Source organism: Oncorhynchus masou, chromosome 8, assembly GCF_036934945.1.
Source record: "Oncorhynchus masou masou isolate Uvic2021 chromosome 8, UVic_Omas_1.1, whole genome shotgun sequence".
NCBI classification, from domain to species: domain Eukaryota; kingdom Metazoa; phylum Chordata; class Actinopteri; order Salmoniformes; family Salmonidae; genus Oncorhynchus; species Oncorhynchus masou.
This window is the reverse complement of record NC_088219.1, coordinates 21147440-21217175: the sequence shown is the minus strand read 5'-3', so window position 1 is coordinate 21217175 and position 69736 is coordinate 21147440. Positions and strand designations below refer to the sequence as shown.

The 69736-nt window shown below is 43.0% G+C and overlaps 3 protein-coding genes and 1 pseudogene across 3 annotated transcripts in view; all 4 read right to left on the bottom strand.

The window, feature by feature from the left end:
• Positions 1 to 9500: 9500 nt before the first annotated feature.
• LOC135544384 (cytosolic purine 5'-nucleotidase-like) lies at positions 9501 to 21117 on the bottom strand. The gene is made up of 18 exons (XM_064971947.1): positions 20824 to 21117; positions 17260 to 17333; positions 16952 to 17069; positions 16371 to 16466; positions 13140 to 13231; positions 12986 to 13043; positions 12771 to 12864; positions 12612 to 12665; positions 12409 to 12492; positions 11962 to 12003; positions 11763 to 11864; positions 11601 to 11667; positions 11222 to 11392; positions 11000 to 11051; positions 10859 to 10919; positions 10468 to 10644; positions 10249 to 10344; positions 9501 to 10088 (listed from the first exon to the last, which is right to left on the bottom strand). Exons 1-18 carry the CDS (start codon positions 20925 to 20927, stop codon positions 10044 to 10046), a joined length of 1587 nt encoding a protein of 528 aa, XP_064828019.1. The 5' UTR covers positions 20928 to 21117; the 3' UTR covers positions 9501 to 10043.
• Positions 21118 to 23320: 2203 nt separating this feature from the next.
• slc2a11l (solute carrier family 2 member 11, like) lies at positions 23321 to 41620 on the bottom strand. The gene is made up of 12 exons (XM_064971126.1): positions 41597 to 41620; positions 41311 to 41409; positions 40176 to 40336; positions 39876 to 40000; positions 39604 to 39733; positions 39350 to 39498; positions 38954 to 39141; positions 36440 to 36550; positions 25556 to 25657; positions 25237 to 25312; positions 25024 to 25151; positions 23321 to 23539 (listed from the first exon to the last, which is right to left on the bottom strand). Exons 1-12 carry the CDS (start codon positions 41618 to 41620, stop codon positions 23321 to 23323), a joined length of 1512 nt encoding a protein of 503 aa, XP_064827198.1.
• Positions 41621 to 44856: 3236 nt separating this feature from the next.
• LOC135543784 (spindle and kinetochore-associated protein 1-like) lies at positions 44857 to 47282 on the bottom strand (annotated as a pseudogene).
• Positions 47283 to 49031: 1749 nt separating this feature from the next.
• Positions 49032 to 69736, bottom strand: part of LOC135544383 (SWI/SNF-related matrix-associated actin-dependent regulator of chromatin subfamily A containing DEAD/H box 1B-like) — a 48012-nt gene continuing 27307 nt past the window's right edge. The window contains exons 7-22 of the mRNA XM_064971945.1: positions 54169 to 54608; positions 53830 to 54026; positions 53573 to 53663; positions 53309 to 53408; positions 53111 to 53170; positions 52866 to 52941; positions 52249 to 52384; positions 51862 to 51993; positions 51612 to 51707; positions 51197 to 51314; positions 50935 to 51050; positions 50655 to 50843; positions 50224 to 50342; positions 49721 to 49903; positions 49461 to 49576; positions 49032 to 49287 (exon numbers count right to left, since the gene is read on the bottom strand). Coding sequence (XP_064828017.1) covers positions 49226 to 49287; positions 49461 to 49576; positions 49721 to 49903; positions 50224 to 50342; positions 50655 to 50843; positions 50935 to 51050; positions 51197 to 51314; positions 51612 to 51707; positions 51862 to 51993; positions 52249 to 52384; positions 52866 to 52941; positions 53111 to 53170; positions 53309 to 53408; positions 53573 to 53663; positions 53830 to 54026; positions 54169 to 54608 — 2231 coding nt within the window. The 3' untranslated portion in view covers positions 49032 to 49225. The remainder of the gene's footprint in view (positions 49288 to 49460; positions 49577 to 49720; positions 49904 to 50223; positions 50343 to 50654; positions 50844 to 50934; positions 51051 to 51196; positions 51315 to 51611; positions 51708 to 51861; positions 51994 to 52248; positions 52385 to 52865; positions 52942 to 53110; positions 53171 to 53308; positions 53409 to 53572; positions 53664 to 53829; positions 54027 to 54168; positions 54609 to 69736) is intronic.

Genomic DNA, 69736 nt, shown 5'->3' with positions numbered 1-69736 from the left:
CATGAGACCTCACAGTTTAGAATCAAAGCATGGAAACGGAACTGGCTGATTATTGCACAACATGTTTCAGGATTCGCACTCTCCAGACCTGCTGTAAATTATTGGCTTGGATGTCTTTATTTTCTAATAAATCCATTACCATAATAGGTCAAGTTCATAAAGATATCATTTCAATATATCGAACTGTACAGATATAAGATAACTAAAACTGGGTAGGTGATTTTATTCCCAATTCCTTCTATTTGTAATGCACAAATAGCAGGGAATTTCTATCCATGATGTCACCAACCATTTAAGACAGACACTTGGCAAATATTTGCCATACAGTCTACATTAAACCTTGAATATGTTTTTCAACATCTGTTGGAACAGTAAATTGGCCAAATATTGAAAATAGAAATGAACAATTACAAGTTTTATTCTAGATCTGCCTTTTGAAAATTAAAACACTTGGGTAATTATTTAGTTTAGTTGTAAGGAAATACACATCAGTAACCCTGTGACATGTTGGAATACACTTATTTCGTTATCTTAAAATATTTAATATCTATTATTTTGGGAAGGATATTCCTTTTCAATCAAATACAATTGCCCTTGCAAAAAAACAGTGAGTTTGGTCTCTCTTGAAGTTTGTTTTGAGTTAAACATTACATCAAAAGAGGCATTGTTGTTTTCAATGAAAGTACTCAAAGCATCTTACTAAAGATGTTCTCATCACATCAAGGAGTTTAAATGAAACGTTTCATTCTGGATCACATGAACGAAATCAGTATACATTTATAACAAATGCAGTTATGTTGAAGAACTGAAGATGTAATAGCAAAGAGCAGACAATGAATCTTACAAAATAATTTTAAAGTTACCACTTTGCACAGGAAGAACAGAACATATCTTGCTTGAAAACCTGTACAAGACTATACAAATACATTATTATAATCAGTGGTATTCTGCCACAAATAAGTTAATTTAATTATAAGTCAGTTAATTATACAAATATATTATTCGATTCCTTAAGTATTTTGAATGTAATGATAAGGACAATAACACTAAGGACAGTTGAAATAATAATCCAAATGAACAAGACCCTGGCCGTCACCCCACTTTCCAAGGGTGTTGGGATATGCAAAAAAAATAAAACAATTCCAATTCACACATGCATATAATACACAGTTGTACATGTGTGAAATAGGACAAATAAGCACCCACCTAATTATTATTAATTGGTTTTATTATAATACATTAGCGCTCTAATCTTGTTTTGTTAGTGCCACAAACTCCAGCTTCAGCCATTTTGATAAACAATGTTGATATCACATGGTAATTATTATATTTAGGCTAACATAAATGACATAGTAAATCAACTTTTTGAATGTTTATAAAAAATTGGTTTACGTTGAGATTTGATGACAAGAAACACTCAAACGTGTGTTTTTAATGCTTCAAAGTTTATATTGGAGTCATTAAACCAATTTCAATGCAAGTAATATATTCTATGTACAAGGCTTCTGTTGAAGCTGAGACACTTGTGTCTGTTCCTTAGTTGATAGTCAAAGTGTAGGGATTAGAAACTGCCAGACCCTCATTGGACAAACCTTTCTGCCTAAAGAGGTGGTTGTCGTCTAGTCTAACTCCTTGGTACAATTTAACAGAGGATAGAACATATGCTTATTCTTTATTGTATAAATTCTTCTTGAATGTATGCAGTGGATATTCTGGATACTATTAGGACGATACATGAACGTTTCTCTATTCTAAAACTGGGATACATTTTCCCCTCAATACTAATCTCATTCTCTGTCCTGCTCTTTTCTCTCCCAAAGAAGGGTTTATGGTTCCCCTTAGGAGTCCATAAATGCAGTTCCACAAATAAAGTTCCACAAATATGTTCCCATCAATACGTCTTATTTGCCGTCCATGGCATGTCTCTCTCGGAACAGCAATAAAGTTCATCAGTGAGGCTAATAAACAGTTTCTTAAAATTGGTCAGTATCTTGTCAAATACTTCAACACTTTTCAATTCCTTCAGCTTCACCTCTATTCTCTTTTATAGACTGATCTGATGTATCAGTGTAGAATTGCTTCAACTATAAAAAGGAAGATGGTTTTCTATTCAGGTTCTGTGTCCGTTTTCAACCTTGAACCAAACTGATGGTAGTGATCATTTGTAATGAGTTATTTGGTCTACATTACTGATACTGACACTAGCTACATCCCACACCAAGCAACCCACCGGGCACAGACTTCAGATCAACCTCATTTTTCTAATGTTACCATGTCATTGGATTTAGGTTCAAAGTTGGGTGAAGTTAAGTCAACCAGCAGTGCTTTTAGGGCAGGGTCAAAGTGGGAGGAATGAGTTCTGGGGGGCAACAGAGACTTGCTATCAAGAAATGTTTTTGAGTGGCATCTTTTACCTACTCTTCAAAGTCTATATTGGGAGCATTAATCAATGTTCATGACTATTTGATGTGTTCCTCTTTGCATAGAGAAAGCATTTTGATCTGACTATTTCTGTTGAACTAAGGAGGGGTGGATGAGACTTTCAGTAGCCTGTTGCTTTATAGAGTGAGATGAGTGAGAAAGAGAGAGACATTGAGACAAATAACTCCTCTTCTGTGGTGTTTAATGGCAGCGTGTAAACCAACAGACGGAGAGCATCCCTGGCCTCCTCTAAACCTCTGTATCCCTCTGAATTCATCATGCACCGCCTTCATTTATTTTATTTTAATTGCTGATTGGCTGCACAATCAGATCCCTTCAGAGTTGGGTGGGGTGGAGGGTGAAAAGTGCGCCCTCTCCCACTGGACAATACCATTATTTCAGCTCCCCTGGTCAGGAATGCCCGATTTCACAGCCCGCTACCCTCCTCCAGGCGTCAATCAAAACTTTGCAAAGGTTCCAGTGCCTAGTGGAACCGCCCCCACTGGTCCACTCCACAGTTATAAATCAGCCCCAGAGCCCCCCAAAACCTATAGCAATTCAACAGTCGTCACAATTTTGAGTTCAAATTAGCCATACTCTTTTGGGTGTTTTAAGAATTTCCAAATGTATAATGCGCTTATTTGAGTGGCATGGCTGGGTGTGCAAAAGTGTGTAGGAGTCAAGTATCATTAGCTAAATCTAGGCAATTAGATGGGCATAACATGTAGTTTATATCCACATATCTACAGCTAGCTATATCTCTGACAAAAATAATCATAACATTTAAATATGAGGTTATTTATTTCATCACAAATAACATTATTGGCTAGGCTAGTTTATTCACATATTGAGTGTGGTTGAGGTTAATTTATGTCCTAAAGCTAGTTTTAGAGGTGATGTTCAAATTGTAGTAATAACATCTACAAGCATAATTATAATCATTAGGCGATGCCATTGTCCATTCATGTTATAATCCCTTTTAAAAGCGTGCGCGACTTTTACACTCGAAAAGGTGGATGGAGTAACGGCATACTGAAAAGTAATGGTGATGAAAAATGTGTGAATGGAAGATACCTAATCATGCCTTCCGTACAGGCTGTGGCGCTCCTTGTATGTGACCAATCCAGGAACCGATAAAAACGTTGAACACCCCGAAACTAAACCAATGGCTTATCATATGGCAAAGACTAGCGCAAGAAGAAGCCAATCAGTAGAAGGCATGCAAACGAGGAATTTGCTCCGGCAGGCTCTGAATGTCAAGTAGTCAAAAATGGAGTCTGGATCTGGGAGGTCGTGCGGTTGTGCATGAAAGATTTGCTATTTTATATACAAGCGCGAGATAAATTAGTTTATACTAAGGCGTTTGGAAATTACGGGGAGAATTGCAAATGTAGCGGACACATAGGTGTGGCTAATAGTGGGGTTTGTCCCTATATTTTTGGTTAACTTTTCCTTCTTTTCCTTTTTTTGCCTAACGGATTGATTGTCCCTCCCTTGGCTAGGTAGCCTACCATTCATGAATTTGGGGGGTCCTCTGTGTGAGTAGCATTGGGTGGAAATGGCGGGAGCTCAGGGCGAAACTGGGAAGTTGGGAAGGGTGGAGATCGAAATGTTTTTTTTATATAATTAAGGGAAGAGAAAATCAAGAAAGACAATTTTCTTGCGCATCAGGACCTTGCTTTAAAGACTGGGCAAGGAAGGGCTCCCTCTACAAGATTCGACCAGTTTGTGATTCCGTAATGCTGGATTAACCAGGAAAAATGCATGTTTAGTCCTAAATCGATGTATATATTATTATTTTATGGATATAAGAATTGCGAGGGACATTCACTATCATGGATTGTGCTTAGTCAATGCAGGCTACAATGTAACAAGTCGTCTGCGTGGTAGTGAGAGCTGTCACTACTGGTTTGCAGATTGTGTCAATTCCTGCTGCTACTGATAATTATCCTATTGATATAGAAGTTAAAAGCTCTAGAAAAACAAAAAGGTTCGTTGACAAGTTTGTGCTCTTTCTGTTGGTATTAGGCCTATGTGAAATATATGAATTATGTCATTGTAATGCATGGGGACAACTGGGGTGCAACAAACGTAGGCTCGGTTAAAGGCTATTCATTTAGCCATTTTCCATAGTTTTCATTTGACTTGTTATAATGCATTAACACGTGTATTATATTATAGGGCCTAAGGTAGGCTATTCACAAGCTGCTGTAGATGAGTTTGAGTTGAGCGAAATGCAATGTTCAAAGGTTTTCGCCAGAATTGCCGACCAAATGATATTCTTTAATATTTTGTACATGTTTAAATAACTTTTAAATTGCCTACCTCTGATTTCTATTTTGTTGCAGATGTAATACAAAATATAGGCATAATAAAGGGCTGGTTGTTGAGTTAAGTCTAAACACAAAAGTGAACAAATAATACAGGTGCCAGATTAATTTGAGTACAAAGTCAAATGAAAATGTTGCACAGTAGCAACATGTCCCCCTGTTCTCAGAATTAGAATACATTTCATTAGAACTAGTCATGACTATTGGAAGACCATTCTTCTTTCAGTTGAGTGTGAAGAAAAACTTCCCTTTTTCATATTGCCTCTTAAAATTATATAGTCACAATTCAACCTATATAGAATAATTAGATGATCGAAAAATGTTTGCATATTTTGTACTAAAGGAAATTAATTAAGATAGTTCAAATGTTAAGCCTACATATGTAGGATCTTAATTTGAGCAAGTTTTGTACAGCAAGAAAATAATCCTGCAGCAACAGGAAAAGTGAATTATTATGTGGATTGTAATTAAATGGACATTTTTGTAAAAGGTTGATACATTTTTCGTAAGGGAAAATCAAGTCTGAAATATCAAAATGTAAATTAAAAACTTCAGAAGCCTTTTTAAACGTCAAATGGACGACAAGTTTTACATTTCCTGCATTGCAGGAACGTTCTCCTGCAAAGGGGTGATTAAATTAAACTACGTTATCTGTATGTGATAATGATGCTTTCAACTTCTGGTAAAAATAGCCTCCTTTAAAAATTGTTTGCGAGAGAAGGCAGGTAGTCAACTTGATAATATTTGTCAGCAAAAGTGCATGTTTTTTTCTGAGTTGTCTCCAGAAACTATACTTATTGATAACTTTGATTATTTTCCTTTTTCAATTTGCTGCATTTCCTGGACTACTTGGTGTTAACTATAATGAGTCTCTCTTAACATTGTATATTCTGTGAAGTTACAAATCAACATGAAGGTATAGAGTAGTAGCCTATTCTTGTTTTTAAATTGGGTCAGTGATTTACAGGTCAGAGTTGATCAGTCGGTGCTTGTTTGACAGTGTCATGGAGGAACAGGATTGGAGTAAGAAGCACTGCTAGCTTCAGATGAGGCTGATGGTGTCCATGTTGTCGTCCATTGCCCCTTTTCTATTGTACTACTGGGTATTGAGATGAGCAGTGCAATATTAAAAGGGCATTGGCTGATGAAACGGAGACCTACACCTCCCTCTGTCTTAACCCTTCTGAGTTGACAGGCAATACATAGGAGGGGCCTACACGTGTGGCTGTGTGTGAAGCTACAGGAACACTAAATACAAGGCTCCTTAATAACTTCTTTACAAAGAGTGTGATGTTTCTGAAGCTGAACCACTGTCAGACGATTTTTAGTCAGTACAGCTTTAGATTAATATTATTGTGCCCACATGATACAAGTCAATTAGACAGTATTTTACAGGCATCATCATTTGACCGTTGGTGTGTCCAGGTATCTGAAAAACAGTTAGATTTGAATGTAGATTATATTTTATGGTTATCTAACCACCCAAGTAATGTCCAAACTATTAATGGAAATGTAAGCTACACATTGCTGCTTATGTAAAAGTGGTTCAGCTTTAGCTGGTTCTCTTCTATTGGCAACTGAGAATGGCTGTCCACGTGCTGACATGCTGAGGTCAGCTGCTTTGACAATGTTGCACTACTGTATCATTCATTCTAGCAGTGCAATAGTATTGTCATAGCATTTGGCCTCAGCTCTTTCTGAATTGGTGGTAAGGGGATGGTGGGAGAGACGGGAATAGTTTTATTGATTTCGATGTCTGTGTTTCAGAAGTATTAGAAGTCATTCATAAACCAATAGTAGTCACCTCTTGTGAACTATAGACATGTGGCCACAGTGTGCTTTACTGAGAACAGGATCAACTAAAAGTAAAACGTTTTATTTACCTCATTCAAGTATCCTAATTTAAGTGTGTGGACAAAAATATATTTTCCACGTAGTTATAGTGGCAAATAAAACATCTATGTACAGCATAGCTGTATACATTAGGAAATAAATGACTTACAAAATACTGACTGATAATATTTCAATGTAGTTAAAGGCAAGACAAAATACATTTGGTGTATTTACTTCGTATTTAAATTCTTTGTTTTCTAAAATATCTCACCTTTTAAAAATATCTCTTGGAGGCTTTACTTTTTGTGTCTTAAAGCTGGGTTCGAAAGTAGTATACAGTAACTTAGTAAAAGTATGTTGTTGTGTACCCACATGTAAGTTTCCCCCAAAGTAAATGAGAAAATAGGGGAGAATTGATATGTGTGTGTGTGTGTTTGAGCATCCTTTGTGGTGGCAGGCAGGTCGGTGGGGGAGGGGAGTGTTCTGGAGGAATGCAGGGAGGCAGGTCCTGTTCAGTGTATGCTGGTGGTGGGGGATGGGGTGAGCTGGGATGGGGGCTCAGGGAGCGCTCCTGTGTGTGTGTGTGGGGGGGGGGGGTGCTCTCATCTGAGAGACCTTCAAAAGGATCAGATTGCTAGGAAAGTTGGTTGTGAGTGTCATCAGCAAATTGTTATGCTTCAGTCATAAACTCAAGTATTTTTTTGCTCATAACTAAATCAAATGTATGTTTAAGCTAACAGTCAACTGTAAAATGAATTTCACTTTCAGTGGAAGAGTCAACCATTTCTTAATGGTACAGAGAAAAAGTTTTAGTGTTGGAGAATATCTCAAGAGTAAGCACCTTGATCAGTGTAATGTCTGCCCACTGTTATTTCTATCTTTCTATTTAAAAAAGAAAACCTCATTAATACCTTTGGTTTATGCCTTTTCTGTCACTGAGCCTATTTGATGTTTCTGCAGCTACTTTCCCAGGCTTTGTCAATGGAAAAGTGACTGTTAGCCTGAGGGAGGGACAAGATATTAGTTGATCATTGATTTGATTTCACATTGAATTGAAGTCAGACAGTATTAGTAAGGTGGAGCAGATCTATCTCAGCCACTTGACAGTGCGAAATTCCCCCAGAGTGAAGAATGTGACCTGTTGAGGCTTGCTTGCAATGCTTTCTGGGAAATCCTGGAATGCAGGATGGTGGTGCGTCTGCAGTCATACCTGACTGAGCGTCCTGCACTGAATCCAACAGGTTTGTGCTTGGGAGCACCACTTGTGTGTGGCAGGCAACCCCTACTATACCCCTTTAACTGCAGAGGATAAATTAATTAGTTAATTAGCTAGTCATACAGAGGACTCAAGGCTGTGTGAGACACAATGTACTCTAAATGATTCATTAAAAAACAAGTTAAGTTTCAGAATGTTAAAAGTGATGCTTTTGAGTGAGTGCATGTGTTGTGTGTAGTAAATAAAATGTTTTAATCAGAGTTTTGTGTTGGTCTGCTCTGTTAGCATGGGATTGCCTATGTTTATTTGATTAAAAAAATAAAACTGCAACAATTGAATCATTAGATTAATATGAACTGTTGTCATAGTGCTAGAACCTTTCTTTAGATCTCCGACTTCCTTTCCTTTAAGTCATTATTTAGGATATGGGGAGTTATTACATTGAATCTGAATAATTTGACGAATCGTTGAAATTGTTCTTCATGTAAAGTTAAATAATCATTCATAATTAATTTTAAGGTCTACTTGTAAAGGCCACATTGATAGTTTTTTTTTTAAAGGAATGTATATGCACTTAAATATTGTGTAGCTATAGTCAAGGCTAACTAGTGATTGGTTATTCTATAGAAAGAACCCTGGAATAATGAGGAGACAACGAGGACACACGTTATGCGCCCGTGTTCCCGAACACCACCCATCTTTGGGGTCACCTTTTTGCTGTTAAAAGGCTATCAGAAGAGTATCCTATTTGTTTTCAACCAGTAAATACCAGTTAGGCCTCGGTTACTACATGTGTGCCATGTATTCAATACCCTATAACTAGGGCTAAATGTGTTTAATCATTTGAATGTTGGTTAAATTAATAACTTAAATCTGCTGAAAACGTAACGAATGATTACTAGGCAATACAAATGTCACAGGCCAATAAACACGTATAGGTAACGTGCTTAAATCGCTGCCTATGAATCTGTATTACCAAAAGCAAATCCTTAAGAAAATTATTGTGACAGGAAATGCAGTAATCGGATGTCGGATTTTTTACGATTTGGCGAGAGGCAAGTAAAAAAAACGTGCATTGGGCAAGCAGCACACGCTTGCACCTCAATATGAAGCGGTAGGCCTATTTGAACATTCAATATTCTTGTTATTTGATTTATTCAATTGTATTATTCACTTCACATTTCAATGGACCAGTGCTTTAGAGGGTAAAGGCTTTTTAATCCATGTAATTGACTTTGAATGTGGAAGAAACACATTGAGCCTATAGTGCGCTTACAGCCCACTGAGCACAGACGTCAATTCAACGTCCATTCCACTGTGGTTCAACGTAATTTGATTGAAATTTGGTGGAAATAACTTTGATTCAACCAGTGTGTGCCCAGTGGCAAGTCTGAATTATAAAAATGACGTCCCGCCCATAGGTTTGCATAGAGTGGGTTGCAAGTGTTTGGCAGAGAACAGCGATTTGCTGCCATCCAATGGGCAGAGGGAGTCAGTACGCCTCAAGAGCCTTGCGTGTTACATTCAAATTATTGTTGAAATTACGCTGTAATTTTGTTTCACCGTTATATAACGGATAAATGTTTTGGACTCATTATTTTATTCATTAAACTTTAGGATGATAATTACATAACCCCCATAGGCTAGGGTAGGCTTCTAATACAAAGTAGGGTATGAAGAGTAGCCAACAAGAGAGCATAATTATTTTAGTTTTTTAGTCAGATTTAGTCATGTTATCATTTTCATAAATCCACCTAACCATGGTTACGCACCCCAGGGCTAGTTACATACTTATTAAACGTAGGCTACATGAGCCAACCTGCATAATAATTCGCCACAAACACTTTATATTTAAATGGTCACTGAGCATGTTTCAGTTTCCATGCTCATTGAAGTTAATATACATTTGCACATGGAACAAAATCAGTATTGCAAATAGGACGTGTAGAAGTACCGTAGTTAAATAGACAAGCACACATAAAAACAGATTAATAATAACAAATATGAATTTATACAGTAACCTATAATCAGAGACATATCCACGCGTTCCCCCTTGACATACTGTCAAAAAACGAGTTATGAAACTGTCTTCCAGCAGGCGGCGCTATACATTTGATTATATTGTTGTCTATTAAAAAGCAGATAGAATGAATTGCCAGTCAAAAAAACAACACACAGCCACCTTTTTTGAGATATGGAGGAACAGTCGGAAAAACAGAATAATTGTTTTAGTAAATACATCCTTATGTGGCTTTCAGTTCCACTGTGTTATCTTCTTCACTCGCCCTCTAAGAAAAGAAAGGCTATATTTTAAAATCAATATGGACAATGAAAGATAGAGACAACAAAGATATACTTTTTCATGGATTAAATCTAGTCTGTTTATTTCAACAGAGAACGCACCATTTGTAAATAACATAGCTGCAAGTGTAGGTATGAGTGTCAAACCTTGGCTTCAGATATCTTCTGGACATGATCCAGAGCGGAGAACTCAGGTGAGGGGAAGTTAAGGGGGTGATGATCCACAGAGGACTCATGGGGCATCTGGACAGCATCGGGGGGGGGAAATCCACATTTTTTTTAATGGTAATTTCAGCAAGGAATTTGATGAAAGAGTAGATGCATGTCCCTGTTAATTATCACATGCATATCTGAACTGAAACTCACCAGGACAGATTGGGCTCTGAACAGGTAACTGAAGGGATAGTGGAGCAGGTTAATGCAGGTGGAAGAGTACAGGTCAGCGTAACGCATGAGCTGGCTGGCAAACAGAGTCTGTCTTGAGCCACTCCGCAGCAGGCTGCCCATCTGGCCGTAGGAAAGATCCATCCTATAGGTCACCACCTGTAAGACACAAGACAGAGGCATAGTCACAAAATGCAGTTAGCTTCACATTGAAAAACACAGCCAGACAAAAGCAAATATCACTCAGGTGTAATTATAACATTTCAGATAAATATGCCTGGGAAGCACATAAAAACATAACCTTGGTGGATGGTGTGTGGATGTGTTAGAGCATTTCTCAGAGAGGGATTGTGTGTCAGTGGGCATGGTTTACCTTGATCCTGGCCTGAATGGCACTGATGTCTGGGCACTCTCGACAGCTACTGTCCAGGTGCCTGAGGGGAAAGGCCAGTCAGACTAACAAATGCAATACTAGACAAGTGTCACTCATAGAACAGAGGAAATGCCCACTCACTTGTACAACTCAGCTAAAAACACATCAAGACGCTTCAGCTCTTCAAAGAGATCTTGAGAAAAAAAGAGAAACACTCGTCAAAATGGTGGCCTCAACTTCAAGATTACATGACCTAACAAAATGTCTGCAAAGTGGCCATGTGATGTCTGTGTATGGTATATGATACATCAGTGTTAGGGTTACTGAGGTCATGAAGAGGAGGTTGACCATGTTTGGACTTACGACTCTTCTCTGTCCACACCTGCAACTCCTTGGCCAGTTCAGGCACCACCAGGAAGGTCTTCCAACCTTGCCTCTTCTTGGACTTCAGGATGTCCCCAAATATGTGGTCCCCCACATAAAGGATGTCCTTCCCCTTCACATCCAGCAGGTCACATACAATGTCTGAGGAGCCTGCAGGGATGAGAGACAGTTGGAGGGAGAAATGGACAGATAAGAGGATGGAAAGTTGACGAGATGTGACACCCACTGAAACCAAGATGGGTGAAAGTGACTATTCCTCTTCCATCTTAATCCCTTTCTCCTATCTTCCCATTTCCTCTCCACCCCTCTTCCTAGAATATATGACCTTTTTTAACAATTGGAAAATGGAATCTCTTACCTCCAGAGTAGACTGTTCCATGCTGGAGGTCTCCAGTGTATGTTCCGATGCGGAGCTTCCCTGTGTTCTATGTTGGATAGATTAGAACATTTATCTAATTGTGTGGTGTGTTAAAGGATGTTTTCTATACACACCATGTGATACTGAGTCAAAGGGCCTTACTGTGTCCACCTGTCTCAGCACAGTTCCCTCTGCAAAGAACAGTGGCTTCCTGGTATCCACGACGACAAGGTCAAAGAATGCACGCCACTGTTTCTTTGGGTTCTTATAAGAAAAAAATATTGAAACGTTCATTACTGTTCATTAATTTGTTCCCCAAAACCTTTTTCCTTAATTTGAAACTGGAGACACCTAGACTAACCTTGGCACCTGGTGGAGTTTCGAGCAAGTATTTCATGATAGCCTAAAGAAAAGAACAAAGACACATCCTTCGTGTGAAAAATAATACAATACAATGGACATCGTGTATTGAATACAATGGACATCATGTATAGAATAGAATGGACATTGTGTGTTGAATAGAATGGACATCATGTATAGAATAGAATGGACATGTATCGAATACTATGGACATCATTCATAGAATAAAATGGACATGTATTGAATACAATGGACATCATGTATAGAATAGAATGGACATTGTGTGTTGAATAGAATGGACATCATGTATAGAATAGAATGGACATGTATCGAATACTATGGACATCATTCATAGAAGAGAATGGACATGTATTGAATACAATGGACATCCTTTATTGAATAACATGGACATCATGTGCCATGAAACCATGCAACATTAACATCTGACCTCTGTGTAGTTGTAGTCACTGTTGGTCGCCAGGAACACTTTGGCCACCTCCTTAATGCGAGTCAGGAGAACAGGCAAGTTTGGCTGTAAAGAGAAGGAAGTAAAGGAGAGGGAAATTTCCTCTCCAAAGCACTTTGACAATATCCCGTATCCAATATGGAATAGCAATCAATTGAGGGAGTTTCAAAGTTATTTTCACTCACATCTCTGACGACATATTTATCCAAATTCTTCAGAGTGCTTTCCTTCAGAATGCCCTATATGACAAAAAGGAGTCAGTCTTTACACAAAGACATACACACATTATGACACATTACTGTCTATGTGTCGGGATGGCACGGTATGTACAGTATAATGCTGACCGTATCATGAACATGGTCCATTGCATCTCGAACATCCTGGAACATACTTCTGAATGACATGAACAAGTCACCATATTTGAAGCCTTTCTGGCAGCTTGGATAAACAAAAAAGCAGAGAAACGACAGTCACATTGTTCATTTTTAATGATTTTACTACAACTGTAAAGAAAAAGAAAGGGTCAACGAGAAGAGGGAGGAGAAAAAGCTCCACTCACTTTACATATCTGCTACATCTGGTGAAGAGTTCCACAAGGCAGCCATACAGATACGTCTCTGTGGGAGGAGCAGGAGGGCATTACATAGTAACTCCATGACTTTATTTGCAGTATGACTGTACAGAACTACACAAAGTAATACTGTTGTAGCTACCTGAAAGGTTGAAGAGAGTGTTGAGGATATAGAAGCGGTCAGTGTTGCCTCTCTGAATGAAGTTGTTGGGGTAGTAGTCGTGGATCTTGTCCCTGTAGAGAAGGAAAGTATGCATACAACTAGCAAATTAAGAGTAATAATATATACCATTCAGCAGGCGCTTTTCTCCAAATCGACTTAGTCATGCATGCATACATTTTACATATGGGTGGTCCTGCTAAGTAACCACAGACGCATACAAAGACCTGTATCATGACAAAAACTAGAGGTTGACCGATTAATCTGAATGGCCGATTAATTGGGGCCGATTTCAAGTTTTCATAACAATCGGAAATCGGTATTTTTAGACACCGATTTGGCAAAAAATAACTAGGCAAGTCAGTTAAGAACGCATTCTTATTTTCAATGACGGCCTAGGAACAGTGGGCTACCTGCCTGTTCATGGGCAGAACGACAGATTTTTACCTTGTCAGCTCGGGGATTCAATCTTGCAACCTTACAGTTAACTAGTCCAACGCTCTAACCACCTGCCTCTCATTGCACTCCACGAGGAGCCTGCCTGTTACACGAATGCAGTAAGAAGCCAAGGTAAGTTGCTAGCTAGCATTAAACTTATCTTATAAAAAAACAATCAATCAATCATAATCACTAGTTAACTACACATGGTTGATGATATTACTAGTTTATCTAGCATGTCCTGCGTTGCATATAATCGATGCAATGCAGGGGGATGATTTAACAAAAGCGCATTAGCGAAAAAAAGCACAATCGTTGCACGACTGTACCTAACCATAAACACCAATGCCTTTCTTAAAATCAATACACAGAAGTATAGATTTTTAAACCTGCATATTTAGTTAAAAGAAATCCAGGTTAGCAGGCAATATTAACCAGGTGAAATTGTGTCACTTCTCTTGCGTTCATTGCATGCAGAGTCAGGGTATATGCAACCGTTTGGGCCACCTGGCTCATTGCGAACTAATTTGCCAGAATTTTACGTAATTATGACATAACATTGAAGGTTGTGAAATGTAACAGCAATATTTAGACTTATGGATGCCACCCGTTAGATAAAATACCGAACAGTTCTGTATTTCACTGAAATAATAAACGTTTTGTTTTCGAAATTATAGTTTCTGGATTCGACCATATTAATGACCAAAGGCTTGTATTTCTGTGTGTTATTATGTTATAATTAAGTCTATGATTTGATATTTGATAGAGCAGTCTGACTGAGCGATGGTAGGCACCAGCAGGCTCATAAGCATTCATTCAAACAGCACTTTCGTGCGTTTTGCCAGCAGCTCTTCATGGTGTTTCAAGCATTGCGCTGTTCATTACTTCAAACCTATCAACTCTCGAGATTAGGCTGGTGTAATCTATGTGAAATGGCTAGCTAGTTAGCGGGGTGAGCGCTAATAGCATTTCAAACGTCACTCGCTCTTGGAGTAGTTGTTCCCCTTGCTCTGCATGGGTAACACTGCTTCGAGGGTGGCTGTTGTCGATGTGTTCCTGGTTTGAGCCCAAGTAGGAGCAAGGAGAGAGACGGAAGCTATACTGTTACACTGGCAATACTAAAGTGCCTATAAGAACATCCAATAGTCAAAGGTATATGAAATACAAATGGTATAGAGAGAAATGGTCCTATAAATACTATAATTACAACCTAAAACCTCTTACCTTGGAATATTGAAGTCTCATGTTAAAAGGAACCACCAGCTTTCATATGTTCTGAGCAAGGAACTTAAACGTTAGCTTTTTTACATGGCAAATATAACACTTTTACTTTCTTCTCCAACACTTTGTTTTTGCATTATTTAAAACAAATTGAACATGTTTCATTATTTATTTGAGGCTAAATGGATTTTTATTGATGTATTATATTAAGTTAAAATAAGTGTTCATTCAGTATTGTTGTAATTGTCATTATTACAAATACATATATTTTTTAAATCCACAAATTAATCGGTATCGGCGTCGAAAAATCATAATCGGTCGACCTCTAACAAAAACATGCATACTGTGTACACACCCGGTCTGACAACCTCCCCAATAACAACAAACAGTTGCTGTTGGGGCGTTTCCAGATGATGAGTCATTCTGGGAGAACCCACTGAGCCAACAGATAACGTCCAGAGTGCACTTAACCCACCAGCACCATCAATGACAAGACCTCTCTTTGAGTCTCATGACTATGTTAAGACATCATTTGAAAATACAGGCATTTACATGTTTAGATTTTATCAATTGCAGCTTTTGTAGGTGTGTTGAAGTTCGATCAAGAGCTGGAGATAGAAACATCCACAGGCATTCGCCATTGAAGCATCACGACTGTCTGCCTCACTGTAAGAGTATGAGGCAGAGATGCAGTGGATATAGAGTGGAATTGAAATGCAACCGGAGCCTCTCAATAGCTTAGCTGCTGGTAGGGGATCCCAAAGGCATCTAAAGCCTGATTTATGAATGGAGGATGGGCCGGCCCAAGTTCCCTCTGAATAGATGTCTAACTGAAGTATAATCAAGTCTCACAAAAAAAACAAGACACACAGTCCTACATACAGCACAAACTCAAAAGGAACACAATCATGCAATAACACACACCTAAACACATGCATAAACATTCATTTGCAAATCCCATGGAACCAGGTGCTGGATCTAAATATACTTGTTAATATTAGTGAGCTGGCTACATCACCGCCACTGGAAGAGGGAAGGATTCCAAAACAGTGCTGCTATTCTGCATCCAATTAAATGCTTAGAAAAACCTTTTAACATTCCTGCACACCTTGTAGTGTATCATGTTATTTGTGAAACACAAGTTATTGGGGGATATTTTGCAGTCAATTGTCAGTCCTCCATGAAGGAATCAGGACAATGGGGGCTGTTTTATGTTGAAGGCTGAATATAACAGCAGTATGTAGGCCTACTGAGACACATGCTCACAGCTAGATCTGACCAAGGTCAGGATCAAGCTCTCTTCCGTCTCCAACATCCTCTGTTCCCCAATGCTGGGAGGTGGGCCTGAGTGAAAAAAAAGTTTGGGAACCTCTGTGCTCAATGGCTAAAATGTTAAATGTTCCCCACTTAGATTACTTTGTAAAGCAATTGGGCAGATATGTTCTCAGTGACAGTTGACACAAGGACAACCTTTTACAAAATGACAAACAGTATGCTCAGAACAAGTCATCACCACACACACAAAATTGTATTTTCTGTGATGGAAGCACTCACCTTTTTAGAAATGTGAAGCCATGACTGCACAGCAGAATGTTTCCATTCGAGTCCACCTTCAGCAAGTTCCCATACATTGTGTCAAACACCAGGCCACTAGAAAAGAGGGAGGAGTGATTGGGATGAATAAAGTTATGCAGAGAGAGGAATGGATTGGAGAGGGCAATATTATATATTTTATATGTGTGGTTGTTCTTGATGTAATCAGTAGGTGACTTTTTATTTCTCCTCTATTTTGGCCGATATTGTTATACTGTTACCAGGCCTTTGGGGAAACTCTCTGCAGGAGGTCTGTTTGTACTGATTAAACTGTAAAATGTCAGATGTTTCTCCAGCAGTGTCACCCTGGGCCAAGGACACAGAAAATAGACTGCACAGAGCCACAAATGTTTGTTTTTTAAATGGTTAGTGGTAATTTCATAAGTAGACTCCCATAAAGAGTCCCATCCTAACTAACCATGGTTTGCATCTACCCAATGTCTTTGTGAGTACCTGCTCACGTTATTTACTACCAAACTAAACATACGTCAACATAAACAGTATGTAAATGTGTGTGAGATCAACAGAATGAGAGAACTTACCGAGTGGGGAAGGTGGGGTCGTAGTTGTAACGCAGTAGCTCATGGGGATAGCCTATAGACACCAGCCTGTCTCTGAGCAGCTCAAAGCCTAGATCCTCATAGTCAGGAGACTTATACGCTACACACACACACAAACTGTCAGTACATTCATCAGTGGAAATGTTACAATATTTGTATGCTCATATACTTAAATCTGTGAGACACAGCTACTAGATTTCCATATTTTTAGCCTTTTTTTTGTTGCCCTTTACCAGTACAAGCACATCTCTTTGTTGGAGTAGGTGTACTGGGCTACTAAATGAACCGACCTGCCAGTGTGTAGTCCATGTCAAAGCCATAGCATTTGATGTTCTCCAATGTTACACTTCTATTGACGAACACCCTGTAATCAAAGGAAAACAGGACTGACAGTTGGTGTTTTTGGAGAGATTATCTAGGACATAAACATGGGTCAGTTGAGAAGCTGATATGGGATATGCAGAAGCTTTTCAGGATACTCAATCAGCTGTAAGAAGGGTAATTTATAAAGACTGAATGGTGTGGGTTGAATGTGGCTCTAAATCTGACCTGTTGGCTAAAACAGCTGCAACCTTCAATAGTAGAACTCATTTTGACTCAACTTGCTTCAGCATCAAATTGGTTGTCATTTCATCTAATATTTCTCCAAACCATGGAAATCATTCCACTTGAGCTTAATGGGGCTGGTCAAATTGGGATATGCCTCACCAACGAAACTCTTGGGGACCAACCATTAAAGAATATCTTAAGCTACACAATCAGTCAAATCAGTTGGTAGTGCCGTAGTGGGCTCCATATCCTACAACACTGTATCAATAGTGTTGTAGGATATGTTGTGGAACCTGTCAACATGGGCTAGACACACTAAGAGTATCCGACAGCCATGTTAATCTAGAGGAAGGTTATGGCTTTTTTTAAATTTATGGTATTGGCAAAGATTTCTGACACTTTATACCATTAGTCACGTACCATGATAAATGTATCATGATTCAACTCAATGAGCCCACTCTGCATTTGATCAAACTCTGCAGTCAGTGGTGCCGTAGCAGAAACTGTGGTCGCACAGTTCACACGTCACTTCAGTTCTCTAGTATCGACCACACAGAACTCCCCTCTTCATGAACAGGTTTATATTTCAGTAATGGATAGCCTACGTAATAACAAAATCCACGTGTTAAACAAAAATTGTGTTAAATAAAGGAGATAAATAGATTGCTGTATTCAGAAAACTCCAGTGCCCTTTAGCTCTACCATTTTATTTATTGTTCCCCAAACATGGTATTTAATTAGCTAAAGAGAGATGAATCCTGTTCAGTCATTCATGGCAGATTGACAAGGTAACCACAGAAGGGTTTCCTGTGTCACCAGGTGATATGGAGCCTCTGTCAGTGACATCCTGGGAGAGAGACCCATTTCCCTCCTGTCTGAATGGCCTACACCTCACCTCATCCGTCTTTCCCTCTCCAGTTCTTGCCAATAGCCGCCAGCTCAATCATACAGGGTTGCTGTTAATAATTCACCTGACAGCTCCTGTTCAGGAAGTGTGTTGCTAAAGAAGCCTCATGTGAGCAAACAATCACTCGGAGACAGTGAGTGCCTGGGATGTATGAACAAGGTTACTGACAGAGTATATCTGGTTGAAGCACCCTATGAATGGTGGACACTGGCGGTAATTGGTGAAATAGTCGACCTAACACAGGTGTAAGAGGATATCGAATTGTCTCCAAGTGCATTTGACCAAGTGTGTTAGACCAAGTGTGATTTACACCTTTAACTGAGAATTTGTATAAAGGTTAGAAAACTTTAAGACCTGAGATGCTCTTCTCCTTTAGGTCACAGACAAACAGCTGTCCCATAATGTGGAGGAAGAACATAAATATGTGATTCTTACAATCTAGGTCTGAAAGAGAAGGCCTCCCTGAACTACCATTCCAAATCTCCACTCGTCTTCCAATGAGAGCAGGTAATGTAAGAGTATGTCTACCAGATCTCTCTGTGCATTGTCAGAACCTCTAGTGGAACCTCCTCAGCTCACAAAGACCCTTGATGACTTGATGCCTGAGGCAATTACCTCTTCTTCCGAATGGTAAATCAGCCACTGAGTGTAGGCTACATTTTCAAAAATGTGCTCAAGTTTCAAATGCTCATGTAAAATATTGTAAGTACGTTCTCCTGTTAAGCCAAGTTTACAATAATTTTTCTTCAAGTCATTAGAAAATTATTATATATGGGTGTACCTTACAGTGTCTTCGGAAAGTATTCAGACCCCTTAACCTCCTCCACATTTTGTTAGGTTACAGCCTTACTCTGAAAATGATTAAAGTCACCCCCCCCCTCAAACTACACACAAAAACCCATAACAACAAAGCAAAAACTGTTTGTTAGAATTTTTTGCAAATTTATACAAAATCACTGAAACATCACATTTACATAAGTATTCAGACCCTTTAGTCAGTACTTTATTGGCAGCGATTACAGCCTCGAGTCTTCTGGGGGATGACGCTACAAGCTTGGATCACATGTATTTGGGGAGTTTCTCCCATTCCGCTCTGCAGATCCTCTCAAGCTCTGTCAGGTTGGATGGGGAGCGTTGGTGCACAGCTATATTCAGGTCTCTCCAGAGATGTTAGATCAGGTTCAAGTCCGGGCTCTGGCTGGGCCACTCATGGGCATTCAGAGACTTGTCCCAAAGCCACTCCTGCGTTGTCTTGGCGGTGTGCTTAGGGTTGTTGTCCTGTTGGAAGGTGAACCTTTGTCCCAGTCTGAGGTTCTGAGCGCTCTGGAGCAGGTTTTCATCAAGGATCTCTGTACTTTGATCAGTTCATCTTTGCCACGATCCTGATAAGTCATCCTGTCCCTGTCCCTACATCCCCACAGCATGATGCTGCCACCACCATGCTTCACCGTAGGGATGGTTCCAGGTTTCCTCCAGATGTGACGCTTGACATTCAGGACAAAGAGTTCAATCTTGATTTCATCAGACCAGAAAATCTTGTTTCTCACAGTCAGAGTCTTTAGTTGCCTTTTGGCAAACTCTCAGTGCACTGTCAACTGCCTTTTACTGAGGAGTGGCTTCCGTCTGGCCACTCTACCATAAAAGGCCTAAATGGTGGAGTGCTACAGAGATGGTCGTCCTACTGGAATGTTCTCCCATCTACACAAAGGAACTCTAGACCTCTGTCAGAGTGACCATCGGCTTCTTGGACACCTCCCTGAACAAGGCCCTTTCCCCCGATAGCTCAGATTGGCCGGGCGGCCAGCTCTAGGAAGAGTCTTGCTGGTTCCAAACTTCTTCCATTTAATAATGATGGAGGCCACTGTGTTCTTTAGCACCTTCAATGCTGCAGAAATGTTTCGGTACCCTTCCCCAGATCTGTGCCTTGACACAACCCTGTCTCGGAGCTCTACGGACAATTCCTTCAACCTCATGGCTTGGTTTTTGCTCTGACATGCACTGTGTGACCTTATATAGACAGGTGTGTGCCTTTCCAAATCATGTCAAATCAATTAAATTTACCACAGGTGGACTTCAATCAAGTTGTAGAAACATCAAGGATGATCAATGGAAACAGGATGCACCTGAGCTCAATTTCGAGTCTCATAGCAAAGGGTCTGAATTCTTATGTAAATAAGGTATGTTTATTTTTATTGAATTTGTAAACATTTATAAAAACCTGTTTTCGCGTTGTCATTACGGGGTATTGTGTGTAGATTGCTGAGGAAATAGTTTTATGTAATCCATTTTAGAATAAGGCTGTAACGTAACAAATGTGGAAAAAGTCAAGAGGTCTGAATACTTTCTTTAGGCACTAATGAAAGGCATAATGCATATTATGCTACATTAAATAACTCACTTATGCTGATAGTCCCTGTTCTTCAGCTTGGGTACATCAAGCGAAACGCTCGGGTCTGAAGTAGGTTGATTTCTCACAATCCGAGTCGGAACCTCCATAGTCATCGCAGTTTCAGACTCTCTAGCGGCTACCCATATCAGATGCCACCAACCCCGTCAGCATTAGCTGTCATCTCACTATTAGCCTACAAACTGGAGAGGCATTTAAAGTTGTAGAATATGCAGATGTGTTCATGAAGAGTTTCCCTACACGTCAGTAAACAACAACCACTCCCCTTCATAAACGTCGTGACTCGGTAGTTAAGTGGGTGTGGATGCTCTGGGACCTACGCATCTTGCCCATGAATTGATCACACGTACGGCTGACTGAAAGTTGGCTTAAAACACAGAGAAAATGTTATCAGACCCCCACACACGCAGAGGGCGACGCGCGTTTGGGCTCGAGATTGCAAATACCAAGTTTTCTGAGATCTGAAGAAAGCTGAAAGATTTTCAAAAACAACACACAAATAAATGACTTCATACTTTTAAAGCAATTACATTTGCATTGGGATATATAGCGTATAAGTCAAAAGTTTGTCCACATACTCATTCAAGGGTTTTCTCTTTATTTGTACTATTTTCGACATTGTAGAATATTAGTGAAGACAAACTATGAAATAACATATATGGAATCATGTAGTAATCAAAAAAAGTGTTTGCACACGCTTGGCATTCTCTCAACCAGCTTAACTTGGAATGCTTTTCCAACAGTCTTGATTGCTGAGCACTTGATTGCTGCTTTTCCTTCACTCTGCAGTCCAACTCATCCCAAACCATCTCAATTTGGTTGAGGTCGGGTGATCGTGGAGGCCAGGTCATCTGATGCAGCACTCCATCACACTCCTTCTTGGTCAAATAGCTCTTACACAGCCTGGAGGTGTGTTGGGTCATTGTGCTGTTGAAAATCAAATGACAGAGAGACTAAGTGCAAACCAGATGCGACAGCGTATCATTGCAGAATGCTGTGGAAACCATGCTGGTTAAGTGTGACTTGAATCCTATATAAATCCCTGACAGTGTCACCAGCAAACTAACCCAACACCAACACACCTCCTCCTCCATGCTTCACGGTGGGAACCACACATGAGGAGATCTTCTGATCTCACAAAGACACAGCGGTTGGAACCAAAAATCTCATCAGACCAAAAGGACAGATTTCCACCGGTCTAATGTCCATTGCTCGTGTTTCTTGGCCCAAGCAAGTCTCTTTTTATTGGTGTCCTTTATTAGTGGTTTCTTTGCAGCAATTCGACCATGGCGGTCTGATTCACGCAGTCTCCTCTGAACAGTTGATGTTGAAATGTGTCTGTTACTTGAATTCTGTGAAGCATTAATTTGGGCTGCAAGCTGAAGTGCAGCTAAGTCTAATGAACTTATCCTCTGCAGCAGAGGTAACTCTGGGACTTCCTTTCCTGTGGCGGTCCTCATGAGAGCCAGTTTCATCATAGTGCGTGATGGTTTTTGCACTTGAAGAAACTTGACTGACCTTCATGTCTTAAAATAATGGACTGCCATTTCTCTTTGCTTATTTGAGCTTTTCTTGCCATAATATGGACTTGGTCTTTTACCAAATAGGGCTATCTCCTGTATACCACCCCTACCTTGTCACAACACAACTGATCGGCTCAAATGCATTAAGAAGAACAAGGCACACCTGTTATTGAAATCCAATCCAGGAGACTGCCTCTTGAAGCTGGTTGAGAGAATGCCAACAGTGTGCAAAGCTGTCATCAAGGAAAAGGGTGGCTACTTTAAAGAATCTCAAATATATTTTTGGTTACTACTTAATTCCATGTGGTATTGCATAGTTTTGAGGTCTTCACTATTATTCTACAATGTAGAAAATAGTAAAAATAAAGAAAAACCCTTGAATGAGTAGATGTGTCCAAACTTTTGACTGGTACTGTTTTTCTTGTGAATATAGACAGTAGACATAAGTTTCCATTTGAAATAATCCTACACACCACAGTAATGAAAAATATACTCTCAAAGTGAGTGTAATAAATCAGACAGATAAGCTATGCATGACAGCCCTGCTGACTCACCAATAAGAAACTCAAGGCGAGCTGATTGAATCATGCAAAAATTATGTACCTTACCTTGTTCATCAGGAAAGTGCACACAGAATGCTGATTTTACAAGTAGGTGTCAGAGGTAAAACCTCTCCCTCCCTGATTAGTGTCTGTATGGCTGGGGCCAGAGCCTGATAATGACAGACGTTGGCCTGCTCACAATACTAAAACTATTTTAATAGGGGACCCAGAGAGGTAACATTTTTATCACACAATACTTATCATCATAAAGGTCAAAATTATTGATTTGTAATCAAGATGACAGCAGACTGGACATGGGTGTGTGGGGCAAATCTTAACAGAGGAGTTTTCACAAAGAAAATGTTTTCACAGGAACGACAAAACAATGTGCAAGTCAGACACACAAGTCATTATGGAAAATGTTCAGAATTTGGTGGTTGTGCATGCCTTGATATGACTGGGTTCAGGAGGTCTCGACCTTCCCTCCCCCGAGGATCCACTGTTGGGATGCATCCTCTGAAACTCGGCCGTTATCTCCATGACAGTGCGGTTCTTGGTCTCAGGCACATTGTACCACACAAACATCCCAGACAGGAAACAGAAGACGAAGAAAATCAGGAAACAAAAGTAGTCCATATTCTCCTGTGTATAAGAATATACTGTGAGTGCATGTGTGACATCAGCTGCCATGGTTACACATAAAATAAGAGTACATTTACCTATGTAAGGTACTAGTGACATAATATGTAAGGTACAACTGTTACACCTGTTGGCAGTTTGTGTATAAAATCAAATAAAATTTTATTGGTGACATACACATGGTTAGCAGATGTTATTGCGAGTGGTGCGAAATGCTTGTGCTTCTAGTTCCGACAGATTACATGTTAGATATTGCACTAACAATTCCACAACAACTACCTAATACACAAAGCTAAGTAAAGGACTGGAATAAAAATAAACACTACCATTCAAAAGTTTGGGGTCACTTTGAAATGTCCTTGTTTTCCATGAAAACATACATGAAATGAGTTGCAAAATGAATAGGAAATATAGTCAAGACATTGACAAAGTTATAGTGATTTTTAATTGAAATAATAATTGTGTCCTTCAAACTTTGCTTTTGTCAAAGAATCCTCCATTTGCAGCCTTGCAGACCTTTGGCATTCTAGTTGTCAATTTGTTGAGGTAATCTGAGGGGATTTCACCACATGCTTCCTGAAGCACCTCCCACAAGTTGGATTGGCTTGATGGAGACTTCTTACGTATCATACGGTCAAGCTGCTCCCACAACAGCTCAATAGGGTTGAGATCCGGTGACTGTGCTGGCCACTCCATGATAGACAGAATATCAGCTGACTGCTTCTTCCCTAAATAGTGTGTTTTGCGGGTACTATTTAATGAAGCTGCCAGTTGAGGACTTGTGAGGCTTCTGTTTCTCAAACTAGACACTCTAATGTACTTGTTCTCTTGCTCAGTTGTGCACCGGGGCCTCCCACTCCTCTTTCTATTCTAGTTAAAGACAGTTTGCGCTGTTCAGTGAAGGGAGTAGCACACAGCGTTGTACAAGATCTTCAGTTTCTTGGCAATTTCTCGCATGGAATAGCCTTCATTTCTCAGAACAAGAAGAGTGACGAATTACAGAAGAAAGTTTTGTTTCTGGCCATTTTGAGCCTGTAATCGAACCCACAAATGCTGGTGCTCCAGATACTCAACTAGTGTAAAGAAGGACAGTTTTACTGCTTCTTTAATTAGCACAACAGTTTTCGGGCTGTGCTAACATAATTGAAAAAGGGTTTTCTAATGATCAATTAGCCTTTTAAAATGATAAACTTGGATTAGCTAACACAACGTGCCTTTGGCACACAGGTTGCTGATGGTTGATGATAATGGGCCTCTGTACTCCTATATAGATATTCCATTAAAACAAATAAATAAAGCCGTTTTCAGCTACAATAGTCATTTACAACATTAACAATGTCTACACTGTATTTCTGATCGATTTGATGTTATTTTAATGGACAAAAAAATAGCTTTTCTTTCAAAAACAAGGACATTTCTAAGTGACCCCAAACTTTTGCACGGTAGTGTACATACAAAGACAAGGTGTGAGAAGCTGATGTGCTCACCACTATGACTGGGAAGAGCAACCCCAGGAGGAAGAGGCCCAGCCAGTTGAGGGTGCAGCCGATGGTGTAGGCAGCTGATTTGAACGACTGGTTGAAGATATCACCAGGTAGAGACACTGTCACTCCAGCTAGGAGCAATAAACGATGAAAATACCAGATAAGTAAGTTGATCCATTATTTTGGCTTAGTCATACGTCAGGGTATAGGACCCACCTGGTCCACTGGAGAAGAAGAAGATGAAGATGAAGATGAGAAGCATACTGCAGTAAGGCATCCAGGAAACTTGGATCTGAACAACAAACAACAAAGGTAACTTATTAATGAGCCATTGTTGTTTCCACCCACGGTAAAATATTAATGTAACCCAGTGATAATATATAGAGTGATTCTGTGAACTTTAGAGCTGGAAGATATGCCTCAGAGAATTCCATTCATTCATTAGTAATGAGTATTGTTCTATTTGTGGTAAAGATGGAACCCACAAACTATGTAGTTGATGACAGTAGTGTGTTGCTTATAATGTTTGACTTACCTGCAGGTAGAGTGTAAGGGTCAGGAGACCCAAGGTAACTGCCATGCATAGGTAACCCCTATAGAGCATTAGCTTCTTTCCTGTGCTCTCAATCACCATCACCTGTCATACCAAAGGGGGGTTAACGATCAGAGTCAAATATTGACATTAGGAATTTCACTGTCAACTGGACATAAATACAACACCACAGGGGTGGGGCACTCTTAGTAAATACAGTTGAAGTCTGAAGTTTACATACACTTAGGTTGAAGTCCTTAAAAATGGTTTTCAACCACTCCACAAATTTCTTGTTAATAAACTATAGTTTTGTCAAGTCGGTTAAGACATCAACTTTGTGCATGTCATTTTCCAACAATTGTTTACAGAGAAATTATTTCACTTATAATTCACTGTATCACAATTCCAATGGGTCAGAAGGTGGAGGCTTGCAATCCGAAGAACACCATCCCAACCGTGAAGCATGGGGGTGGCAGCCCTTCACAAAATAGATGGCATCATAAGGTGGGAAATTATGTGGATATATTGAAGCAACATCTCAAGACATCAGTCAGGAAGTTAAAGCTTGGTCGCAAATGAGTCATCCAAATGGACAATGACCCCAAGCATACTTCCAAAGTTGTGGCAAAATGGCTTAAGGACAAAAGCGTGTGCGAGCAAGGAGGCCTACAAACCTGACTCAGTTACACCAGCTCTGACAGGAGGTATGGGCCAAAATTCACCCAATTTATTGTGGGAAGCTTATGGAAGGCTACCCAAAACATTTGACCCAAGTTAAACAATTTAAAGGCAATGCTACCAGACACTCAATTAGTATATGTCAACTTCTGACCCACTGGGAATGTGATGAAAAAAACAAAAGCTGAAATAAAATCACCCTACTATTATTCTGACATTTCACATTTTTAAAATAAAATGGTGATCCTAACTGACCTAAGACAGGGAATTTATACTATAATTAAATGTCAGTAATTCTGGAAAAACTGAGTTTAAATGTATTTGGCTAAGGTGTACTTCCGACTTCAACTGTAGTTACAGGCTTGAGAACATGCAAGTCTTGTTGACAAACCCCTCTTAAAAGGTCAAACAAAAGATGATGCATGCATAGCCGTGGGAAGTAGGGGTACTGAGGGTGCTGCAGCACCCGCTGAAAAATCAGAACACTAAAAAAATCATTAAAAAAAAAAATATATATATATATATTTTTTTTCAGAAAAGTAGAGTATTGAGGACATTACTAGTATTAGCGGACCAATATCCCGATGATCGGGCAATTTTTTTCTTCTTCAGCATCTCAGCTTTGGCAAAAAAGGTAGTTGTATAATTAAGAACTTAGTGATAATGTCGCAGCTATCACAAGCTGGCAGAGTGTTTAGTTCATTACCAAGTGTCTCCACCTTCTGCTGTGAACATCTCAGTTTTGGACATTATTTCCTTTCTGACCAATTTATTCATCACTGTGTGTGAATACCAAAACTACCACATCTTAAATGGATAAATGGACAGTTAATTGGATAATCAAAGTTGAGTGACATGGCACAGAATTGCAAACATTGTTCATCTCCAATCACATTAAGAAACCCTAAACTGAGGAACTGTCTCTCTCGCCGTACAATCTCCATAACTTATAAATTCCAGTGGCATCTCCCTCTAATTCAGTAGCCTTTGTTTACAGAAGTAAATAAACTTGATTTATTTTCGCCAGTTGATGCACCATAGAACTAGCCAAAAGTTGGCTAACGTTATATATTTTTGCCTTAATCACAGTCAGTATAGCAAGGTAACGTTATTTATCTGTCAGTTTCCCTAGCCAATTCCCTACTTTACACACTGACACAATGTAAACAGCTCTACAGGCTTCACTGTCATGTTGCACAGTCAGTACACAAAACTATGCTCCTCATGTCTTAGCAGGATCAGATGATGACAGGTGTCTTGAACGCACTGCACAACACGTCACTTCCTGTTGAACGCGGAATGAGGGAGAGCTCGGTTTGATATTTTGGTCTATTGAATAAGTTTGGTTACTAGCTAGCTCCCTTTTGTGTTTGGATTCCATGATGCGGTTAGCATCAGTTGCTGGTATCGCTACCATCTGTTCAGTGATCCTGTCGACCAAGGCTGGGTCTGAGGAGCTGCTTGGAGTAGCACCTAGCCTAGCTGGCTGCCTATTAAGCTAGCAGGATTTTCTTAAGGGGTTGAACGCAACCCATGATGCAGTTAGCCATTGTGGCTGGGACCACGGATGGTTTCGGGCTTCTGGCGGTCTGCTGTTTGTTGTTTCCAATCTTACCTGCGACGTGCCCTGTTTGGATTGTAAACAGTAACAGCGTAACCTATGTTGCTACCATGACGAAGACCAAACCCGGCAGGAGTAACGTTGAGGACAGTGTAGTCTCTTTCACAGGTGAAGGATATTTTAAACTAACAAAAGTAGTTAAACAGTTTTTACAACAACAAGAAAATTGCTTCAAGTGTTGTGTGCAAATACAGGTGGAGTCAACTAATAAAAGACATGGATGGCCTGACCAGAGAGATCCAGGACCTAAAGAACAGTTTGCAGTTCTTCCAGGGTCAGCTTGATGAGTTGAAACAGGAGAATGGCAAGATGACAGCAATCTAAGTCATTGAGAGAGGACATCAGTTCTGTTTGGGAATCCATGATAACAATGATGGAGAAATTAGATTATTTTAAGGGACAATCAAGGCGGGACAACATGGTTGCTGACAGAATTGCGTAATATCCATGAGTCCTGGGCGGAGTCTGAGAACAAAGTGAGAGAAATGATCTCGGCGAAACGGAAAATGGACCACAGGAGGTGGAGTGTGCTCACAGGACTGGAAAATCCACCACCGGCCCAGGTGACAGGCCAATAGTTGTCAAGTTCCTGAGGTTCAAGGTAGCTGTTCTGGAAAGAACCAAGAACTTGAGAGGAACGTACATCTTCCTCAACGAGGACTATCTTGAAGCTGTGCGCCAGAAGAGGAAAGAACTGATCCCAGCCATGAAAGCTGCCAGAGCACGTGAGAACATTGCTTACATCCGCTATGACAGGCTCATTGTCCACACTCAAGCGTTATTGAAGTGTTATGTTTGCAGGTTCACCTGGCACATCTAAAGCTTTTTATTTTGGCGTGTTGCTATAGGCCACCAAGTGCTAACAGTCAGTATCTAAATAATGTGTGTGAAATGCTTGCTAGTGTATGTGATGTAAACGGAGAGATCCACTTCCTTGAGGATCTCAATATTGACTGGTTTTCATCAAGCTGTCCGGTCAAGAGGAAACTTCTCACTGTAACCAGTGCCTGTAATCTGGTTCAGGTTATTAAATCAACCTACCAGGGTGTTTACAAACACTAAAGGAACAAGATCCACATGCACTGATCCCATTTTTACTAATACTGTAGAACTTTGTTCTAAAGCTGTATCCGTACCCAATGGATACAGTGATCACAATATATATCCAGGAAAGCCAAAGTTCCAAAAGCTGAGCCTAAAATAGTGTATACGAGATCATATAAAATATTTTTCTGTGACTTATGTAGACGTCAAAATATTTGTTGGTCTGATGGAAGGAGAATCCAGACACTGCACGTGATGAATTTATGAAATTGCTTCTTCCAGTTATTGTTAAGGCGCCATAGATTGCTGAGGAATTGAAAAACCATGGTTGAAAGAGATGGGGCAAAAGGACCGACTAATTAGTCTGGCTGCACATCTGACTGGCTGACTTACTACAAACTGAGAAATTGTGACTAAACTCAACAAAAAGAAGAAGCTGTATTATGAAGCCAAGATAAATTATATAAAGAATGATTGAAAAAAAAACTTGAGTACCATAAATGAAATTATGAACAGAAAGACAAATTCAACTCCATCTTTCATCGAATCAGATGGCTTATTCATCACAACCATTTGATGTTGCCTATTATTTTAATGATTACTTCATTAGCAAAGTGGACAAACTTAGGCAGGAAATGCCAACAGTGAGCCATTGTATTCATGCATAAAAAAAGAATAATGAAAGAAGAGCATTGTGAGTTTTGTAAAGTTAGTGTGGGAGAGGTGGAAAAATTATTGTTATCGATCAATAATGGCAAACCTAGCATTGACAACTTAGATGGAAAGCTACTGAGGATGGTAGCTGACTCCGATTATAGCCACTCCTATCTGTCATATCTTTAATCTGATCCTAGAGGAAAGTCTTTGGCCTCAGGCCTGGAGGGAAGCCGAAGCTATTCCAAAACCCAAGAGTGGTAAAGCGGCCTTTACTGGTTCTAACACCAGACCTATCAGCTCTTAGCAAACTGTTGGAAAGAATTGTGTTTGACCAAATACAATGCTATTTCTCTGTAAACAAATTAATAACCGACTTTCAGCATGCTTATAGAGAAGGGCACTCAACATGCCCTGCATTGACACAAATGACTAATGACTGGTTGAAATTCATTTATTATAATATTGTGGGAGCTGTACTGTTAGATTTCAGTGCAGCCTTTGATAGTATGGCCTTTCAACCTCTGACATATCATGGATTCAGAGATATCTAATAGAACTCCGTTTTTTTAATGGAAGCTTCTCTAACGTCAAACTTGCAAAGTGTGGTGAACCACAAGGCAGCTCTCTAGGCCCTCTACTATTTTCCATTTTTACCAATGACCTGCCACTGGCATTAAACAAAGCATGCGTGTCCATGTATGCTGATGATTCAACCATATACACATCAGCTACCACAGCTATTGAAGTCACTGAAACCCTTAAAGAGTTGCAGTCTATTTTGGAATGGTTTGCCAGTAATAAACTGGTCCTGAATATCTCGAAAACTAAGAGCATTGTATTTGGTACAAATCAAGTTCTAGACCTCAGCTGAATCTGAGGTTGTTGAACAAGTTCAGAAGACTAAATTACCTGGTGTTACCTTAGATTCAATGGTTGTAAAGATGGAGAAAGGTATGTCCGTAATAAAGAGATACTCTGCTTTTTTAACACCACACTCCACAAAGCAAGTCCTGCAGGCTTTAGTTTTATCTTATCTTGATTATTGTCCAGTCATATGGTCAAGTGCTGTAAAGAAAGACATAGTTAAGCTGCAGCTGACCCAGAACAGAGCCGCATGTCTTGCTCTTCATTGTAATCAGAGGGCTAATATTAATACTATGCATGCCAGTCTCTCTTGGCTAAAAGTTGAGGAAAGACTGTGTCACTTCTTGTTTTATAAGATCCATTAAAGTGTTGAAAATTCCTAATTGTTTGCATAGTCAACTTACACACACACTTACCCCACCAGACATGCCACCAGGGGTCTTTTCACAGTCCACAGGTCCAGAACAAATTCAAGGAAACGTACAGTATATGGAGAGCCATGAGTGCATGGAACTCCCATCTTATATAGAGCAAGTGAACAGCAAACCCGTTTTCAAAAAACAAATAAAATAACCTCACAGCACAACGCCTCTCCCACATGTGACCTACTTTTTAATATTTTTCATTTTTTCACCTTTATTTAACCAGGTAGGCTAGTTGAGAACAAGTTCTCATTTGCAACTGCGACCTGGCCAAGATAAAGCATAGCAGTGTGAACAGACAACACAGAGTTACACATGGAGTGAACAATTAACAAGTCAATAACACAGTAGAAAAAAAGAGAGTCTATATACATTGTGTGCAAAAGGCATGAGGAGGTAGGTGAATAATTACAATTTTGCAGATTAACACTGTTGTGATAAATGATCAGATGGTCATGTACAGGTAGAGATATTGGTGTGCAAAAGAGCAGAAAAGTAAATAAATATAAACAGTATGGGGATGAGGTAGGTAAAATTGGGTGGGCTATTTACCGATAGACTATGTACAGCTGCAGCGATCGGTTAGCTGCTCAGATAGCAGATGTTTGAAGTTGGTGAGGGAGATAAAAGTCTCCAACTTCAGCGATTTTTGCAATTCGTTCCAGTCACAGGCAGCAGAGAACTGGAACGAAAGGCAGCCAAATGAGGTGTTGGCTTTAGGGATGATCAGGCGAGATACACCTGCTGGAGCGCATGATACGGGTGGGTGTTGCCATCGTGACCAGTGAACTGAGATAAGGTGGAGCTTTACCTAGCATGGACTTGTAGATGACCTGGAGCCAGTGGGTCTGGCGACGAATATGTCGCGAGGGCCAGCCGACTAGAGCATACAGGTCGCAGTGGTGGGTGGTATAAGGTGATTTAGTAACAAAATGGATGGCACTGTGATAAACTTCATCCAGTTTGCTGAGTAGAGTATTGGAAGCTATTTTGTAGATGACATCGCCGAAGTCGAGGATCGGTAGGATAGTCAGTTTTACTAGGGTAAGTTTAGCGGCGTGAGTGAAGGAGGCTTTGTTGCGGAGTAGAAAGCCGATTCTAGATTTGATTTTAGATTGGAGATGTTTGATATGAGTCTGGAAGGAGAGTTTACAGTCTAGCCAGACACCTAGGTACTTATAGATGTCCACATATTCTAGGTTGGAACCATCCAGGGTGGTGATGCTAGTCGGGCGTGCAGGTGCAGGCAGCAAACGGTTGAAAAGCATGCATTTGGTTTAACTAGCGTTTAAGAGCAGTTGGAGGCCACGGAAGGAGTGTTGTATGGCATTGAAGCTCGTTTGGAGGTTAGATAGCACAGTGTCAAAGGACGGGCCGGAAGTATACAGAATGGTGTCGTCTGCGTAGAGGCGGATCAGGGAATCGCCGCAGCAAGAGCAACATCACTGATATATACAGAGAAAAGAGTCGGCCCGAGAATTGAACCGTGGCACCCCCATAGAGACTACCAGAGGACCGGACAGCATGCCCTCCGATTTGACACACTGAACTCTTTCTGCAAAGTAGTTGGTGAACCAGGCAAGGCAGTCATCAGAAAAACCGAGGCTACTGAGTCTGCCGATAAGAATATGGTGATTGACAGATTCGAAAGCCTTGGCAAGGTCGATGAAGACGGCTGCACAGTACTCTCTTTTATCGATGGCGGTTATGATATCGTTTAGTACCTTGAGCATGGCTGAGGTGCACCCGTGACCGGCTCGGAAACCAGATTGCACAGTGGAGACGGTACGGTGGGATTCGAGATGGTCAGTGACCTGTTTGTTGACTTGGCTTTTGAAGACCTTAGATAGGCAGGGCAGGATGGATATAGGTCGGTAACAGTTTGGGTCCAGGGTGTCTCCCCCTTTGAAGAGGGGGATGACTTCGGCAGCTTTCCAATCTTTGGGGATCTCAGACGATATGAAAGAGAGGTTGAACAGGCTGGTAATAGGGGTTGCGACAATGGCGGTGGATAGTTTCAGAAATAGATGGTCCAGATTGTGTATGTACTGACATGTATGTGTAACTGATAGATGCACACACACATTTAAAAATATTAACATGTAGTGTGTATGTCAATTGTAAAGTATTTTGTCTGTAATGTCTTTTTCATTAAGTGTCAGACCCCAGTAAGACTTGGTGTCGCTATTGGCGTCGGCTAATGGGGACCCTAATAAATCAAATCCCAGCAGGGTCACACAGCCAGGGAAGACCAGTCTATGGAGCTCAGGTGAATTTTACAGTATATTATAACAATCAATGAATGGATTCAAAGTTCCATCTTGAGTTGATGGTTAGGATACAGTCTGGGATCTGGGAATGATGGTAATTTCAATTATTGAACCATTGATTCTATTCTTGGATAATATACAAATGTACGCCAATGCAATTCTTTGTCATGCCTCATCTGAGAAGAATCAGATGGTGACAGGGGTCTCAGCAGGGTCAGGCAACCAGGGAAGACCAGTCGGCACTGAGGTGAACTTTTACAAATGCAACACTTTATTCTCTCTGTGCAGTAAACACTGGACAAGTCAGAAGATTCAGAGATTGAAAACTATTTTAAGGCAGTCTGACAAACCTCTAAAGTTGATTTCCAAACTATATCAAGGGTTGATAGAGGCTTTCCCAATGACACAAAACATGTCTGTTACGGTTTTCTAGGTGTGAAGGAGAGTCGGACCAAAATGCGGCGTGTCTATTACGATCCATGTTTAATGAAACAAAAGTAAACACAAATCAAATACAAAACAAACAAACGTAACAAGAAAACCGAAACAGCCTAATACTGGTGCAATCTAGCACATGACAGACATAAGGACAAAAAGGACATAAGGACAATCACCCACGAAACACAAAGAATATGGCTGCCTAAATATGGTTCCCAATCAGAGACAACGATAAACACCTGCCTCTGAGAACCACTTCAGACAGCCATAGACTTATCTAGAACACCCCACTAAGCTACAATCCCAATACAAAACACACCACATACAAAAACCCATGCCACACCCTGGCCTGACCAAATAAATGAAGAAAAACACAAAATACTTTGACCAGGGCGTGACAATGTCAAACAAAAATGTGAGGAAGACCTGGGAAGACACTAGTGATGATGAATGGATACAGATATGTTTGAATGCCCAGCCATGTTCATATAATCTCAGACATAAATTACTGCAGTTTAAGACCATTCATAGAAAGTACTATATGCCTGTGAAACTGAATATCATGCAGTCAGAAATGTAATTCCTCTGCTGGAGGTGTAAAACACAAAAGGGGACATATTTCAATATGTTATGCTCTTGTGAAGGCTGACTGAATTCTGGCAAAGAGTATGTTATTTTATCTCAGCATGTCTACAGATCCTCCTTTCTCCATGTTTTTGTTTGTTTGGAAATATTGATACTGGAGACTTGTCAGAAGAAACTGTGTAACCTAGCATTTATAGTGGCTAAGAAATACAGTGCCTTGCCAAAGTATTCAGCCCCCTTGAACTTTGCGACCTTTTGCCACATTTCAGGCTTCAAACATAAAGATATAAAACTGTATTTTTTTGTGACGAATCAACAACAAGTGGGACACAATCATGAAGTGGAACGACATTTATTGGATATTTCAAACTTTTTTAACAAATCAAAAACTGAAAAATTGGGCGTGCAAAATTATTCAGCCCCCTTAAGTTAATACTTTGTAGCGCCACCTTTTGCTGCGATTACAGCTGTAAGTCGCTTGGGGTATGTCTCTATCAGTTTTGCACATCGAGAGACTGAAATTTTTTCCCATTCCTCCTTGCAAAACAGCTCGAGCTCAGTGAGGTTGGATGGATGGAGAGCATTTGTGAAGAGCAGTTTTCAGTTCTTTCCACAGATTCTCGATTGGATTCAGGTCTGGACTTTGACTTGGCCATTATAACACCTGGATATGTTTATTTTTGAACCATTCCATTGTAGATTTTGCTTTATGTTTTGGATCATTGTCTTGTTGGAAGACAAGTCTCTGTCCCAGTCTCAGGTCTTTTGCAGACTCCATCAGGTTTTCTTCCAGAATGGTCCTGTATTTGGCTCCATCCATCTTCCCATCAATTTTAACCATCTTCCCTGTCCCTGCTGAAGAAAAGCAGGCGCAAACCATGATGCTGCCACCACCATGTTTGACAGTGGGTATGGTGTGTTCAGGGTAATGAGCTGTGTTGCTTTTACGCCAAACATAACGTTTTGCATTGTTGCCAAAAAGTTCAATTTTGGTTTCATCTGACCAGAGCACCTTCTTCCACATGTTTGGTGTGTCTCCCAGGTGGCTTATGGCAAACTTTAAACGACACTTTTTATGGATATCTTTAAGAAATGGCTTTCTTCTTGCCACTCTTCCATAAAGGCCAGATTTGTGCAATATACGACTGATTGTTGTCCTATGGACAGAGTCTCACACCTCAGCTGTAGATCTCTGCAGTTCATCCAGAGTGATCATGGGCCTCTTGTCTGCATCTCTGATCAGTCTTCTCCTTGTATGAGCTGAAGGTTTAGAGGGACGGCCAGGTCTTGGTAGATTTGCAGTGGTCTGATACTCCTTCCATTTCAATATTATCGCTTGCACAGTGCTCCTTGGGATGTTTAAAGCTTGGGAAATCTTTTTGTATCCAAATCTGGCTTTAAACTTCTTCACAACAGTATCTCGGACCTGCCTGGTGTGTTCCTTGTTCCTCATGATGCTCTCTGCGCTTTTAACTGACCTCTGAGACTATCACAGTGCAGGTGCATTTATACGGAGACTTGATTACACACAGGTGGATTGTATTTATCATCATTAGTTATTTAGGTCAACATTGGATCATTCAGAGATCCTCACTGAACTTCTGGAGAGAGTTTGCTGCACTGAAAGTAAAGGGGCTGAATAGTTTTGCACGCCCAATATTTCAGTTTTTGATTTGTTAAAAAAGTTTGAAATATCCAATAAATGTCGTTCCACTTCATGATTGTGGCCCACTTGTTGTTGATTCTTCACAAAAAATACAGTTTTATATCTTTATGTTTGAAGCCTGAAATGTGGCAAAAGGTCACAAAGTTCAAGGGGGCCAAATACTTTCGCAAGGCACTGTACATGGCCTTTAATGGGAAGGTTGGTTATCCTCCCTCAATGTTACAATGGATGGCAGAAATGTCATTCCATGTGTTATTTCATAGTTTTGATGTCTTCACTATTATTCTACAATGTAGAAAATAGTTTTAAAATAAAAAAAAACAACTGGAATGAGTAAGTGTGTTAAAACTTTTGACTGGTACTGTGGGCTCCCGAGTGGTGCAGCGACTCTAAAAAAAAAACTATATCAAGCAAGTATTTCTATTCTGCAAGTATTACAGATTAACTGTTCTGTACAGAAATATAACTTAGTTTAAATGTTTTCACAAAAGAAGTCCACTGGGCTTTTACTAGTCCTGTATTAGTGGACCGATGTAGACGTATTCAGTAGTCCTCCCTCCCATATGAACCGTCACAGTTCATAAAGGCTCATATAGGGTTAATAAGAGTTAGTGATGAGGGATATGGTAAAACACGACTCACACAGACCATGGAGGTAGAAACCTCACACAGACCGGTTCCCAAGGCAACATGGCGTAACTGGTGTGTGGGGATCCCTGCAGTACGGAACACGTCAAATGAGTAAAGGTACACCTGCAGAGGAGCAGAATGACAAGGTTTATCACTTAATCAGACTTTATACTCGGAACAAAAATATAAAAATGCCACATTAAATAATGTCAAAGATTTTACTGAGTTGCAGTTCATATATGGAAATCAGTCAATTTAAAGAAATAAATTAGGCTCTAATCTATGGATTTCACATGACTGAGAATACATATATGCAGGTAGGGGCATGGATCAGAAAACCAGTTAGTATCACCATTTGCTCCATGCAGCATGACATCTCCTTGGCATAGATGATCAGGCTGTTGATTTTGGACTGCGGAATGTTGTCCCACTCCTCTTCAATGGCTGTGTGAAGCTGCTGGATATTGGTGGAAACTGGAACATGTTGTCATACATGTCAATCCAGAGCATCCCAAACATGCTCAATGGGTGACATGTCTGTTGAATATGCAGACCATGGAAGAACTGGGTCATTTTCAGCTTCCAGGAATTGTGTATAGATCCTTGTGACATGGGGCTGTGCATTATCATGCTGAAACACGAAGTGATGACGGACGATGAATGGCACGACAATGAGCCTCAGGATCTTGTCACGGTATCACTGTGCATTCAAATTGCCATCGATAAAATGCAATTGTGATCATTGTCCATAGCTTTTACCTGTCCATACCTTAACCCCACCACCACCATAGAACCCTGGTGAAGATGACAAGCACGCAGATGAGCTACCCTGAGATGGTTTCTGACAGTTTGAGCAAACCCACAGTTTCATCAGATTTCCAGGTGGCTGGTCACAGACGATCCGCAGGTGAAGAATCCGGTTTTGGAGGTCCTGGGTTGGCTTGGTTTCACGTGGTCTGTGGTTTTGAGGCCGGTTGGACGTACTGCCAAATTCTCTAAAATGACGTTGGAGGCGACTTATGGTAGAGAAATGAACACTCAATTCTCTGGCAACAGCTCTGGTAGACATTCCTACAGTCAGCATGTCAATTATACACTCCCTCAAAACTTGAGACATTTGTGGCATTGTTTTGTGTGACAAAACTGTACATTTTAGAGTGGCCTTTTATTGTCGCCAGCACAAGGTACACCTGTGTAATGATCATGCTGTTTAATCAGCTTCTTGATATGCCACACCTGTCAGGCGGATGGATTATCTTGGCAAATATATTAATGCTTACTAACAGGGATGTCAACAAATTTGCTCCCTTTTATTTCAGCTCATGAAACATGAGATCAACACTTTACATGTTGCATTTATATTTTTGGTCAGTATAATTGAATGGACTTCAGGTAGGTTTTGATCAGACAGTGACATGCTATGGTATATTTGTACAGTGGGGCAAAAAAGCATTTAGTCAGCTACCAATTGTGCAAGTTCTCCCACTTAAAAAGATGAGAGAGGGCTGTAATTTTCATCATAGGTCCACTTCAACTTTGACAGACAAAATGAGAAAAAAATACCAGAAAACCACATTGTAGGATTTTTAATGAATGTATTTGCAAATTATGGTGGAAAATAAGTATTTGGTCAATAACAAAAGTTTCTCAATACTTTGTTATATACCCTTTGTTGGCAATGACAGAGGTCAAACATTTTCTGTAAGTCTTCACAAGGTTTTCACACACTGTTGCTGGTATTTTGGCCCATTCCTCCATGCAGATCTCCTCTAGAGCAGTGATGTTTTAGGGCTGTTGCTGGGCAACACGGACTTTCAACTCCCTCCAAAGATTTTCTATGGGGTTGAGATCTGGAGACTGCCTCAGCCACTCCAGGACCTTGAAATGTTTCTTACGAAGCCACTCCTTCGTTGCCTGGGCGGTGTGTTTGGGATCATTGTCATGCTGAAAGACCCAGCTACGTTTCATCTTCAATGCCCTTGCTGATGGAAGGAGGTTTTCACTCAAAATCTCATGATACATGGCCCCATTCATTCTTTCCTTTACACGGATCAGTCGTCCTGGTCCCTTTGCAGAAAAACAGCCCCAAAGCATGATGTTTCCACAACCATGCTTCACAGTAGGTATGGTGTTCTTTGGATGCAACTCAGCATTCTTTGTCCTCCAAACACAACGAGTTGAGTTTTTACCAAAAAGTTATATTTTGGTTTCATCTGACCATATGACATTCTCCCAATCTTCTTCTGGATCATCCATGACCAAATACTTATTTTCCACCATAATTTGCAAATAAATTCATAAAAAAATCCTACAATGTGATTTTCTGGATTTTTTTCTCATTTTGTCTCTCATAGTTGAAGTGTACCTATGATGAAAATTACAGGCCTCTCATCTTTTTAAGTGTGAGAACTTGCACAATTGGTGGCTGACTAAATACTTTTTTGCCCCACTATATATCCTAACTACAACTCTTGCTCAAACACATCCAAACACAATGTCCTCGTGGACCAACTTCATGAAACTCACAGCGTTGATGCCACTGAACTGCAGGGTGGTGAAGGCGACGAGGATGGTGAGGAACTGCCAGCGTACATCCTGGTCCAGGATCAGGTCCAACACAGTGCGGCTGCGGACTCCCATCATGGAGGAGTGCTCCACCAGCATCTCCTCCACCTCCGCACTGTGGTCTCTGTTGCCCCACAGCCTGCGGATGGCTACAAGGGGGAAAGGCCCAGTAAGATACACAAGTGGAAAAGGATATTAAAGCCCAATAAGATAGACTGCTGAATCAGATATTATGATGATGATTGTGAGGATGATTATGAAAAAACTAATTGCATCAAGTACATTTTTAGTGAGGTAGCGTTCCTTAGGCAACCCATTACCTGTCAATATTCCTCAGGGCTCCACCCATGTGCTTACCCTTCTCACAGCCCAGGCGGTCGCCCCGGTCCAGCAGCAGGTATTTGGGTGACTCTGGGAGGAAGGGCAGGGTGATGAGCTGGAGCAGGGCGGCCGCACCACTGAAGCCCAACAACCAAGGCCACCTGTCCTCTGTCCCCAATAACTCACTGCAAGTACAGAGTACACTATCAAATAACAACACATTGTTTGTTCACCACAGGTTAAACTGATATAAGCATCCCTGACTGACACACTAGGACCAGATAGCTCACCTGATCCCCAGAAGCTGACCTGAGAACTTCCCCATGGACAGAAAGGTGGAAACAGACACACCCACTATCCCTCGCAGCCTCTTGGGGGCACATTCCACTAGGTACATGGTGTGGACACTGAGGCTAACACCTGCAGCACACACAAGAAAGGATCAACCTTATCACAGACAGTTTGGCAGCATCAATCCTCTAGTGAGATATTAAGACAGGTATAAAGATGACCTTGTTTTGGATGGACCTTTCTTATGAATGGAATCCATTCATCAGCTTACCTGCATTAATGCCATAGAGGAAACGTCCAACCATGATCATCTCAAAGGACATGGCCATTTTACTCAACAGCATCATCCCAGCACCACCAATGGCAAACAGGTTGTTCAACAACAGGCATCTCTTTCTGTTAAGTGTGGTGGGGAAAAATAATAATCAATATAATTCCTGTTCTACTACAACAAATAGTAACCACACCAACACACCTTCAAACAAGAGGCCAAAATCATTGCATGGCCAGGATGCATACCCCAAGTCTCTGCCCAGTATGAAACCTGACACTTTCTACTACTACCACTTACCTCCCATATGCTGATGAGAGGCGGCCGGCACACAGGGTCCCAAGGAGACCCCCGATGCAGAAGATGGAGACGATGAAGGACCAGATGAGAGTCACTTCCCACTGTTCCAGGGATATACTATACCGCTGCAGGCATGTGGTGTTCACAAGCTCCTTTATGAACTACAGCAACACCAAGATGGTGGCCGTGACGTTTTGGAATTGGGTCAGTCAAACAATTACGGATCTCAAACCATTTCTCATTTTCCTCCAGACAAAATATTTACAGTTTACATCGGTGCATGTCTCCAACTGAAGTTGTTGCTTTGTTGAGAGAAAATAGTGATTTGGAGCTATTACATTATTGTTATAGAAACTTGAGTGTAACTTTTTTTAGTTCAGTTTATTAATTCGACCATTTAAAAAAAAGCAAGCACACATTAAACTTGAAAAAGCCATACATGCACATTAATAAAATCATTGAGGATAACACACAATAAAGTCTGGGACTTATTTCCGTTGTGGTCCTCTTGAGACAAGATGGCCAGACAAGATCCAACACAGTATGGCAGTGAAATAATAAAACAAAACAGAGAAGAACATCTCTCTCATCATTCCAGTTACATCATAGGGGTTACTCATATGGCCACAGAAGACAAACATATTTTTTACTTTGTTTTTAAAGCTGCCCAGAAAGGATGTTGCTTTTATGGGCAGAGGCAACTCATTGCATTCTGAGGCTCCAGTATACAAGAAAGTACCTTTGCCAGCATTACTCCTGAAAGTGTATAAGCACACATCAGCAACACCTGATCTGGTGCTGTGAATGTGTGTATCCTTAACACGAGGAAAGTAATCACTAAGATATTTGGGCGCAGGACCGTACATACTCCTGTAAACCAAACTAGTCTAATCTGGGACACACTAGCCTCAACAGGCAGCCAGTTTAGTTCCTGAAAGCAGCTCCTGCCTATGTGAGTATGTGGACTCGCCTTCAATACTACCCTGAACAGCTTATTCTGGGCTATCTGGAGCTTCCCCTTCATAAATTTAGATAAGCCCCCAAACCAGGAAGTACGAGCATAGTAACAACTGAGATTGGTTTATAAAGCAACATGTATGGTGGTCTACTTTTGAAGTGGATCTACAGTACTCACAGGAGAAGGTGAAGTTAGGACAGATATATGAAAGCCGAACTGGAATGTCCCACCAATGCCACTAATGAAAATGGCAGCAATAAGAACAGGACTTTCTAACTGGACAGAGAAGAGGAAATATAAGTAAGCCTGCAACGATACACCATAAAAACAAAAACAGCACTGGCAATTAGAATTGCCAAACAAGCAGTGATATAGTTGGGCATTGCGTAGTTACCATTAGTCACAAATGGCCAATCAAAAAAAAAATATATATACATGAAAAATCACAAATATTGCCACTTACCAGAAGCATCAAGGCATGTGCCATAGCTCGTCCCTGGTTCAATGCAAGGAATGAGGGTAAATGAGACTCAACTAAAACCAATGTCTAACTGAAAGTGGTGATATGTTAACGTTAGGGCTGTGACGATTATGGCATTTTGGGTAATGATTGTCATGCAAATAACAGGGTTTGTCATAATTGTCCATTTTTTTTGTATGTGTTGAGCTTGTAATTTATATTTGAAAAATATATACCTAATGAATACAACACAGCTTTGCTGTTACCTATGTCTCATAAACAAATGGTTTTGACCATGTTTGGAAACGAAGCTTCTCATTCCAAACATGAGGTTCTGCTCTGCTCTTAAAATGATTACCAACTTTACCCTATTCATGTAAAAAAAAAAAAATACCTGCTCTTGGGTAAAGTATATCTATCTACTTGAATACAAAGTTAAATCCCCCTTCACCTAAATTGAAGAGTATAATTTTTGGTTACACGATTATACAATAACTGTGCCAGTCCAAGTTAATGTATACACAGCTGAAATTATTGACCAAAAGTTATCATGTCAAAAAACCTCCTGTCCCCTCAAAAACAAATGCATATCCTTGCAGTTAAGAATAACTTACGTGCATCCTGCAATGTCAAGTGGTATCTGGAAATAGATTATTACACCTTGCATACAATTGACATGAATATAACACTTGATCCAAAATATTAATTTAATTATTATAAAGGAAGATTTGCCTTTATACCAATATAAAACATGTTTGTTATAGACAGTCATCTTTATCACCACATGGATAATACAATTAAAAAGGCGCTAATACAACGTTTTAAATAAATCATTTGTTGGAAGCGTAACTGACTCGCATAAATGAATAACCTAAACCAGGCACATAAACTATAAGAGCCTCAGCCACTGTTCTCCATATAATTAGTTGTTTTATTTTCACCCTCTCCCTTAGTCAATATTGTCCTGTTGTAGCCGATTAGTCAGGTCCATAATTATTGGCACCCTTGATAAAGATGAGCAAAAAAATATGAAATAAATACATACTGAGCTACAGTTGAAGTGGGAAGTTTACACACACTAAGATGACTGTGCCATTAAACAGCTTGGAAAATTCCAGAAAATTATGTCACGGCTTTAGAAGCTTCCGATAGATTAATTGACATAATTTGAGTCAATTGGAGGTATACCTGTGGATGTACTTCAAGGCCTACCTTCAAACTCACTGCCTCTTTGCTTGAAATGTGAAAATCAAAAGAAATCAGTCAAGACCTCAGAAAAACAATTGTAGACCTCCACAAGTCTGGTTCATGCTTGGGAGCAATTTCCAAATGCCTGAAAGTACCACGTTCATCTGTACAAACAATAGTACGCAACTATAAACACCATGGGACAACGCAGCCGTCATACCGCTCAGGAGGAAAGACGTGTTCTGTCTCCTAGAGATGAACGTACTTTGGTGCGAAAGGTGCAAATCAATCCCAGAACAACAGCAAAGGACCTTGTGAAGATGCTGGAGGAAACCGGTACAAAAATATCTATAGCCACAGTAAAACGAGTCCTATATCGACATATCCTGAAAGGCCGCTCAGCAAGGAAGAAGCCACTGCTTCAAAACCGCCATAAAAAAAGCCAGACTACGGTTTGCAACTGCACATGGAGACAAAGATCGTACTTTTTGGAGAAATGTCCTCCTGTCGGATTAAACAAAACAAGAACTGTTTGGCCATAATGACCATCGTTATGTTTGGAGGAAAAAGGGGGAGGCTTGCAAACCCAAAGAACACCATCCCAACCGTGAAGCACGGGGGTGGCAGCATCATGTTGTGGGGGTGCTTTGCTGCAGAAGGGACTGGTGCACTTCACAAAATAGATGGTATCATGAGGACGGAAAATTGTGGATATATTGAAGCAACATCTCAAGACATCAGTCAGGAAGTTAAAGCATGGTCGCAAATGGGTCTTCCAAATGGACGATGACCCCAAGCATACTTCCAAAGTTGTGGCAAAATGGCTTAAGGACAGCAAAGTCAAGGTATTGGAGTGGCCATCACAAAGCCCTGACCTCAGTCCTATAGAACATTTGTGGGCAGAACTGAAAAAGCATGTGCGAGCAAGGAGGCCTACAATTCTGACTCGGTTACACCAGCTCTGTCAGGAGGAATGGGCCAAAATTCATCCAACTTATTGTGGGAGCTTGTGGAAGGCTACCCGAAACATTAGACCCAAGTTAAACAATTTACACTCAATTTACACTCAATTACCAAATACTAATTGAGTGTATGTAAACTTCTGACCGACTGGGAATGTGATGAAAGAAATAAAAGCACTCTATTATTCTGACATTTCACATTCTTAAAATGAAGTGGTGATCCTAACTCACCTAAGACAGGAAATTTTTACTAGGATTAAATGTCTGGAGTCTGGAGTCGAAATGTATTTGGCTGAGGTGTATATAAACTTCCGACTTCAACTGTATAGTGTGTGATCAAATCTTTTAGGGGAAATCATATTTTATACAATTGCTCCGAGATTTTGTTCAACAAATATTTTTTCTAATTTTAAGATGGGTCAAAATTATTGGCATCCATTTTCAATACACGAGCACCCTCCCTTTGCGAGGATAACACAGCCCTTTTCTAAAATATTTTATGAGATTGGAGAACGTTTGGGGGGGGGGGTGGTCTTAGGCTATTCCTCCATACAGAAAGTTTCCAGATCCTTGATATCCTTAGACTGTCCTCTTCAATTCAAACCACAGGTTTTCAATGGGGTTCAAATCTGAACATTGAGATGGGCATAGCAAAATAATGATTTTGTGGTCAACTAACAATTTCCTTGTGGATATTGATTAATGCTTGGGGTTATGGTTTTACTGGAAGAACCACTTGCGGCCAAGTGTCAGCCACATGACCGAGGCAACCAGGTCTTATTTCCACCTGGTGTTGAAATATAAACAAAAAGCAGGAAAATCATATTAACTACAATTCCCCTTTAAACAAAATGTCTTTCTTTGAGAAATTATAGCCCAGTATGTCTTTTTTGCACATCTTTTTTTCATTTCCACCTTTATTTAACCAGGTAGGCGAGTTGAGAACAAGTTCTCATTTACAACAGCGACCAGGTCAAGATAAAGCATAGCAGTTCGACACATACAACACCCTTTATCAAGGGTGCCAATAATTATGGACCTGACTGTATGTCGAGGACAGAGGACCAAATCAACATCTTCAAGGCAAGCTCAATGACAAACTCCATTTCAGCTCTTTTCACAGCAGGACGTAGCGTGTGAAACCTCCTCGCTGCTCTCGCAGACGCTGGCCGTGACGTAGCATGCCCTGGAAGCACTTGTCAACTGTCATCCAAGTGAACTCTTTAATGTCCACCTCCACAATGAAAAATAGACCTGTAGGGGAACACAGGAGTATTGAGACAGGAAGTAAGTTAGTTCCCGCCAGTACCCAGGAGGCTATCCTTGACCAAATGTTGTCAAAACTATCTGGATCAGAACACAATGGTACTTTCTTGGAAGAAATGATACAACTCCTACAACAGCAATGATCAACCGTGTTTTGTGTCATAGGGAAGGACAGTACAAACCCTTGTTTAGAACTGTAGTTTGAGTGAGGTACCTTTTGCGTCGTCCTCCTTAAATCGCTGATGAAGCTTGTGTGGCATTATTCAGGGTTTTTACTGGCAGGTGCAAGACTTTTTACTTCCCTGTTACTGCTGTGTTAACGCTTGCCACAGAAGCATTCAGCTGGTCATATGTCACACAGCCTTTCATGTATCAAGAGAAAAGAGTGATACAAAGGAAAAGAGTGATAGAGGAAAGAGATATTATAAACATGTATTTATTTTACTGGTAAAACCGCCAAATCTGCAGTAACATCTTAAATAAAACTGCACTAAAAGTATATGGATGACCATGTGTGTTACTTTGGGGGACTCACTGAGGGATGGTCTTAAACTCTGGGTAGTTGATGAATTCTATCTCTCTGATCTGGGTCTTGGAGGTTTTCCTGAGGTGCTCCTGCTGGGTTGGCTGCACATCCACAGGTCCACTCTGTCTCACAGGCCCTCTTCCACTGGGGTATCAAAGGAGATTTTATTATTATTTTAAATAGGACAAAACATTTACAATGAATTTGGTTGGTACTCTGTAGCTTCTCCTGTTTCAACATTGTACAACACACAGTATCCTTACTGGACAGCTGGCTGTCCCTTCCTTGGCATGTTGACCCTAAGCTGCGTTCCATCCTGTACCTCCTTCAGGAAGCACTCCTCTAGTTCCGGTGACAAAAATAAGTCAATCACCATCAATCCAGGGTTACAATTACAACTCAGATTTCACACTGACATAAAGGACAAATAGCATACTTTAAGATAATGCAATCCAGACAAGCTAAAAAGGCCCTTGTAAAAATAGAATGTGAAGCATGCACGCAATACCTTAATTCTTCAGTAGGTCTTTTTGGCAGCCAACACATTATTCAAACTGATCAAGGAGTCCATCTATTGAAAGGACATTTGTCCCATCTTCCCTAGAATGATCCGCTTGTCATGATATTTTGCTGAAAATAAGCCTCAAATTTTAAGTTATGTTTCAAGAAAGTGATGAATGACCTGATGCTGTCAGAAAACCCCTGAGTTCCTGTTTGATGAGGTGAGCTCTCTTCTCAGTTAGCTGAAACACTAACTACAATAAGATAAAAAGTTAGCCCTTCGACAAGAGACATGCCCCGTAGGTACCAGATCATCATACCAATTGTCCGCAGCTACAAGATCTGTCTGATGGATGAAATCCGGTCCTTCAAATGCAGGATTATATCCTCAAACTCGCAATGACTCAAATTGCTGAAAGAGAAGAATATGGTAAAGATGGTGCTGCTCAATGAAATGAAAAAAAGTCTGGAAGATTTCCTGCTGTTCATTCAATGGCCACTTTGACATATGAGTCTTGAATACAGTGGCTTCATAAAGTCTTACTCCACATGTTATGTTACAGCCGGAATTCAAAATGGATTAAAAAAAACATGTTTACCCTTCTACACACAATAACAAAGTGAAAACTTGTTTAGACATTTTCTCAAATATGTAGAAAATTATTCACACCAGAGTCAATACTTTGAAGATGCACCTTTAGTAGCGATTACAGCTTTGGGTCATTAACGGTGTCTATCAGATTTGCACATCTGGTTTTGGGGATTTTCTCAAGCTCTGTTAAGTTAGATGGGGCGCAGCGGTAAACTGCAATCTTCAAGTCTTTACACAGATTTTCAAATGGGATTCAACTATGGGCTTTGGCTGGGCCACTCAAGGTCATTGTCCTGTTGGAACGTAAATTTTCGCCCCCATTTACACTCTGAAGCAGGTTCTCATTAAGGATGTGCCTGTATTCGGCGCCATTCATTGTTCCCTTACCAGTCTCCCAGTCCCTGCCCGTGGAAAAGCATCCGCATAGCATGACGCTAACATGCTTCACGGTAGCGATGGTGATAGACAGGTGACAAGCTGTGCCTGGTTTGCGCCAGACATAGCTTTTTGCATTCAGGCCAAAGAGTTCCATTTTTGTCTAATCAGACCAGAGAATATTTTGCCTTCTCAGTCTTTCACGTGCATTTTTGCAAACTCTAGGCGTGCTGTCATGTGCTTCTCAGGCGTGGCTCCCCCATCTGGCCACTCTCCCATGACGCCCAGATTGGTCACATCAAGTCTAACTGGTAACATATACATGGTTAGCAGCTGTTATTGTGAGTGTAGTGAAATGTATGTGCTTCTAGTTCCAACAGTGCAGCAATATCTAACATGTAATCTAATAATTCCACAACAAAGACTGTTGCCCTTCTGGCAAGTTCTTCCATCTCAGCCAAGAAACTCTGTAGTTCTGGCAGAGTGGTTATTGGGTTCTTGGTCACTTCCCTGACCAAGGTCCTTCTTCCCAGTTGCTCAGTTGCGTTGGACGGCCAGCTTTAGACAGTTTGGGTAGTTCCATAACTTTTACTACCCCAATAAATCACTCCTTTCAAATGGCACCCTTTTCTTGAGAGAAAAACAATTCACATTTCTTGCCCCCATTCATTTAACACGGAGAACCTTCTCCCTCTGACCAGCAGAAATACAAACAATTATCACGATTCCACAGCACCCCACTCGGTTGTCACCCACCCTGAAACTGGGCTCCGAGAACTGCCCCACACCTACCACTTACGATACTTTGAACTCATTCACTTCCATTTCCTTTCCTGACATTTTTAACAACTCACGCTCACCCTCTTCCTCCCTCTCTCTCTGACCTCATCTGCCTATTTTCCCTCCAATTCCTCCTCCGTATTCCAAGTACGTGTCTCCTTATGATAATACTGCACCTCTCCTGCCAAACATCTTGCCTTCCAAAAGGAAAGCAATTTAACTGGCTGCCACAATTGCTGTACAATCAGCACAAACCCCTCAGGCCTGACATGCACTGTCAACTGTGGGACCTTATATAGACTGGTGTGTTTCTTTCTAAATCATGTCCAAACAATTGAATTGTTCACAGGTGGACTCCAATCAAGTTGTAATCACATCTCAAGGGTGATCAATGGAAATTGGATGCACCTGAGCTCAATTTGGAGTGTCATAGCAAAGGGGTGTGAATACTTATGTTATAAATGTCTGTTACCCAAAATAAATTAAATAGCAGAAAATATAAGAGTTGATTACAACAATGTTTGTCATTTATCTTTAAAAAAAACAATGCTTTAGGTACATAACGGTATAAACTTAGAATTATTACTCCTTTCGTAATAACAACCAGATGAATGTATAGATTAATATATGTAGCTATACATGTATCAATTTCATGATACAGTTTATACTAAGGCACATGTTAGATAGCTTGCTATTTACAAATAAAACAGAAGTAACAAAATTCACAATATAGTTTTTAAAAAAGCATATAGTAGCTATGAAGCTTTGTCTTGTGTTCGTTCTTGTCAACTTTGCTACAGTAGTTATGCAAAGATTTTGGATCAAAGACTACTAAGTGAAAATACATAGCTAGCCATCTAGGTTAGTTAATCAAGCCAATCTCTTAGACCGTCTATCCATACTAGCTCAATCAAGTAAATTATGAATTTCGAGAACCACATTCACAACGCTGGCTAACTAGCTAAATTAGCTAACGTTAGTTTATCTGAATCTACACAAGATCACCGGTTTGTAAAACATGTTCTAACGAGTTGGCTACTTTTAGACGTGGGAAACAGCAAGGCTAGTTGGCTAATGTAATGTTCTGCCGGTTGTTTCCTACAACCTCCATCTTGGTAGCTAGCACTATTCAAATCTTCCCGCTGTGTTCAGAATGAGCATCACTGCAATGCAGTTGCTCAGCCATCCAGACTGCGCCTGCTCTTCAAAATGTAGCCCCACATAAAATCATGGAAAGTTGGACATCACTGCTTGTAATCTTTTATTACAAATGGTTGCAACAGTGACACAAAATGTCTTAGAAACATCATAAGGCAAAAAACTTAAGAAACTATTTGTACATACAGTACAATGAAGGTAAGAGGACACATGCAGCATCCATGGCTCTGAATGCCCTGACAATCGACAACCTGGAGGACCCCTCCAGACAAATGGATACATCCTCACAGCCCCAGTGACGCCTTCAGAAGGGAGGCCATGTCTTCTGGTATCGAGTCCTCATCTCCTGACAAAGGAAATGCATCTAGTTTTAGCCCGGAAAATCTATCAAATCGACTGTCAGTGAACATGTTCATTGGCAGGCTATATGAAAATGAATGTTGGCATGTGTTGGTATCGGCATGCGCGGTACAGTATATGGTGGTTAATGTGAGAGATAGGAGGGGATAATGAGCTCACCGTCCTGGGACTGGGAAGCAGTCATATCCTGCTCCAGCTTGAGTTTCTTCTGACCGATGCGGAGCATGCCATCCTCTATAGAGTCCTTACTGATCAGCTTAATCACCTTCACAGTCCTGCAACAGAAAGATGCCAGAATTTTACTACAAGGTATATACACTCACATCTACTGTATGAGCAACACAAGCTAGCCTGGTTATGGCGGGTAACGTTAGCAAACTGCTTGGGGGAAAACATATCGTTTCCCGATCCTCACTGACCTTGTCTGTCCGACACGGTGACAGCGGTCCTCGGCCTGCTTATCATTGTAGGGGTTGCAGTCAATGTCGTGCAAGATGACCACATTGGCTGAGGTCAGGTTGATGCCCAGGCCACCAGCCTTAGTAGACATCAAGAACACAAAGATGTCCAACTCTGTGTTGTACTGGTCAATCAGCACGATTCTACAGGAGGATGGGAGAATTAACAGATCTATTAATGTCCATAAAGGCATATAAAACACTTCTATTAATAAGCATAATTTAAAATATGTAAAAAAAAGTGATTAACAGTTTAATTTGCATAATGTCCAGAGTCCTTGGAAAAAAAACCTGGTTGTGACCATTTTCAGTCCCTACTACGTATCAATCCATTCCTAAATGACTAAGGCCTGTCATATCCTATTAGGAGATCAATGAGCAGAACACAGGCTGTAATTTATCAGAATGGTAAGTATAGGGAAAAAAAAAACTTGCGGATGTATGGACAGAGTTCAACATCCTACCTGTCAGACATGGGCGTTGATCCATCCAGTCGAATGTAGTGATGCTTCAAGTGCTTCAGGAACACCTCTAGAATGTCCAGCATCATGGTGAACTGGCTGAAGAGCACCACTCTATCCCCCTGACACAGAAACACAGTCACTGTGATTAATAACTACAGACCGGAGGGATCAGAGAGAAAGAGAAATATAGAGATGTGCTTGACTGCATGTTGGAGGGGGGAAAGCCAAGAAAAGAGTGATTGTAATTGAGAGCAGGGAAGAGATGGAGTGTCTGACAGGTAGAGGAAAGGGGAATAAAATGGTTTTATGGGGGGGGTGAAGAAACCACCAGGGAGGGAGATGGAGAAGACTATAGCTGGATCACTACGGGCAAGGCTTAATAGTGCATAATAAAGATGCTGTCTCCAATTGATCCACTGGAGCTTTCATACCTTGTTTTTGAGAGAGGCCAGAAGCTGTGTGAGCAGGCTGAGTTTCCCTGAGTCCAGGAGCATGTCTGTGTTCAGCTGATAGTCTTGTACGGACGGGTACTGAAGACAAAGTCGATGCAGCTCAAAGTCTGTCATGACCTCCATGTCCTCCTTGATCAGTGCTGGGTCTGCTTCACAGTGGGTCGGCTCCTGACGGTGTTAAGGGTCAAACCGAGTCTAAGCAATCACAGACTGACATCAAAACATTCTCTTCAAACACCAGTAAGTTTTCAGGTCTGACCTTGAGCATGAGTTGACTCATAGCAGCCAGTTTGGTAGTAGTATAATGCTCCCGGTGCAGCAGTGGGTGATTTGCCATCTTCCTCAACTGCATCATCACATTGGTCAGTTCTCGCTCTGTGGAGGACACATGGGCAACATATGGTTTTAAATCAGATAATCGATGCACCTTAAAATTCTACTTGTGTTGCTATTTAATATTCTCTTAGGCTTTCCATCACTTTTCAAATGAACCAGATGCCTTCCTCCTCTCCCTAACATACTCTCTCCATTGGTGGATCCCTTGAGCTTCTGCATTAAGGCATTGTAGAGCTGCTGCTGCTGGTCACTCATGGCACAGAATTCCACCTTCTCCTCTTTGGCTGGGAGCTGCTTCAGCACCTGAGGCAGAGATGCAAGTCGCTCTAGTCATATGTCAACCGAACGTCTCTTTGGGGCGAATCCTAACTCCCACTTAAATAGAATTTTCCCTTAGTCATGCATTGACGTCAATGGGAGACTACGGGGAAATCTGAAGTTATAGATTAGCCCCTAAGAAAACAGCACAGTAGAACTCTAAATGAACAATGAAAACAATGCACAATAGTATACAAGTACGAAGTGGTAGAGAATATATCACTGTCCCAAGTCATGCCATAACCCTATTTGGTAATGAGCTTAGAGCGAGTAGTTCCGTACCTCACTCTTGACACGTCTGAGGATGAAGGGTTTCATGATCAGTTTGGCATGAGAGATCCTCTCCATCTCAAAGCTGCTCTGCTCCTCTGATGATTTCTGACAGGAAATAAAAGATGACGTCTCTCCAAAGGAAATCTTAGCATAGTCAGTGGGCTTTTATTTAGCTAGACTTTTTGACCGGATGAGTCAAATTTGCTGCACACTAAGACACATATATCTGGAGTGATCCCCAGATGTGTTCTAGCCTCACCATGGCAAACATGTTGGCGAGCTGTGCAGTGCTGCTGGAGAACATATCGGGCATGATGAAGTTGAGCAGGGACATGAGCTCCAGGAGGTTGTTCTGCACTGGAGTCCCAGTCAGCAGCAGACGGTACTTAGCCTGAGATCACAACACAATCAAATCTGATGAGATGAATATAGTACATTGCATAGCACCATGACAAATAGTATCAGAATGCACTGCAGTGAAAAGGAAGAAAGTGGGGTGACTCACAGGAGACAAACAAGACATTGCTCAGGCATGAAGCGGAACAGTTTAGAGGCTAACATTAAAACTTATCTTAAAATCATTATCACGCCAATCAATAATGGCTGTTATCAGCCAAGGTGACCCCCACCCCTGCAATGTACTTACATTGATGGCCATGAGGTGGCGGTAGCGCAGCGAGCTCATGTTCTTCAGCATGTGGCCCTCATCGAACACGGCGTACTCCAGTTTGAGCTTTCGGAACAGGCTGCGGTCGTTGTCGTTGCTGGTGGTCAGAGCGTACCTGGCAGCAGAAACACAGCAGCTCAAGGAGCCATGCCAAACACACAAGGTCCTTAGTGGTGTGTGAGGCATGACAACCGCTTCATTACCTTGAAGTGTGAACGAGTCACAGGTACAGCTAACACGGAACCTTTCAGGTTTAGTCAAGCGCTGAATATATTATCATGTTAGCAGAAGCCCAGCGGGGTGACTTACACAGCTGATGGTTTTACAAGATCGCCACTAATTCTGCTGGATATTACCTGAGGCACTTAGGGCTAAGTGTCTTGCTCAGAAGACACACAGTAGCACAGTAGGATGTGAACCTGTAGAATACTAGACTCAAGTGCAGTTCCAAGTATAAAACAGAAAAATAACACTTAGCAGACACTCTTATCCAGAGCAATTCGAGTTAAGTGCCTTGCTCAAGGGCACAGACATGTTTTTCACCTAGCCGCCCTTGTCATTCTTGCATAACAGTAATTTCTCGAATTTAAACTTACGTAGAAATGATGATGTTGTAGTCGACCTGTCTGTTGAGAATATCATATCGAAGGTACTTGCGATCCTCCACAGACCCTAGACACACACAATATAAATAGGACTATCTATATTTAGTAATTCTGTCACTCATGGTGACTAAAACCAACGGGTTAAGTCTGTATAATCAAATAAACATAAAGCCTGAACCATGACAACCACAGTCTGATGAGTCACACAATTCAGAATGAAAAGAAGATTCACTCACCATAGTACACCAGGACTTTGAGCCTGGGACACCACAGATTCAGCTCCCGCACCCAATTATCTGCAACAGAGAATCAAAATCTGTTTAAAAAAAAAAACATCTTCAAAAGGATAGGAAAGCAACACTTGAATATTTTTGTCCGTGCAGATCTCAAGGCACCATACAATCAGTGTGTGCAGCACTACTGCTAAAGCTCACCCAGTGTGGAGGCAGGTACAGTGAGGAGATGTGGGCCCTTATTGCCCTCCTGGTACAGGCTGGCGAGGAACGAGATGGCCTGGATTGTCTTCCCCAAACCCTGCCAACAAAAAAGACGACAGGAAGTGGTGCATTACAGAAGCTCTACTTTTCAGACACCGACTTGGCACAACAAAAAGAGTCGCCTGCTTCCCAGGCACATTAACACAGGATTAAGAGGATCTGAGATAAGCTGTTGGAGACTGGTCAGGAATAACAACTCACCATCTCATCAGCAAGGATTCCACTCAGGTTGTTCTGATGGAGCAGGGTCAGCCAATTTTGACCAATGAGCTGATAAGGCTTCAACTGGTATCTGGAAGAGGACAAAGTAACACAGAAAACTCAGTAATGACAGAAAGACGGTTCAAGACTGCCTGTGTACATGTATGAGATCGTGTTGTTGACAAAAATCAGTCTACATAACTACCTGAACGTGTGTATGTCAGTGAGATGAGTATAAAAACAGCAGCTCAACCCACTTCCCGTTGAGGATCTCAGGCTGTTTCTGGGAGCCCTTGTCCCTCTCCACCACTTGGGTCACGTCCTGCATCATCTTGTTGGCGATTTTCTCACACTTGGTCATGAGGCTGCGCACAACGTCCCGTTCCCTCAGGACCACACGGCAGCCCTGCACCAGGTCAGTGGAGAGGCCGTTCCCTCTGTCAAGAGCATCCAACTGGGGGAACACACAATCAATTACCCACAAGGTTACACTCAGGTTGTTCTGATGGAGCCCAGTCAGCCTTCAATTGGAACCCAGAGATGTCAGTGGGTGTGTGTGTTCATATCCATGCACACGAGTTCATTATGCCCCTCACCAGATTCTCCCACTCGTTAAATGGCCGCAGCTCGACAATCCTCTGGGCCTTCTTCACAGAGCAGCCAGAGATGAGAGACAGCTCATCCAGCGATGCCTCCTGGAAGAACCTGAGAATCTGGTCCTTCACAAGAGACCCTGTTCCAACCTCCTGATCTGAGCCATCAGAGTTCAGCTCCACGCCCTCAGCAGAGTCATCAAAGTCATCACTGGCCTCGTCTTCAGAGCTGGTGCCTGGCTCTGGTATCACCCTCCTCCTTCTGTCTGCTCCTTTGGTCGGCCTACTGATGGTCTTATCTACGGTCCCACTGGGAGGCTTGTGAGGTAGTGATGTGGGACAACCAGGGGGTTTGGCTGCTGGGCCTGCCTGATGTGCTGAGGCTTGGGACGCTGAGCTAGCTGATGATGATGCCTGGGTATCCCCTTGACTGGACCTCTCCCCTGATGAAGGAAACAGAAATCAGTCTGCGGGTCCTGGGAGGGTTGTTGGGCCACCTACATATATTGACACATGAAACTATGGCTGCAAGACAGAAAGAGACTTATCTAGCGCCCTAAAATAACGTTTTGGTTTTATATAAACGGGTTCACTCAGGAACAGGCACACCATGAAACACACGCTGACAGAGAGAGACACACACACACACACACACACACACCATGAAACACACGCTGACAGAGAGAGACACACACACACACACCATGAAACACACGCTGACAGAGAGAGACACACACACACACCATGAAACACACGCTGACAGAGAGAGACACACACACACCATGAAACACACGCTGACAGAGAGAGACACACACACACCATGAAACACACGCTGACAGAGAGAGACACACACACACACCATGAAACACACGCTGACAGAGAGAGACACACACACACACCATGAAACACACGCTGACAGAGAGAGACACACACACACACCATGAAACACACGCTGACAGAGAGAGACACACACACACACACCATGAAACACACGCTGACAGAGAGAGACACACACACACCATGAAACACACGCTGACAGAGAGAGACACACACACACCATGAAACACACGCTGACAGAGAGAGACACACACACACCATGAAACACACGCTGACAGAGAGAGACACACACACACACCATGAAACACACGCTGACAGAGAGAGACACACACACACACCATGAAACACACGCTGACAGAGAGAGACACACACACACACCATGAAACACACGCTGACAGAGGGAGACACACACACACACACCATGAAACACACGATGACAGAGAGAGACACACACAAACCATGAAACACACGCTGACAGAGGGAGACACACACACACACACACACACCATGAAACACACGCTGACAGAGAGAGACACACACACACACCATGAAACACACGCTGACAGAGAGAGACACACACACACACCATGAAACACACGCTGACAGAGAGAGACACACACACACCATGAAACACACGCTGACAGAGGGAGACACACACACACACCATGAAACACACGCTGACAGAGAGAGACACACACACACACGCATGAAACACACGCTGACAGAGAGAGACACACACACACACCATGAAACACACGCTGACAGAGAGAGACACACACACACACCATGAAACACACGCTGACAGAGAGAGACACACACACACACCATGAAACACACGCTGACAGAGAGAGACACACACACACACACCATGAAACACACGCTGACAGAGAGAGACACACACACACACCATGAAACACACGCTGACAGAGAGAGACACACACACACACCATGAAACACACGCTGACAGAGAGAGACACACACACACACACCATGAAACACACGCTGACAGAGAGAGACACACACACACACCATGAAACACACGCTGACAGAGGGAGACACACACACACACCATGAAACACACGCTGACAGAGAGAGAAACACACACACACACACCATGAAACACACGCTGACAGAGGGAGACACACACACACACACACCATGAAACACACGCTGACAGAGAGACACACACACACACCATGAAACACACGCTGACAGAGGGAAACACACGCTGACAGAGGGACACACACACACACCATGAAACACACGCTGACAGAGAGAGACACACACACCATGAAACACACGCTGACAGAGAGAGACACACACACACCATGAAACACACGCTGACAGAGAGAGACACACACACACACACACCATGAAACACACGCTGACAGAGAGAGACACACACACACACACACACCATGAAACACACGCTGACAGAGAGAGACACACACACACACACACCATGAAACACACGCTGACAGAGAGAGACACACACACACACCATGAAACACACGCTGACAGAGAGAGACACACACACACACCATGAAACACACGCTGACAGAGAGAGACACACACACACACACACCATGAAACACACGCTGACAGAGAGAGACACACACACACACCATGAAACACACGCTGACAGAGAGAGACACACACACACACACACACACACCATGAAACACACGCTGACAGAGAGAGACACACACACACACACCATGAAACACACGCTGACAGAGAGAGACACACACACACACACCATGAAACACACGCTGACAGAGAGAGACACACACACACACACCATGAAACACACGCTGACAGAGAGAGACACACACACACACACCATGAAACACACGCTGACAGAGAGAGACACACACACACACACCATGAAACACACGCTGACAGAGAGAGACACACACACACACCATGAAACACACGCTGACAGAGAGAGACACACACACACACCATGAAACACACGCTGACAGAGAGAGACACACACACACACCATGAAACACACGCTGACAGAGAGAGACACACACACACCATGAAACACACGCTGACAGAGAGAGACACACACACACACACCATGAAACACACGCTGACAGAGAGAGACACACACACACACACCATGAAACACACGCTGACAGAGAGAGACACACACACACACACACCATGAAACACACGCTGACAGAGAGAGATGAAACACACACACACACACACACCATGAAACACACGCTGACAGAGAGAGACACACACACACACCATGAAACACACGCTGACAGAGAGACACACACACACACCATGAAACACACGCTGACAGAGGAGACACACACACACACCATGAAACACACGCTGACAGAGAGAGACACACACACCATGAAACACACGCTGACAGAGAGAGACACACACACACCATGAAACACACGCTGACAGAGAGAGACACACACACACACCATGAAACACACGCTGACAGAGAGAGACACACACACACACACCATGAAACACACGCTGACAGAGAGAGACACACACACACACACACCATGAAACACACGCTGACAGAGAAAGACACACACACACACCATGAAACACATGCAGACAGAGAGACACACACACACACACCATGAAAACACGCACACAGAGGGAGACACACACACACACACACCATGAAACACACGCTGACAGAGAGAGAGACACACACACACCATGAAACACACGCTGACAGAGAGAGACACACACACACCATGAAACACACGCTGACAGAGAGAGACACACACACACACCATGAAACACACGCTGACAGAGAGAGACACACACACACACACACCATGAAACACACGCTGACAGAGAAAGACACACACACACCATGAAACACATGCAGACAGAGAGACACACACACACACACACACACACACCATGAAACACACACACCATGAAACACACGCTGACAGAGAGAGAGCGAGAGAGAGGCATACAGAGAGCGAGAGGCATACAGAGAGCGAGAGAGAGAGGCATACAGAGAGCGAGAGAGAGAGGCATACAGAGAGCGAGAGAGAGGGGCATACAGAGAGCGAGAGAGAGGGGCATACAGAGCGAGAGAGAGGGGCATACAGAGCGAGAGAGAGGGGCATACAGAGCGAGAGAGGGGCATACAGGCATACAGAGCGAGAGAGAGGGGCATACAGAGCGAGAGAGAGGGGCATACAGAGAGAGAGAGAGGCATACAGAGAGAGAAAGGCAAACAGAAAGAGAGAGAGAGAGGCATAAAGAGAGCGAGAGGCATACAGAGAGCGAGAGAGAGAGGCATACAGAGAGCGAGAGAGAGGGGCATACAGAGAGTGAGGCATACAGAGAGCGAGAGAGAGGCATACAGAGAGCGAGGGAGAGGCATACAGAGAGCGAGAGAGAGGCATACAGAGAGGGAGAGAGAGAGAGAGGCATACAGAGAGCGAGAGAGAGAGGCATACAGAGAGCGAGAGAGAGAGAGGCATAGCAGAGAGCATACAGAGAGAGAGAGAGAGGCATACAGAGAGCGAGAGAGGCATACAGAGAGAGAGAGAGAGGCATACAGAGAGCGAGCGAGAGAGAGGCATACAGAGAGCGAGAGAGAGAGGCATACAGAGAGCGAGAGAGAGAGGCATACAGAGAGGCATACAGAGAGCAGAGAGAGGCGAGAGAGAGAGAGGCATACAGAGAGAGAGAGAGAGGCATACAGAGAGAGAGAGAGAGGCATACAGAGAGAGAGAGAGGCATACAGAGAGAGAGAGAGGCATACAGAGAACAGAGAGAGAGGGGCATACAGAGAGCGAGAGAGAGGCATACAGAGAGCGAGAGAGAGGCATACAGAGAGCGAGAGAGAGAGGCATACAGAGAGAGAGAGAGGGGCATACAGAGAGAGGCATACAGAGAGAGCATAGAGAGTGAGAGGGGCATACAGAGAGAGAGAGAGAGGCATACAGAGAGAGAGGCATACAGAGAGCAAGAGGCATACAGAGAGCGAGAGGCATACAGAGAGCGAGAGAGAGGGGCATACAGAGAGAGAGGCATACAGAGAGAGAGAAAGAGAGAGAGGCATACAGAGAGAGAGCGAGACATACAGAGAGAGAGACATACAGAGAGAGAGAGAGAGACATACAGAGAGAGAGAGAGAGAGAGAGAGACATACAGAGCGAGAGAGAGAGGCATACAGAGAGCGAGAGAGAGAGGCATACAGAGAGCGAGAGAGAGAGGCATACAGAGAGAGAGGCATACAGAGAGAGCGAGAGAGAGGCATACAGAGAGAGCGAGAGAGGCATACAGAGAGAGAGCGAGAGGCATACAGAGAGAGAGAGAGGCATACAGAGAGAGAGAGAGGCATACAGAGAGCAGACAGCATACAGAGAGGCATACAGAGAGAGAGGCATACAGAGAGAGAGGCATACAGAGAGCAAGAGGCATACAGAGAGAGAGAGGCATTCAGAGAGAGAGAGAGAGAGGCATACAGAGAGAGAGAGAGAGAGGCATACAGAGAGAGGCATACAGAGAGAGAGAGGCATACAGAGAGAGAGAGGCATACAGAGAGAGAGCATACAGAGAGAGAGAGAGAGAGAGAGAGGCATACAGAGAGAGAGAGAGGCATACAGAGAGAGAGAGAGAGGCATACAGAGAGAGAGAGAGAGGCATACAGAGAGCGAGAGAGAGGCATACAGAGAGAGAGAGAGAGAGGCATACAGAGAGAGAGACATACAGAGAGAGAGAGATACATACAGAGAGAGAGAGAGACATACAGAGAGAGAGAGAGAGAGGCATACAGAGAGAGAGAGGCATAGGCAGAGAGAGCGAGGAGAGGCATACAGAGAGAGAGAGAGGCATACAGAGAGCGAGAGAGAGGCATACAGAGAGTGAGAGAGAGAGAGGCATACAGAGAGCGAGAGAGGCATACAGAGAGAGAGAGAGAGAGGCATACAGAGAGAAGAGAGAGAGGCATACAGAGAGCGAGAGAGAGGCATACAGAGAGCGAGAGAGAGAGGCATACAGAGAGAGCGAGAGAGAGGCATACAGAGCGAGAGAGAGAGGCATACAGAGAGAGAGAGGCATACAGAGAGAGAGAGACAGAGAGAGAGAGGGCATACAGAGAGCGAGAGGCATACAGAGAGCGAGAGGCATACAGAGAGCGAGAGAGAGGGGCATACAGAGAGAGAGGCATACAGAGAGAGAGAGAGAGGCATACAGAGAGAGAGAGAGAGAGGCATACAGAGAGAGAGAGAGAGACATACAGAGAGAGAGACATACAGAGAGAGAGAGAGAGACATACAGAGAGAGAGAGAGAGAGAGAGAGACATACAGAGAGAGAGGCATACAGAGAGCAAGAGAGAGAGGCAAACAGAGAGAGAGAGGCATACAGAGAGAGAGAGGCATACAGAGAGAGAGCGAGAGAGGCATACAGAGAGAGCGAGAGAGAGGCATACAGAGAGCGAGAGAGAGGCATACAGAGAGAGGGAGAGAGGCATACAGAGAGAGAGAGAGGCATACAGAGAGAGAGGCATACAGAGAGAGAGAGAGGCATACAGAGAGAGAGGCATACAGAGAGAGAGAGAGAGGCATACACAGAGAGAGAGAGAGAGAGAGAGAGAGAGGCATACAGAGAGAGAGAGAGAGAGGCATACAGAGAGAGAGAGAGGCATACAGAGAGAGAGAGAGGCATACAGAGAGAGAGAGAGACATACAGAGAGAGAGAGAGAGAGAGAGAAGCATACAGAGAGCGAGAGAGAGGCATACAGAGAGCGAGAGAGAGGCATACAGATTGCGAGAGAGAGGCCTACAGAGAGAGAGAGAGAGAGAGATCACAGATCCACAAAGAATTCGAAAACAAATCCAATTTTGAAAAACTCCCATATCTACTGGGTGAAATTCCACAGTGTGCCATCAGAGCAGCAAGATTTGTGACCTGTTGCCACGAGAAAAGGGCAACCAGTGAAGAACACGCACCATTGTAAATACAACACATATCTATGCTTATTTATTTTATCTTGTGTCCTTTACCATTTGCACATTGTAAAAACACTGTATATATATATATATATATATATATATATAATATGACATTTGTAATGTCTTTATTGTTTTGAAACTTCTGTATGTGTGATGTCTACTGTTAATTTTTATTGTTTATTTCACTTTATTTATTATATACCTTACTTGCTTTGGCAATGTTAACACATGTTTCCCATGCCAATAAAGCCCCTTGAATTGAATTGAGAGAGAGAGAGGCATACAGAGAGAGAGAGACATACAGAGAGAGAGAGAGAGACATACAGAGAGAGAGAGACATACAGAGAGAGAGAGAGAGAGAGAGAGACATACAGAGAGAGAGAGTGGCATACAGAGAGAGAGAGAGGCATAAAGAGAGCGAGAGAGTGGCATACAGAGAGAGAGAGAGAGGCATACAGAGAGAGAGAGGCATAGAGAGAGAGAGAGAGAGTGTGGCATACAGAGAGCGAGAGAGGCATACAGAGAGAGAGAGAGAGGCAGAGGGAGACACACACACACACACCATGAAACACACGCTGACAGAGAGAGACACACACAGCATGAAACACACGCTGACAGAGAGAGACACACACACCATGAAACACACGCTGGCAGAGAGAGACACACACACACACACACCATGAAACACACGCTGACAGAGAGAGACACACACACACACACAATGAAACACACGCTGACAGAGACACACACACACACACCATGAAACACACGCTGACAGAGAAAGACACACACACACCATGAAACACATGCAGACAGAGAGACACACACACACACACCATGAAACACACGCTGACAGAGGGAGACACACACACACACACACCATGAAACACACGCTGACAGAGAGAGACACACACACCATGAAACACACGCTGACAGAGAGAGACACACACACACCATGAAACACACGCTGGCAGAGAGAGACACACACACACACCATGAAACACACGCTGACAGAGAGGCACACACACACACACACACACACCATGAAACACACGCTGACAGAGAGAGACACACACACACACACCATGAAACACACGCTGACAGAGAGAGACACACACACACACACCATGAAACACATGCAGACAGAGAGACACACACACACACACACACACACACCATGAAACACACACACCATGAAACACACGCTGACAGAGAGAGAGCGAGAGAGAGGCATACAGAGAGCGAGAGGCATACAGAGAGCGAGAGAGAGGGGCATACAGAGAGCGAGAGAGAGGGGCATACAGAGCGAGAGAGAGGGGCATACAGAGCGAGAGAGAGGGGCATACAGAGCAGAGAGAGAGGCATACAGAGAGAGAGGCATACAGAGAGAGAGAGAAAGGCAAACAGAAAGAGAGAGAGAGAGGCATACAGAGAGCGAGAGGCATACAGAGAGCGAGAGAGAGAGGCATACAGAGAGCGAGAGAGAGGGGCATACAGAGAGTGAGGCATACAGAGAGCGAGAGAGAGGCATACAGAGAGCGAGGCATACAGAGAGCTAAATGACTTAAAGTAGAGAGGCATACAGAGAGCGAGAGAGAGAGAGGCATACAGAGAGCGAGAGAGAGAGAGGCATACAGAGAGCGAGAGAGAGAGGCATACAGAGAGAGAGAGAGAGAGAGAGAGGCATACAGAGAGCGAGAGAGGCATACAGAGAGCGAGAGAGAGGCATACAGAGAGCGAGAGAGAGAGGCATACAGAGAGAGAGAGAGAGGCATACAGAGAGAGAGAGAGGCATACAGAGAGAGAGAGAGAGGCATACAGAGAGAGAGAGGCATACAGAGAGCGAGAGAGAGGGGCATACAGAGAGAGAGAGAGAGGCATACAGAGAGCGAGAGAGAGGGGCATACAGAGAGCATACAGAGAGAGAGGCATACAGAGAGCGAGAGAGAGAGGCATACAGAGAGCGAGAGAGAGGGGCATACAGAGAGAGGCATACAGAGAGAGAGGAATACAGAGAGCGAGTGAGAGGGGCATACAGAGAAAGAGAGAGAGAGGCATACAGAGAGAGAGGCATACAGAGAGCAAGAGGCATACAGAGAGCGAGAGAGAGGGGCATACAGAGAGAGAGGCATACAGAGAGAGAGAGAGAGGCATACAGAGAGAGAGAGAGAGGCATACAGAGAGAGAGAGAGAGACATACAGAGAGAGAGACATACAGAGAGAGAGAGAGAGAGACATACAGAGAGAGAGAGAGAGAGAGACATACAGAGAGAGAGAGAGAGAGACATACAGAGAGAGAGGCATACAGAGAGCGAGAGAGGCATACAGAGAGAGAGGAGAGAGAGAGGCATACAGAGAGAGAGAGACATACAGAGAGAGAGAGAGAGACATACAGAGAGAGAGAGAGAGACATACAGAGAGAGAGGCATACAGAGAGCGAGAGAGTGGCATACAGAGAGCGAGAGAGAGGCATACAGAGAGAGAGAGGCATACAGAGAGAGAGAGAGGCATACAGAGAGAGAGAGAGAGAGGCATACAGAGAGAGGCATACAGAGAGAGAGAGAGGCATACACAGAGAGAGAGAGAGAGAGGCATACAGAGAGATAGAGAGAGGCACAGAGACAGAGAGGCAGAGAGAGAGAGACAGAGAGGCATACAGAGAGAGAGAGAGGCATACAGAGAGAGAGAGAGAGAGGCATACAGAGAGAGCGAGAGAGAGGCATACAGAGAGAGAGAGAGGCATACAGAGATACAGACAGACATACAGAGAGAGAGAGGCATACAGAGAGAGAGCATACAGAGAGAGGCATACAGAGAGAGAGAGAGGCATACAGAGAGAGAGAGAGGCATACATAGAGAGAGGCATACAGAGAGCGAGAGAGAGGCATACAGAGAGAGAGAGAGAGGCATACAGACAGAGAGAGAGAGGCATACAGAGAGACATACAGAGAGAGACACAGAGCATAGAGAGAGAGAGAGAGAGAGAGAGAGAGAGAGAGGCATACAGAGAGAGAGAGAGGCATACAGAGAGAGAGAGAGAGGCATACAGAGAGCGAGGGAGAGGCATACAGAGAGCGAGAGAGAGGCATACAGAGAGCGAGAGAGAGAGAGGCATACAGAGAGAGAGAGAGAGAGAGAGAGAGGCATACAGAGAGAGAGAGAGGCATACAGAGAGAGAGAGAGAGGCATACAGAGAGAGAGAGAGAGAGGCATACAGAGAGCGAGAGAGAGAGGCATACAGAGAGCGAGAGAGGCATACAGAGAGAGAGAGGCATACAGAGAGCGAGAGAGAGGCATACAGAGAGAGAGAGAGAGAGGCATACAGAGAGAGAGAGAGCATAGAGAGAGGCACAGAGAGAGAGAGAGAGAGAGAGGCATACAGAGAGCGAGAGAGAGGCATACAGAGAGAGCGAGAGAGAGGCATACAGAGAGGCATACAGAGAGCGAGAGAGGCATACAGAGAGCGAGAGGCATACAGAGAGAGAGAGAGGCATACAGAGAGAGAGAGAGAGGCATACAGAGAGAGAGAGGCATACAGAGAACGAGAGAGACGGGCATACAGAGAGCGAGAGAGAGGGGCATACAGAGAGCGAGAGAGAGGGGCATACAGAGAGCGAGAGAGAGAGGCATACAGAGAGCGAGAGAGAGAGGCATACAGAGAGCGAGAGAGAGGGGCATACAGAGAGAGGGGCGTACAGAGAGAGAGGCATACAGAGAGCGAGTGAGAGGGGCATACAGAGATAGAGAGAGAGAGGCATACAGAGAGGCATACAGAGAGCAAGAGGCATACAGAGAGAGAGGCATACAGAGAGAGAGGCATACAGAGAGAGAGAGAGAGGCATACAGAGAGAGAGAGAGAGAGAGAGGCATACAGAGAGAGAGAGAGACATACAGAGAGAGAGAGACATACAGAGAGAGAGAGAGAGAGAGAGACATACAGAGAGAGAGAGAGAGAGAGAGAGACATACAGAGCGAGAGAGGCATACAGAGAGCGAGAGAGAGAGGCATACAGAGAGAGAGAGACATAGAGAGAGAGAGAGGCATACAGAGAGAGAGAGAGAGGCATACAGAGAGAGAGAGGCATACAGAGAGAGAGAGAGAGGCATACAGAGAGAGAGAGGCATACAGAGAGCGAGAGAGAGGCATACGAGAGAGAGGCATACAGAGAGAGAGAGAGGCATACAGAGAGAGAGAGAGGCATACAGACAGAGAGCGAGACATACAGAGAGAGACATACAGAGAGAGAGAGAGAGAGGCATACAGAGAGAGAGAGGCATACAGAGAGCGAGAGAGAGAGGCATACAGAGAGCGAGAGAGAGAGGCATACAGAGAGCATACAGAGAGAGAGAGGCATACAGAGAGAGAGAGAGAGGCATACAGAGAGCAGAGAGAGAGAGAGAGGCATACAGAGAGAGCGAGAGAGAGGCATACAGAGGCATACAGAGAGAGAGAGAGGCATACAGAGAGAGAGAGAGGCATACAGAGAGGCATACAGAGAGAGAGAGGCATACAGAGAGAGAGAGCGAGAGAGAGGCATACAGAGAGCGAGAGAGAGGCATACAGAGCATACAGAGAGAGAGAGGCATACAGAGAGAGAGAGAGGCATACAGAGAGAGAGAGGCATACAGAGAGAGAGAGAGAGAGGGGCATACAGAGAGCGAGAGAGAGAGGCATACAGAGAGAGAGAGAGAGAGGCATACAGAGAGCGAGAGAGGGGCATACAGAGAGCGAGAGAGAGAGGCATACAGAGAGAGAGAGAGAGGCATACAGAGGCGAGAGAGAGGGGCATACAGAGAGAGAGGCATACAGAGAGGCATACAGAGAGAGAGAGGCATACAGAGAGCGAGAGAGAGAGGCATACAGAGAGAGAGGCATACAGAGAGAGAGAGGCATACAGAGAGCGAGAGGCATACAGAGAAAGAGGCATACAGAGAGAGAGAGAGAGGCATACAGAGAGAAGAGAGAGAGGCATACAGAGAGAGAGAGAGAGAGACATACAGAGAGAGAGACATACAGAGAGAGAGAGAGAGACATACAGAGAGAGAGACATACAGAGCGAGAGAGGCATACAGAGCGAGAGAGGCATACAGAGAGAGAGAGGCATACAGAGAGAGAGGCATACAGAGAGAGAGAGAGAGAGAGAGGCATACAGAGAGAGGCATACAGAGAGAGAGAGAGGCATACAGAGAGAGCGAGAGAGAGGCATACAGAGAGAGAGAGAGAGGCATACAGAGAGAGGCATACAGAGAGAGAGAGGCATACAGAGAGAGAGAGAGAGGCATACAGAGAGAGCGAGACATACAGAGAGAGACATACAGAGAGAGAGAGAGAGACATACAGAGCGAGAGAGGCATACAGAGAGAGAGAGAGAGGCATACAGCGAGAGAGAGAGGCATACATAGGCATACAGAGAGAGAGCGAGAGAGGCATACAGAGAGAGAGAGAGGCATACAGAGAGAGAGAGAGGCATACAGAGAGAGCGAGAGAGAGGCATACAGAGAGCGAGAGAGAGGCATACAGAGAGCATAGAGAGAGAGAGGCATACAGAGAGAGAGCAGGCAGAGAGAGAGAGGAGAGAGAGGCATACAGAGAGAGAGACACAGACATACAGAGAGAGAGAGAGAGAGGCATACAGAGAGGCATACAGAGAGAGAGAGGCACAGAGAGAGAGAGAGGCATACAGAGAGAGAGAGAGGCATACAGAGAGAGAGGCATACAGAGAGAGAGAGAGAGAGGCATACAGAGAGAGAGAGAGAGAGAGGCATACAGAGAGAGAGAGAGGCATACAGAGAGAGAGAGAGGCATACAGAGAGAGAGAGAGAGACATACAGAGAGAGAGACATACAGAGAGAGACATACAGAGAGAGAGACATACAGAGAGAGAGAGAGAGAGAGAGAGAGAGAGAGAGAGAGGCATACAGAGAGAGAGAGAGAGAGGCATACAGAGAGCGAGGGAGAGGCATACAGAGAGCGAGAGAGAGGCATACAGAGAGCGAGAGAGAGGCATACAGAGAGCGAGAGAGAGAGAGAGAGGCATACAGAGAGAGAGAGGCATAGAGAGCGAGAGGCATACAGAGAGCGAGAGAGCGAGAGGCATACAGAGAGCGAGAGAGAGAGAGGCATACAGAGAGCGAGAGAGAGAGGCATACAGAGAGCGAGAGAGAGAGAGGCATACAGAGAGAGAGAGAGAGGCATACAGAGAGCAGAGAGAGAGAGGCATACAGAGAGAGAGAGAGAGAGGCATACAGAGAGAGAGAGAGAGAGGCATACAGAGAGAGAGAGAGGCATACAGAGAGCGAGAGAGAGAGGCATACAGCGAGAGAGAGAGGCATACAGAGAGCGAGCGAGAGGCATACACAGAGAGCAGAGAGAGAGGCATACAGAGAGGCATACAGAGAGAGAGAGAGGCATACAGAGAGAGAGAGAGAGGCATACAGAGAGAGAGAGACATACAGAGAGAGAGAGTGAGGCATACAGAGAGAGAGAGGCATACAGAGAACGAGAGAGAGGGGCATACAGAGAGCGAGAGAGAGAGGCATACAGAGAGCGAGAGAGAGGGGCATACAGAGAGAGAGGCATACAGAGAGAGAGGCATACAGAGAGCGAGTGAGAGGGGCATACAGAGAGAGAGAGAGAGGCATACAGAGAGAGAGGCATACAGAGAGCGAGAGAGAGGCATACAGAGAGAGAGAGGCATACAGAGAGCGAGAGAGAGGGGCATACAGAGAGCGAGAGGCATACAGAGAGCGAGAGGCATACAGAGAGCGAGAGAGAGGGGCATACAGAGAGAGAGGCATACAGAGAGAGAGAGAGAGGCATACAGAGAGAGAGAGAGAGAGGCATACAGAGAGAGAGCGAGACATACAGAGAGACATACAGAGAGAGAGAGAGAGAGAGACATACAGACAGAGAGAGAGAGAGGCATACAGAGAGCGAGAGAGGCATACAGAGAGCGAGAGAGAGGCATACAGAGAGCGAGAGAGAGAGAGAGAGGCATACAGAGAGAGAGCATACAGAGAGAGACATACATAGAGAGAGAGAGAGAGAGAGAGAGAGAGCATACAGAGAGAGAGAGAGAGGCATACAGAGAGAGAGAGGCATACAGAGAGAGAGAGAGGCATACAGAGAGCGAGAGAGAGAGGCATACAGAGAGAGAGAGAGAGAGGCATACAGAGAGAGAGAGAGAGAGAGAGAGAGCATAGAGAGAGAGAGGCATACAGAGAGAGAGAGAGAGAGGCATACAGAGAGAGAGAGAGAGGCATACAGAGAGCGAGAGAGAGAGGCATACAGAGAGCAGAGAGAGAGGCATACAGAGAGAGAGAGGCATACAGAGAGAGAGAGACATACAGAGAGAGAGAGAGAGAGAGAGGACATACAGAGAGAGAGAGAGAGACATACAGAGCGAGAGAGGCATACAGAGAGCGAGAGAGAGGCATACAGAGAGAGAGAGAGGCATACAGAGAGAGAGGCATACAGAGAGGCATACAGAGAGAGAGAGAGGCATACAGAGAGCGAGAGAGAGGCATACAGAGAGCGAGAGAGGCATACAGAGAGAGAGAGGCATACAGAGAGAGAGAGAGAGGCATACAGAGAGAGAGGCATACAGAGAGAGAGGCATACAGAGAGAGAGAGGAGGCATACAGAGACGAGAGAGAGAGGCATACAGAGAGGCATACAGAGAGAGAGAGACATACAGAGAGAGAGAGAGAGCATACAGACGAGAGAGAGGCATACAGAGAGAGAGAGGCATACAGAGAGAGCGAGAGAGGCATACAGAGAGCATACAGAGAGAGAGACATACAGAGAGAGATACAGAGAGCATACAGAGAGAGAGAGAGGCATACAGAGAGAGAGAGGCATACAGAGAGAGCATACAGAGAGAGAGAGGCATACAGAGAGAGAGAGAGAGAGGCATACAGAGAGAGAGAGAGAGCATACAGAGAGAGAGAGAGGCATACAGAGAGAGAGAGAGAGAGGCATACAGAGAGCAGAGAGAGAGAGAGAGGCATACAGAGAGAGAGAGAGAGAGAGAGGCATACAGAGAGGCATACAGAGAGAGAGAGAGGCATACAGAGAGAGAGAGGCATACAGAGAGAGAGAGAGAGAGAGGCATACAGAGAGAGAGAGACATACAGAGAGACATAGAGAGAGGCATACAGAGAGAGAGAGAGAGGCATACAGAGAGAGAGAGAGAGAGAGAGAGGCATACAGAGAGCGAGAGAGAGAGAGGCATACAGAGAGCGAGAGAGAGAGAGGCATACAGAGAGAGAGAGAGAGAGAGAGGCATACAGAGAGAGAGAGAGAGAGGCATACAGAGAGCGAGAGAGAGAGAGGCATACAGAGAGAGAGAGAGGCATACAGAGAGCGAGAGAGAGAGGCATACAGAGAGAGAGAGAGGCATACAGAGAGCGAGAGAGAGAGGCATACAGAGAGCGAGAGAGAGAGAGGCATACAGAGAGAGAGAGAGAGAGAGGCATACAGAGAGAGAGAGAGAGAGAGGCATACAGAGAGAGAGAGAGGCATACAGAGAGCGAGAGAGAGAGGCATACAGAGAGCGAGCGAGAGGCATACAGAGAGGCATACGAGAGAGAGGCATACAGAGAGGCATACAGAGAGCGAGAGAGAGGCATACAGAGAGAGAGAGGCATACAGAGAGAGAGAGAGGCATACAGAGAGAGAGAGAGAGGCATACAGAGAGAGAGAGGCATACAGAGAGCGAGAGAGAGGGCATACAGAGAGCGAGAGAGAGGGCATACAGAGAGAGAGA

What these genes read in the sequence shown, in the direction of transcription:
- slc2a11l (XM_064971126.1), bottom strand. Translation starts at nt 41,620, where the DNA reads ATGGCACATGCCTTGATGCTTCTG. An exon ending in CTCTCATCAGCATATGGGAG is followed by an intron (nt 40,001 to 40,175) that starts GTAAGTGGTAGT and finishes CACACTTAACAG; the next exon opens with AAAGAGATGCCTGTTGTTGA. An exon ending in CCCTTACACTCTACCTGCAG is followed by an intron (nt 25,313 to 25,555) that starts GTAAGTCAAACA and finishes TTTGTTGTTCAG; the next exon opens with ATCCAAGTTTCCTGGATGCC.
- LOC135544384 (XM_064971947.1), bottom strand. Translation starts at nt 20,927, where the DNA reads ATGACTATGGAGGTTCCGACTCGGATTGTGAGAAATCAACCTACTTCA. An exon ending in AAACTCCACCAGGTGCCAAG is followed by an intron (nt 11,865 to 11,961) that starts GTTAGTCTAGGT and finishes TTTTCTTATAAG; the next exon opens with AACCCAAAGAAACAGTGGCG. An exon ending in TGCTGAGACAGGTGGACACA is followed by an intron (nt 11,668 to 11,762) that starts GTAAGGCCCTTT and finishes TATCCAACATAG; the next exon opens with AACACAGGGAAGCTCCGCAT.